Below are 70768 nucleotides of genomic sequence, written 5' to 3'. Positions count from 1 at the left end.
TTAAAAATCCTCCGATGGTAGAACCTTGTCCCTCGAGTTTCCTACATCCGAACGAAAGATCAAAATTATATTGATAATCAATCATATTTATCGGATCTAAAAGTGAGTTATAATTATTATTTTTAGGGAAATTATAATAATAACTACTACACAACATGTGATTATTGCCAAAAAGCGGGCAAATAGAAATTATGAATTTAATTCAACAATATGAATAATCATTGATACCCCTACCATTTCAATCATGTGATTTTCCTTTGTGGTGTATTTATTTAAGTTAATCTGATCAATCGATTTTTAAACTTTATTGCTCAATAAATTTTGTTTGGCTTTTGTGGCGTCGAAGTGATGTCAAAGAGTATAAATATATATTATAAGCTTGCAGTCTCAGCCGAGGATCCGTGGCGCAATGGTAGCGCGTCTGACTCCAGATCAGAAGGTTGCGTGTTCGATTCACGTCGGGTTCAATTCACAAAACGAAATCTTTCTTTTTCCTACGATTTTGACCGCCGTTTCGCAGCAAGTTCCGATCGTCCTGAGCCTGGATTTTAAAAACTCACTCCCCAGTAAAGAGAAATCCTGAGCTGCACTGGCGTCTCTTCGGTTCGAGAAAAACCCGGAAAGATTGCCTACTCCCGTTTCATCGTTCTTTATGGACAGGCGGGTACTGATAGAAATGTGAATACGCTCAACTCGTTGTTGTTCTCTTGTACTTTGGCCGAGGATTATGGAGAAATGAAGAGGTTGTTCGAGGAGTTTCCAAGTAAATATGGTTTAGTGCCAAATTTGGATACTTACAACACACTGTTCTGAAGGGGTTTTGCGACTCAGGGAGCGCGAATTTATCACGTTGAATATTGGCCGAGATGAAGAAGAAAGGGATAAAGCCTAATGGGAAGACGTTTGCCACTGTTCTTGCAGGATTTTATGCTGAAGAAAAGTTCCATGATGTCGGGAAGATTGTGGAGTTAATGAGAACTTGTCGCATTTCACCAGGGATTAGTATTTATAACGTTAGGATTCAGAGTTTATGTGAGCTGGGGAGGTCCGATAAGCAAACGCTTTGTTGAATGGGATTTTGGTTTGGGGGATAAAGCCGAACTCTGCAACTTTTGGCCATTTGATTTTTGGGTTTTGGCGGGAAGGTAAATTAGATGTTGCTAAAAATTTGTTCGAGGAGATTATTGGTATGGATCTGAAGCCAGAAGCTGAATGTGACTTTACACTTATCTATTATTTGTGTCGAGGATTATATTTTGAGGTTGCGTTGAACATCTGCGACGAGGCTATGGGAAACGGCTGGGTGCCGAATTTTACGACTATGAAGTCTCTTGTTGATGGATTGGCAAGCATTGGGAAAATCGCTGAGGTGAAGTAAATTATTAGACTAGTGAAGGAGAAGTTCTCAAGGAATGTTGACAAATGGAAAGAGATTGAAGAAGGATTCAGTAAGTAGAGTCCTGAGGGTGGTGCGATGTGAACTTTGTCATCTTTTACCATATCTATGATCAGGATACCGATATATAGGCCCATTTGTATGATCGTAGCCCTGAGGAAATGTTGTTGCCAGCGTGATAGTTATCATCGTCTGCGATTATTTTTCGGTGTTTCATTACGTGTTTGAACTTTGAAGCATTCTATGGTTAAATGTTCTTGCGTAGTTTGTTTTTCATATTTGTCTGGTTGCCCAGATTATTTTACTTCTCCAACGAAGAACAGCAAATGCTACCAAAAGTTCCAATCCTGATCTGCTCGTGGGTGAAGAATGATTTTGGAGTGTACACCAAAAATCAACTATATGCCACTCCTTGTAGTGACCGTCACGTATTTTTGTACTTTTCAGATTTACCATCAAACAAAAGCCTCTAGATTGGTACCGCCAGGATGCAGATTGCTAAAGGGGGCAGCACGAGGATTCTGATACTTGCATGGTACCGTGGACGTGCAATTATGTAGCGAGACTTTAAGGCCCCTAACACATTACTTGGTGAAAGATTCAATGCCGCTAAACCGTTTCCATATTCCAACAGTCTTCAAGGATCAAGTGAAAGCAATGGTGTTTCAAGGATTCTACACGTCGGGGTACACATGGACACAGGGCAGCTGACAGCTGTATCTGATGTCCACAGTTTTGGAGTGGTATTTTGCAGATCATTTGAGGAAAGGGAGCTACCAATAACTTGTCGCCTGATTAGGAAGATCTAGTTGCTTTGGTAAACTATCATCTCCAAAACATAAACATCAGATCAAGTGTTCCGATGAAATAAAAAACATCAGATCAAATGTTGCATTTCTTTGTAAAACCAGAAGTAAAAGTATTATCTGCAAGATCTTGCTGTTGCATCTGCATGCCTCCGAGTGGGAGCCAGAATGCCACCGTCGCAGCTTAAATGTTTTGACATTTATTTTTCATCCGCCACAGCTTGTTCTGGTTAGAGCAAGAAAAGCGTAAAAAAATTGACAGAACTATATGCATTGCTGTCTGCAATTTGGAAAAGATCATTAGTCATTACATTACCAAACACAAATTAACTCCACAGGTATCTTACTCTCCTTTATTTGTATGTATGCAAACATATACATATTCTAATAACAAACAACTTACAAATGCAAACCACACAATCAATTGATTTTCAAAAGACACGCATATAGCAACAGCATTCATGCTCAGACACTGCATCTGACTTTTAGATTATGATAAGTGAATCCCGGAATTCCATTCAGTTCTTGGAAGTCCAAGTCTGCAACTTCCACCAAAGAACAAATACCGGGTTGAATCCCGCTGCTCCTCCTCCTCTTCTTTCTCCAAGAATCAGTAAAGAACCTGAAACCAGGCCAGGAATTACATTTCTTCGAAGCCATTTCTTTGTCGTTTCTCTCAGATTGTCTGCGGCTCTCGACACACTCCAGTTCCAACCCTTTGAAGTACTCGATCTCCCTTTTCAGAAGTGATCCCATGGTGCCGCATGTGCCAATCGCCAATGGAACCTTTCCTGCCATTTCTTCATGCAATTTTCTTGATGTGCAGTCTGCTTTATGCATCACAAGTAGGGGTGATTTAATGTCTTAACTATCTCTGTTTATTAATTTTGAACACGATACTTCGGATTTAGCACCATCTTATTTAACATATTAATAATACGCATAGCGTAGCAATTACTAAGCAAGATGGTACCCCTACTTGTCTCGAATAGTGTTTAATTGTGAAGTCATGTTATTGCATTATAAGTAAATTTGTAAAAATATTATTATAATAATAGTCAATTTTCAATTGACTGTAACAAAAGGATTGCTCACATTTTTTGCTCGGAAGTGAAGGGCGTGAGATTTTGCATGATTGCAATTGTTTTGACAAGGAATGACTCATTATTCATGTCTCCGAACCAATAGACTTGTAAAGAACCTTTCAAAGATCTAAATCCATGCCCCTCAACCCCTTTTTCTTTCCCTTTTTAGCTTTTCTTTTTTGTTGTATGAGTTTTTAATATTTTTTGTTGGAGGCAATTGTGAAAAGATGAGGAAGATACATCCATAATAGATTCACTCTTTGGTCGGTAGAATGCATTAAACGAGGGGTGTATGATCAAATATAATAATAAGAATTGAAATATAGACGTAGAGATGAAGTATATGTTGTCTGATATGTTAAGAATTTGTTGGCTTATTTTTGTTTAGGAGTGGAGTAGAATGTGTCACGCAACACAAACATTAATTTATCATGGTTTATATTAAAATTTTGAGCAGACCCTTCATTTGTAGCATCGAATGGCACCTCAAAGAAAATGAAGATGATTAAAATTAATTTGATTTAAAAACATTAATAAATGACTTTTGCGATGTATGATCTCTAGCAGTGCACAGTAACTTTAAATGAAGCATGACTTTTAAAAAATTAATAAATGACTTTTACAATCAACTTCCGTAAAGTGTTTTTTTTCCTCCATCGATCACTCTTGTTTAATTAGAAAATAGGATTTCTTGATATTTGTGGTCTCGTTGCAGCCCTCTTTAAATGTTTAGATTGGAGGTGAAGTATTTAAGAAGTTCTTTATGACTTGAGCGGTCCCGACTATTAATTTCCTTGCTTTTCATTATCTTTTAATTTTCAAAATAATTATGAATTGAAATAAGTGAAACTCGAAGTCAAAATTTTGTAAATGTTGGAGTTAAGGCTGATTTATTGTATAAAAGGGGACACTCTAACCACAACAATATGCTTGTGTGCACATAATGTTGTTTAAAGCTGGATGTTGACCAAATGCAATCTTCGGTTGCACTTGCATTTTTTGCTGCTCATCTGACCACATTAAATTCCAAAGCTAGCCTAATTTGGTGGCATACATATGCCTTTCCTCTGCACTTGGTTAGCTCTTAAATCCACAAGAGAGCAAATTTTGTTCTTTCTTTTCAGGAACAAAGTAGGCTCTTTTTCCATGCCCAAACTTTTTTTTAATCTAAATCAGACATGATGATAGTAGACACAAAAGTAGGTGAAGGAGTGATCTAACCCAGACGACTGAATCCAACTCTGGACAAATATTTAGTTCAATGCATGTAGATATGACAAATAATGCTCCAATGTAACTTCAACAGATACCAAAAAATGGCAAAGCCCAATAAAAATTGGCGTTCCTACTATTATTTGAAAATTGTCCTTGTACAATATAAATTAAATGAATTCATTTTGCTCTAAAATTTTCATTTTCCTATTCGTTTTTCCTTTTCCCCGTTTTACTATACATGTACTCAACTCTTTCTCTACAGTGATGTAAAGGGAAGATTATGTAAATACCTAGACCTTCCCTGAAATCATCTGCAGTTACCTCCAAAGCTACCGCATACTGGGAATATGGCATGTGTATTTCAGAGTTCGATGAGAAGACAGAGCATTTTTCAGCGCTACATCCAAACTTCCGCTGCCTTGAAACAGTGAGTCATACAATTCACAAACAAACTGAGACAATTCTTTCTCATCGTCGTCCAAAAAACGCAACGACTGCTCTCCATTTTTCTCAGGTTCACTATCTTCCCAATCACTAGCTGGACTGGGTGGTTCAGAATCGTCGTCATCTGCTTCCTCTTCTCCAATCTCAAACTTCCCATTTTCGAATGTGCTAAACTTGCCTGCTCCATGGAATGATGTTATCAGCGTTTCTTCAGGCTCTGATGAAGGGCATATGACAGCTTTAGCACCAGAATCTAGAAATGCTTTGGTTAAAGCTCGGATAGGCCCATATATTCCTGTGAAGATTACAATCCTGTCCCTCCAAGCTCCAATCTGCAAAGTTCAACAGAAAATATACAGATGAGTTCTACTGACGGATCAACCCAAATTATCTGAACAGTTTCCAAAAGGATTAGGTCGATGGAAAAGTTCGCCATAGAAAAGATAACTGTTCGAAGATTGTAATAACTGTTAGAAGATTGTAATACTTTTATATAAAAAAGACAGTAATAATAAAAAAGAATAAGGAAGAGATTCTTCTGAAATTCATACAGTCTCAATAGCACATGCTGATATATCTTTAATGTCTAAGAAACACTGTTTTCCTCATGAGCTACCAAATTACATTAACAGGACCTTTGCCCATAAGTTTTACCAATTTTGAACCTTCAACGATAGACAAGTTCTTAACTATCAACTACTTCCCCTTTCCTGTAAACATTTCGCACAAAATGAAGAAACTAAGGAACAAACTTCCTTTGCAAAAGATTTTACATTTGGAGTTGATGGAAGGGGATCCAGGGGATCAGCCAAATGGCTTAATTAATAAAAGTAAAATTGGATTGGCAGTAATACCTCCTGAATTCATCGTTCAATTTCAATTTCAAAATACTGGTAAAAAGCAGCATATTTGGTACTGATAGTGTTATGAATAATAACTTTAACCCCTGAAGCTAAGCCAAAGAAATCACAGAACACAACAAGAACATTGAAGATACAAAGTAGAAGATTCACTTTCCGGAAGAATTTCCAAGAGATTTTAATCAGTGAGTTTTCAAGGTAAATTATTACAGAGAGAGTTCTCAATCTAAAGCCACAAATCGTTCCTTTTATTGCTTGATCAAAATAGGCTTCTAGAAATATTAGCCATCACCCAACATTTCTCCACCTTGGCTAGATTTCTCTTCAACCAGACGCAGCAGTTCTTGACAGTGCCTGAACTTGGTCCTAACTAAAGCCTTAGTCAACATGTCAGCAGGATTCTCTTCTGTACCAATCTTGTTCACATGCACTTCCCTTTTTGCAATTACTTCCATAACAAAATAGAGTTTAACATTAATGTGTCTTATCCTTTCATGGTATACTTGGTTCTTTGCTAGATGTATCCCACTTTGGCTATCACAATATACATTGGACTCAACCTGATTTCCTTCCAACTTTCTAGCCATATCACCCATCCAGAGCGCTTCCTTTATTGCTTCTGTTAAGGAAATGAACTCTGCCAGTGTGGTGGATAAGGACATCACGTGTTGCAGATTGCACTTCTTGCTTACTAAGTAACCATGATACTAAAACACAAATCCAGTCAATGATCTCCTCGAGTCAAGGCAACAAGCAAAAGCTGCATCTACAAATCCACTCGTTGTTCTTCCATTATCTTCATTATTCCTGTACAACAATCCCAGCTTAGGAGTGCCTCTTAGATATCTCATTATCCACCTTACTGCCTCCCAGTGATGCTTCACTGGTTTACCCATATATCTACTCGCTAAACTCATTGCATGAGCTAGATTAGGGCGAGTACAAACCATGGCATACATTAGACTACCAACAGAGCTTGCATAACGAACTTTCTCCATATACTCAGCTTCTTCCTCTGTTTTGGTGAATTTTTCAGAGATAATTTGAAATGTTGGGCTAATGGTGTTGATACCGTCTTTGATCCATCCATACTGAACTTCTTAAGCACACTTTCAATGTAAGTTTGAGAAAGGAACAGATTTCCAGTACTTCGATTCTTCTTGATTTCTATCCCAAGAATCTTACTTGGCTTCCCCATGTCCATTTCAAATTTACTTCTAAACACTTCTTTTACAATTCAATCTCAGTTATGCTTTTAGAGGCCAATAACATGTCATCAACGTATAATAATAAATAAATATCAACACCTTCTTGACTCCTCTTATGATAGACACAATTATCATTTTCATTTCTCTCAAAGCCATTTTGCAACATAAAGGTGTCAAACCTTCGATACCTCCGTACACGTGCAAGAGAAAGCTTTCCATCATCGGTCCTTTCGAATCCCAAGAACAAAGGCGTTTCCCAAGCTTTTTTGGTGCTCCAACTGATGGTTCTCCCCCACCTCTTTCTTTGAAGCAGAAAGGCAAAGAGCTGCTTGCGGTTCTTTCTTGGGATTGACATCTTTGTGGAAAGGCATGTTGTCACGATTGAATGATAGAATAGAGTGGGTCGCTTACTTAGTGTACCCGCAGCGGGCCGTGGCCAATCTTTCCTTTTGGGCAAGCACTGTGGAGGTGAAGGGCTCCTGTCATCCGGCAATGCAAGACCCACTCCAGATCGATACCTTTTGGTCAGACCATTTCCGTATACTGAGATTGACGACATAGCTTCTTCCTTTAGCCTTTAGCTTGGCACTAGGTTTAGTCTTCCTTCCCCTTTGAACTTCACTATCTGGCTTAGAGAAATGTTATAAAACAAAGTACAATATTGCCACAACCTTAATCCTAGGATCCCTCTAGTACGAGTACTAGAGAACGACATATATATATACTCAAGTACTTCAATTTTATTGTTACTCTAAAGACTTAGTTGTGAATGTTCTCCTCTCCACCGAAACTAGATTGGACTAATTCTTCCACTTTCTATTTAGCAAACTAGCTACACGAGGAAGAAGGCTGAGCACACTTCGCTCTCCCACCCTTATATGCTCAAAGATCTTCAGGAGTACATAAAAAAAGAACTTGGAGATTCAAATCTATCACAGATAGTTAACGACGGGTTTTTATCCCTTCCTCATGCTGATGCGGTAATTTCCGAACCAGTCTTTCTCTCCTGATCTGAAGCACCCCTTTTCCATTCATAGAGAGATCCAAACGTCAAAATCAATAAAAAGGCTGGACCAAGATCCAAAGGGATCAATCTTGTTAGAGAGAGACTTCCAGGTGGGTCACCAGGACAAACCTTGCTTGACAGGTATTATCTGAATCCAAGGCAAAGTAAGTATATAGAGATCAGAAGGGAAGTAACATCCTCAACTGTTCTCAGTATAATCCGATCGGGGCTAATTTAGTGTCTTCAGTAATACTACGGAATAAGGTCTTACTTTACTAAGCTTTTTAGCCAGTTTAAGGCCTTTTTCCAACCCCATCATGGAAGACCATTACTCGAGAGAAAAGAAAAGAGAAAGAGGTGAACACTAACTGAAAGCGGTCGGGAATGAGTAGGATTTGAACCTACGACCAGTCAGTTAACAGCCGACCGCTCTACCACTGAGCTACTGAGGAACAACGGACTTAAGGAATACGACCCTCGTTCTTTGGACCAACCTATGACAAAAATGAGTTTGTCACTCTTTTTCGAGTTTGATCCCAGGATCGGCAGCTGAGAATGATGATGGAGATGTATTGCGGCCTTCTCCTGTTCATAAAATTTTTTCCTCATTTTGAAGTCTGTCAACATGAGACGTCTCCTCCATATGCTCTTCAAGACATGCGAGATCTATACAATCTTGCACCCCCTGCGGGGGGTTCCAACAACAAGATTTCAGGAGCAATTGCCCACCAGACGAAGAAGTCCAAATGATAAGAACAAATAGCATATCACGTGAATGAATATTATCACGTGAATGAATATTAGTAAATGATAGCATCCAATAGATTCCTTGATACGGGACATGGGTCTAGAAGCTATGATCGTACCCGGATAGAGATGATGGTCTTGTGTTTCAATGACGGGTAAGGCAGTCAAACTATTTGCGCCTGTCTGGTCTGGTCTGGTCCGGTCGTTTAGCCGCTCTTTCTAAGAGACGGGAATGTAAATAGAAAATATCTCCTGGGAAAGCCTCGAGCAGAGGATGCATTTGAAGAACCTGCCATTCACTCATTCACGGAATGGTGGCAGGGACGAAAGAAAGGGTCCCACCCAAGTGCAACCACACTAGCAGGAAATGAAATGAAAGCAAAAATGGATATGTGTCACTTTATCACTGTCTGTATGCTTGTCTTCAAGAATCAATCAACCACAAAGAAGCAATCAAGAAATAAAGTTGAGGTATCAAAGTATATCATGTTTTCTTTCGTTTCGACCCTGATGTATGAGATGAGGAAACCATGCCTTTCGAACCGAATGCAACACCCATTTCCTAATAACATATATAGGGCTTCCCTTTTTGATCGGAATCTATTCTATGATTGAATAGCAGAAGTATTACTTAGTAGTATAAACTCGGAGAGAGAGACAGAGAAATGACTCTTTTATACCTGCAAACTCGAAGTAGGTCCCTTGTTTTTGGCAGGAAGAGTTCCAGCCTTTGTTTCCCCTCGGTAGAGTGAGTCTACTTAGCGAACTGGCAAGACGTGGAGATCAATTGATCAATATGAATCTCGAGAGTGGATCTTTGAGCGCTGTCTCCTTGTCCTGGAGGCTCTCCGGCCAAGAAAGGGCTTACTATCGTAACCGACTTATTGTATCAATGTCGTTAGTTAATGCAAGCAGCTTGTATTCGTTTAATAAGAAGAATGTGGTTCTTCCTGCTTTCAGGAAGTGAGGCACTACAGGTATTGGATTCCGCTTGAGCTACCGTACAATGATCTTCTTAACAAGCACACTTTGTGCTCTTCTTAAGGTTTTCTTAAGATTAGGACTTGGACCTAACTCAACCTCAAAAGGGGAGGATTGTCCAAGTACATATATGCAACTATCGGGAATTTTATCCAATCAATGTGGGACAACTAACACATCTCCCTCACACCCAGTAACGAACATCTGCAGCGTGATGTTTACAAGTGGCCCAACTATGAGCAGAATTACACATAACGGTGGAACATGATCTCGGATACCATGTTAAGATTGAAACTTAGACCTAACTCAACCCCAAAAGCTAGCTCAATGGTAGGATTGTCCAAGTCCATATATGAAACTCTCGGGGATTTTATCCAACCGATGTGGGACAACTAACAGTTTCTTTCCGGGTAACCAAAAGCTAGCTCAAGGGTTGCATTTCATGTTGAGCCGTATCTCCTTCGAGATAGCCTTTACTGTTGAGCTATATCTCTTTCGAGATAAGCTATATCTTGTGGGGCCGCTCAGCCCTGTCTTGTGGACACATGGACACCGAGAGTACACAGTGGCCAACGGGTCGGGAGGGCTCCGGATCACCGGGACATTTCAGGTCCACATCTGATCTTGTAGTGGATGTAGTGACCCAGAAGAGTACCGCGCGACACTATCCACTTGGCGCCTCTAGACTGAGCATGTTGAGATCTTTTGTGATTCGTATTTCTTGACTACCCTGGTATCATATCATAGCATATGTATGTCATATAAGTTTGTATACTCGTGATTTTGTATTGGGCGTTATTATCACTCACGTCCTCGATTTTGTTTATCTTGGACACCCCATTTTTTTGGGACAGTCCTCAGGTTGGATTGCTCAGGAGGAGGAGGAGGACGTTGAGTAGCCGGTTGATTTAGTTTATCAATACTGTTTTGATTCGATATTGTTGTACCGTATATTTTGGTTTGAGTTATTCTGGACTTCGATTGGGTTCTATAACTATTGTTTTGTGACCGTTTCCGCAATTATCTCTGATTATTGTTATTTAGGTTAACTGTATGCTTAGCTCTTGATTAGTAGGTGATTCTGGAACGGGTCACTACAGACAACATCAGCATCTTCATGTTAATCTTTCTTATCCGGTGGTCGTTTCTTGAGTTATGGACAATCCCTCTTGAAGTGTCCTTTTTTACATGGGAAGCACTTTCTTTTGTCATTTGATTTAGACCTGGTTGGTGTTTTTGTTTTAAAATATCTTTTCTTCGATCTTCCTAGGATATTCAGGCCTTCTAATTATCTTCCAAGCCTTCTGATTTCTTCTTCAATTCTCTATTTTCTTTGAGGAAATTTTGGACTTCTCCTTCATATCTTCTGAGTCTTCTGATTTCTTCTTCAATTCTTTAGAAAAGAGGGAGTCTGCACCCTTTTCTAGAGTCAATGAATCTCTGCCATAGAGTAGTGTATCAGAAAGATTTTCAAACTCACTCGGTAGAGATCTTGAATAATATCAGTGTCTTGTATTCATCTTCTAATTTGATTTCAGTATTCTCCAGATCAAGAATAATCTTACTGAAATCATCAAAATGATCCTCCAAAGGTTTTCCATCGGGCATCTTGAAGGAGTAAAGTTTCTGCTTCAAATATATCCAATTGGCTAAAGACTTCGTCATGTATAAGGTCTCTAGTTTCAACCAAATTGGTGCAGGTGTGGTCTCCTTTGAGATTTCTCTCAAAACCTTATCATCGAGGCAAAAAATTAGGGCGCTATGAGCCTAGTTCAGAATATCCTTCGTCACTTTTTCTGTAAGTGTCGATGGCAATTTCTTTTCACTCTCCAATGCAAGTTCTAGCCCTTGTTGTACGAGGGCTCGTATCTTCAATCTTCAAAGTTCAAAATCATTTCTGCCAGTGAATTTCTGATTTCGAATCTTGTGGCTCCCGTCGCAACTCCTTTTCCCAGAACGAAACCTGGGCTCTTGATACCACTTGCTATGAATAAGAACTTTATACCACTGAAGCTAAGCCAAAGAAATATAGCACACAAAACAAGAACAGAGAAGATGCAAAGTAGATTCACTTTCCGGAAGAATTTCCAAGAGATTTTAATCGGTGAGTTTTCAAGGTAAATTGTTACAGCGAGTTTTCGATCTAAAGCCACAAAACGTTCCTTTTATACATAAAGCAACAAACAAGAAAGATAACCAGTTTATATTCTAACTGCCAAGGCATTCCAACGGCTATTTTTTGTTTTCCCTTCAGCTTTGCATTCTTGAATTTATTGCTTGATCAAAATAGGCTTCTAGAAATATTAGCCATCACCCAACAGATAGGATAAAAAACAACAAACACATTGTCCATGGACATACCATATAACGGACATCTTCAGGGGTCAAGTGAACCAGAGGTACTGTTCTACGGAACATATAAGCAGCAATTTCACGATCATCTTCCATGACCTTCAGAGGACAACATATAAGATCAATATTTGCTCAATAACTGCCCCAAAATACAACCAATTTTTAAACATCGCACCTGTGTTTGACGTCCAATATACCTGTGGACCACACCACCAATATGAAAGTATGGTCTGCATGACACAAGATCGGCAACAGTTGAAAGGTTGGTAATGACCAATGCCTGCTTCCTTCTTCGGCCCTTCATCATTGATAACATGGTATATTTAACATTCTGCAGAAATTTATCCGCTAACTCTCCAGGTTCGGCAACCACAAATACATCATTCTGCCAACTACACCAAAATGGAAAAGGTTTTAAAGAATGTAAGCTACAATAGCAAGATATTAGAAAACTGAAAGATAAAGTAAATGCTCAGAAAAACCAGACCTTAATATGGAGCCACATGTGTCATTTTGCATTGCCAAATGAAGTATTCCAACCTGGGGTGAGTTCTGTATTTTCTCGTGCAAAGATACTACCGGTACAGAAAGCTTCCGGCGTTTGCGAGGAGAGTCGGGGGGTGGTGAACCAGTTGTTTTTGCGGAATGAAATCCATCCAAACTTAAGGGCGGTACCAGGTCAATTCTACCTATGCGTGGGGGACCAATTTCAGGGCTATAAAGTAGGGGACTTGATGGAAAGCTTCCAGTGAACAAAGGTGACGTAAATGGTGTTGGAAATGCGGATCCTGGAGCCATCTTAGTGGTTCCCACATTAGAAAGAGATAACTTTATTCCATTACTCGTGCAAAAAGTCTCAAGTGCTCGGGTATGGTGAAAAATTCGTCCAGAATCTGGACTGTTGGAAGCCTCTACAAGAAGAACACCACGTCTCCAGCCCAAAAGTGGGCTATTCGCATTGGACACTGCCCATTAACAGAGGCTAAGCTCAAATATGAAAACGACAGCAAAAGCTACAGCAAGAATAAAAAAGAAGTGCAGATTAAATAAAAAATAAAAAATGAGATTGTATTTCATACCTTTAATATTGAAGAGTTTTTGAGACTTCAAACTTTCTGAAAATTTCTCATCATGAGGACTCTCAAGTAATCTTTCAGCTATATTTTTAAAAGCAATGGAATTATTCTGAATACACTCTTCTGTTGCCCCTTCTAATTTCAACCAATTAGCAGGATCGGTTTCATCCAACACCATATCACAACGTTCGTCAACTGCCATGTAATTAAAACTTTTAAGAATCTAAAAGTCTCAACAGTTTCAGTTTGATATCATTCTTCACATAAAATCTGTGACATCCAACATCACTTTCCAAATATGAATTCAATTTCTGCGTAATGTGCAAGCACGTGTACCCAGTAAAAGAGATTAAAAAAAACCGCTTTTTGCACACTGATAAGACGCATGACAAATTTTCTATCATAACCACCTGGATTAAATCGAAAATACTGTACATCAGGAAGTATGGGCAGCAATGTGCTCAATGCTTCTTCCACACGATCAACAGAACAAGTACTCTCAATCAACACTTGTCCAGTGTCCAAATAACGCCAGCCACCCTTATGAACCTGACAAATCAAACGTAGAAACGGCAGTTAATTCAAGCACCACACAGATGCATTTGTAGTGGATCACAAAAAGCTTCTGCCACCCCTACTAGCAGCTAAAAGTAGAAAATTCAAATCACCATCTAAATAAGACCGAAAAAAACAAATTCAGCAAAAAAAATGCCTCACAAGCAATTGATTTTTCCCAAATCAGTAATATAGGGCACCATCTCCAACAGGAAAATGCTCGATGGCAGGATTCAGTAGCAGAATAAATGTTTGAGTGCATCCCTTTCTATAAGTAAGATTGTCAAAGGGCTCTCCTCCATGATGATACGATCAAACAGATCAAAACTGAGACAATATTACAACCCGCATCTGAGAATTTTTTTAAGTCAAACTTTAAAAAATCGGGTCCCAGGCGTGCTTTGATTTAGTTTTAAACTTTCTGTTAATGAGAGTTTTATAAAAGTAAACCTGTGGAGTATAGACTCGAATATAAAAGGTAAATAATATATAATAATCAAAACATTTATAATGCAATCGCTTAAGTTTTAATGGAAATTTCAAAAAAAAAAAGAATTAGGTGGAAAAAACTCATAGTTGAATCTCCGATTTTTCATTTTTTTTTTAAGTTTTAGAGGATTTTCTAGATTGTACCAAAAAAATTCACTTAATTGAAAAATTAATTTAAAAGAAATTAGTCACTACTTTTTTAAAATTTTAGTGGCTATACAAATTGTGTTGAGTCATATCATTTAATTGATAAATAGTAAATATTTTTGGGCCCCTCTCAAGAGTAGACCTAAGGCAGCTGACTCTTGGACGTCACCTCAGGTTCGATTAATATGTACAAATTACATACAACCCATAAAAACCGGAGAACAATGCCAAGAAATTGATACCTTTGTTGGAACAGATCCGCAGGACCGCAACCAACGGAGACCAAGCAATCTATTTTAGCATCAGGCCATAATAGTTGTGCTTCTCGTATGGCAAAAATAGTAGGATTGTTTGCCACTATGGCACCATCTTGCCAACGATGTACACCTGCGCATATAATGTTCAGAAAAAGAAGGCAGAGATTTCTCTGGATAACCATCTGTAATGGTGAAAAGAAATTCAGGGGCATGAGAAAAGTTACCATCAGAAAAATCATCTAGATAATATGGTGCTGCAGATGACGCTCTTATAGCTTTCCAGATGTGATGTTTACAACTTCCAATAAAAGCATGGCGCTTGTATCCAACTTGAGCTCCAGTAATAGCAGCTCCTTGCCCACCAGTTGCCATGTTTTCAGCAGCTGCAGAAGAAATTTCGGGCGTTCCAGGAGGATACTGAAATTAACGAGAACAAAAAATTATGAAATAAACAGAAAAAATATCATTCAAGTAGACAGTGATGAAAACATAAAAACTAGATATAAATTTTTACGCCAAACCTGATAATTTCGAAATATATACTGCTGAGCTGGTGCAACACTGACAAGGGTTGATACAACAAAAACTTTTGGGATTCTCTTAACTGCAGATTCAATTAAGAGATTTCCTTCCTCATCAGCACAAATCTCCTTCAATAGCTTCTCAAATTGATCTGCACTGTGCTGGAAGAAGGCTCGAGTCATTCTCAATTTCCAAAAAGAATGATGAATTTGCAGAACATTTTCACATAATTTCTCGGCAAATCAACTTGACATAGAAAGAACGAAAGATATTATCTTACCGGTGAAGAAAACAAGAAACGCAAGGAAATGGTGAGAGATGGACAACTATTAACAGATCAAAACACATTCGATCAGAAGAACAATTAGCTTTTCTTTTCTCAGTATTTTTCCACAGCACCATACATTTTTATATCATAAGATAAGACGGTAACACAAGCAAATTCGAGATAGCAACAATGAAATAAAACTAAAGACTAGAAGGATAACATACTTTAGATCCATGTACAACAACATGAAAACTCTGTGATGAACTCTTATAGAGTTGATCTAACTTTTCTCTCCACGTCGCTGCTTCATTGTCCTTTGGAACAGGTTCAGCAAAAACAAGTTTCCCTGGGAAAATCAAAAGAAAAAGTAAGGAGACTAAAAGCACAGAAAATCAGACAACAAACATGGATGAAACCATGAGCAGTCCCCTATAAAGCAGAACATTACCAAGTTCTTTGTAAATATCTTCACATTTTTCCAAGGACATCAATTTAATTCCAAGAGCTACAGCAAGCAAGCCACCAGTAGATGTTCCACAAATAAGGTCAAACAGTTCATGAATTTGCTTCCCAGTACCCTTCTCAATTTCTCTCAAAATCTTGACAGTTGCCAGTCCTTTCATGCCGCCACCATCCATTGCAAGTATGCATAATCCTCGTTTGGGAACTTGTCTTCCTTTAGTAACATGGCGTAGAATCTCATTCTCCCCTGTGATGGCATAATGTATCCTCTTTAAGATTATGCACACAACAAATATGTGATAATAGGAAATATCACTTAGAAAAAACCTACCTAATATAGCCAGAACACGTGCTGCAGCTTTACACACTCGAGGCTCAGAAGCAGCTGTCAGCCGCAAAAGAAGTTCCCGCAGACTTTCTGAAGTGACTAGGGCACGACGGTTTTCCAAACAGAAAGCTAAATTTCCAACGGCAAATAGAGCTAATATTTGTACCTTAAGACCGAAAAACAATCATGTTGAGCATATATGGAAAAAAAAACCAATGGAACGTTTGGGTCATGGGTAAGGGGAACTTGCCTCTGGGTTTTTATGGCCACATAATAACTTAATTGATTTCAATACATCTTTGGTCAACATTTTCTGAGCTACAATATCAGATGTAAAAGCCAACTTGACCACAACTTGCAACACGGAGATTACTTCTTGGCCCCCTGCAGATTTTAACACTCTTTCAATAGGTTGCATGATGTCAGATTTGATCAATTGCATTGCCACCTGAACATCTGATGCAAGAGATGAGAGAGCAAAGCAAGCTTGCTCAACCTAACAAAACCACAAGTCGTGTGAAAAAAATATCATGAAATAAACGAAAAGTTAATTGTAATAAACTGTAGCATACCACAAGCTGGTTATCACTGCTTATCATACTTATAAGCTGCCGCACTGCATTCTCATCTTTTCCTACAACTACCCGGTTTCCATCATCTTGCATTATCTTTGCAAGAGCAGATGCCAGTAGAGGATGATGACAAGAAGAAAAACGGAATATGAGGGAGAAGAATGCACTCAGCTTATGTCGAGATGCAACAAAATAAGAACTATTTTCTATCTGCGATCAAACCAGAAAAGTGCGTAATCCAACTTGAAAAAACAAAATCGAAAGTGCAACTTAACCAAACAACCTAAAGACTATATCACTACATACCTCAATCTGTACACTGACTGATCTTAAATTATCATCAGCCACAATTCTTATGTTTGCGAGAGACAAATGGCGAAGTTCTTGCAAAGGTAAAATGTCAGGAAGAAATTCAAGGGGATTTCCAAAAAGCCTCAAAACGCGGAACTCTGCCATAGCCTTGTCAAAAGCTGGAGACAACCATTAAGATTCGAAAATATTTCTGCAGACAAAACCAGAGACCAGTAAATTGAAAACTACAGATAACAATTCAATGACCTGAAGTCAAGAAGGGGCCTGACCAGCTTGTTATGTTCCAGTGACAATTCAACAAGACCAGCACACTTTCAATTCCACTGCTTCTAGTTGCCAACGTAGACAAGAACAGATAATAGCAAAATTAGATAGATTAAAACTATGGTGCAAGAATGTCTTTTCAATTAATACAGAAAGTAAAACCCCAACAAAGCCTTAAAGCCTACCAGGCACAAAAACAAGCATGTTGTAGTCTATGGCAAGAACTTTCAAGTTTTTCAGCTCACCAAGCTCAGGTGGCAAAGTAGAGAGCTTGTTATTATCAAGGTACAATTTCTCAAGAAGTGGCAGGCGAGTTATCTCCACTGGCAATGACTAAGGAAAACACAAGCATAAACATAAATACAGGTCCTTTTGATACTAATGTTTAATTTTGATGCATGAAAAACAGACTCCCCTCGTTTGTGACAACATATCAATTAGCTGTTTAGCTAGCATTTCAAGATTAGAGTTAAGAGGAAGTGAGGAACATTAAGGGATACAAACCAAGCTGATCTCTAAATGGAATTAATTGGTATACACAAGAATCGACCAGAACAGTCCATCGAAAAATAATCTTTTGCAGAACACAACCTTTCATAAGGACAATATAAGTAACGTGGACCATCAAACCGAATCTCAACACTACAGAACGTACTCAAACTCTCTTTAATTGATCTATTATCTATAACGCTCAACTACAAAAGAAAACATACGTCAGTGTGAGCTTGAAAAACAATGTAATTGTGGTTACAGAAAATGGTCCAACATAATTTTGCTAATAGAGATGACTCACAGTAAATCCATGACTGCAGAGGCTAACCACAGCAACATTTCGCCAATGTTCCAGGCAGCCTGCTCCGAGAACAACTCCATCAACAAACCCATTAGCGAAATTGGACTTCATCAACTTCAGCAAAACCCCTATTGCACCATCATTCTGCTGCCCAGAACCCCCTGCCCTCCAAAGTATAATACCCTTCAGTGGCTCCCTTTTCTTGACAACCCTCATCTCCACCCCTACACCATCTACCACCCCAGCTGAATTTCCCGACTTTCCACCACCATTACTTCCCAAATCACCCCCTCCATTCTCTAAATTGTCCACCTCATTCTCAGTCACCGGAACTCCCCCCTTCTCCCTCAACTCAATCTCCACAGAGTCTTGAGGTGAGGGCAAAGCGACCATCACCTGCGACTGGAGTTTCAACGCGATTTGATCCTCATCATCCCCGGCGTTCCAATCGAGGTCAATCCTAAACCCCAGTTTCTCTCGATCGTTATCGACGCTCGCGGCTGTGGCCACGACGTCCTGTACCGTCGACGTCGGAGAAGACCCAAAGAACGGAGAAGCGGAAGATGACGACCTAGACGAAGTCGGGGTGACATCATCGAGCGTATCCGCATCTGCGCCATAACTCAACGTCAAGTGGAAGACTTCTGATGGGCGCTTCCAACCCAGTCCCCACGACATTGATCCCAAACCAGATCAGGGTTTATTAATCTCCTTTCCTCTATTTTCTTGAACTTCTTTGACTGATACAGCATGGAGGGATCAGATGGAAATCAAGAATGCTAATCAGACAACTCTGCATTCAAGAACCAAAATGATAGCGAAAAAAAAAAGATCTTGGTTTGAGTATGAATCAAAATTCCTGATTTTGTGTGGATTCGATCGAACCGTAACCGAATGTTATTAATAATACGCATAGTATGGTCGAATGTGAAGTGCTGCCAATTATATTATTTCAATTCATTAATGTCAGTAATCGTTTACTTTCTAAATGTTTAATGACCTGAAAATGCCATTAGTTTTTATAGGAAGAAAAAGAGATTCGAGGAGAATAGAAATAAACAAAACAAATACATAAAAATTGCCATTAAAATACCACGTACACGTATGAGTACGTAAATGAGTCGATTCGAATCGAACAATATGAGGCTCGAGCTCAGTTGGTTTAATATTTGTACATACTTGAGCTCGATTCGAACTTTTATCATGAGAGTCGAGCTCGGCTCGCTTTATAATTATTAAACTCGTGAATAGATCGACTCGTTAATAACTCATTTATCTTATTTAACGAGATTGAGTTGAGTTTAGCTCGTTTAGCTCCTCAAATATCAATTAATGGGACTTGGTCGGAAGGTGTTCTTGCCTCTATCATTAGTTCGGATAGTCGTCGTTTCTGGTGTTTTAATCATCTTTCAATGACTCCTTTAATTATGTGCGAGGAATTGCCTTATTGAGTAATGGGAAGAGGGCTACTCCTCGAAAATGCCTAAAGGTGGGATTCCATATGGAAAAGGGGCAGAGCACACAAAGAAGACGATATCAGTTTCGAGTTCGTTTTCGAACTTGTCGAGCATCCTTAGCAGAATTTAAGGGACATACTTTCTAATTTTATAATATTTCAATCACTTGTCTTACATTCGAATTTTGAGGTGAGAACATACAATTTATTATTGTACACATAAGCCCAACAAACTAGAGGAGCTCGAACTCGAGAATAAGCTCGCGAGTTTACGAGCCAAACATCCTTAAACTTGAGTTAGGTTTGATAAAATTGTCGAGCTTGAAATCGAGCTCAGCTCAGTAAAAAACTCATTCGATCGAGCTCGACTCAATAAATTTAACGGACGATATCGAATAAGTTTTTCACCGAGCTGAACACATGAGTCACTTTATTCATTTCTCTCCATGTACCTTGAGCTCGATTCAACGAACGATATCAAATGAATTTTTCATCGACCTGAATACACGAGTCACTTTATTCGTTTCTTTCTCTATATAAGCCAAATATCGAGGAAAATTGCTCGATCTTTAATTTATTTTTTTTAAAAAAATGTATTGTGTAATACGCGTTTGTAAATTTTATTATAATCCAACACGCAAACTCAGAGTGGCCGCAACCTGCTCGCTCTTCTGCAACACTCTTCCCATTGTTCAAGGCCGCGTCTCTATCTTTCATTCTCCGTAAGTTACTTCTCTCTCTATATCTCTCTCGAATCTCGATTTGTTTATGCATATTCACGTGGGATTCTTTTTTCACTTGTTATTTTTCGGATTTTGCAATGCTACCAATCTCTTGAGGTATGATGGATCTAGATTGAGTTTTGTGTTTCTTTGTTTTGTTTTATATCGACGATTAACCCGATTTTCTTGTTTTTATTGGAATTTATACTGATTTGTGGGCATGGACTTATATTTGCTGTTAATGAAGGTCCTAGGTTTAGTTTTAATTCTCGATTTTAACCTACCCGGTTAGTTTGGAATAAAGGTTGGGTAAATATTAGCTTTTGTTCTTGATATTGTATCATAAACTTTAAAACAATGAAAAGATCGGTTATATTGAAGTTGTGCTTGCAAATTGCAATTCAAGATTTTTAATTTTTGATCAAAATTTGTCTTGGATTTAAATTATTGGCATAAAAAAGGCAGAAGAACATCTCATGCGTTGCAAGTTCGATGATCCTAGTACAGCCTGAGGATGTGGCTTTCGTTTTTGGGAGCTTGAATCTCTAGGTTTTCAATTGAGGGCTTTGACTTGATTCATTTCCTTGTTTGTTTCTTACTGTTCCGCATCACGTCAATGCCGTTCCTTGAAAATGTAATTTTTGTATCAGATCATTGGCATTAGATTTTTATCTTGTTGATCTGACTTTTTGTTCTGTTGAATATGTGCAGTGATAGGGTCTTTTTTCTCTTTGCGCGTGTCCCGTTCTCTTCTCCAAACTGTAATCTCGTTATAAACTCTTTATATCACACATGGAGGTTAAACTATGGAACGACAAGCGCGAAAGAGAGATGTATGACAACTTTGCAGAGCTCTTCGCGATTATAAAAGCTACTGAGAAGCTTGAGAAAGCTTATGTGCGCGACATAATTTCTCCAGCTGAGTACGAAACTGAATGCCAAAAATTAATAACCCATTTTAAGACTCTATCATCCACTGTGAGAGACATTGTACCAAGTATTGAGCGGTTCCATGATACATATAAAATGGACTGCCCTGCTGCCCTGAATCGGCTTGTGACTTCAGGTGTTCCTGCCACTATTGAGCACCGGGCAGCTTCAGCAGTATCAGCCACAACCTCAGCTGCCACTGTTGCAGAGTGTGTACAAAATTTCATTACGGCTATGGATTCCTTAAAACTGAACATGGTTGCTGTTGATCAGGTCCATCCATTGTTGTCTGATCTAGCTGCTTCTCTCAATAAGCTGTCGATACTGCCACCTGATTTCGAGGGCAAAACCAAGATGAAGGAATGGATTGTCAGACTTTCGAAAATGGGTGCTGCTGATGAGCTGACTGAGCAGCAGGCACGGCAGCTACACTTTGATCTGGAGTCGTCTTACAACTCCTTTATGGCTGCATTGCCATCTGCAGGAATGTAGGTGCTGGTTCGGGGCATGGCTGTAAATAAGTGGGTACACATTTGTTTTGTGTCTACAGGGTTTTGTAACATATGAACTGTGTCTCCATTGTAGTGACTTGTTGGGATCTTGATATCGTTGCGCACTTAGTTACTTGCATATTGAACGTAACATGCGGTTGAGATATTAGGAAGTTGTGATTTTTGAACTTTGATTTGTCTCTCTGCAGGTGAATGGGATTTTGTGTTGAATGATTTGTGATGAAAAAAATAAGGAATCTTTTCTATTTAAACTTGGATTAATCTTCTTTTGATTGAATATGTATTACACTGTATTAAAGAGCTTGGCTTTGTTTCATTCCCGAACAACTGGAAATTATGTGCTTTCTGAGACGCAGAAGAAGGAAATCGTGTTTTGCTCATCTGAAAATTATAGAATAGTTTGAGCTTGGGATTGCTCTGTTATTTGGATTGAATAGAAATCCACTATGGCGATGGATGGGCCAAATATGCATTGGGCATTTCCATGATTCTTCGAAAGGCTACGTTTTACATCGATGAACGATTTGGATTACAAATTACACCGATTTTAGATATATTTCCAATGTATTCTTCAAATCAATTCATCTAACTCGAATCAAATTTCGTAAGCGTCCCCTTGCATCATCATATTATGATAAATTATCTCGCTAGTGTGCATAAATAATTTCTTTGAATTCATCTACTTAATTATAATATGATATGATGGCGATATATGATGAAGTGTATGCTTCTTTTTAAAAAATAAAAAATATATGGAATATTACGTATAATTAAGACAAAATTAAATAAAATTTTATTTTTTTAAAAAAAAAACTCCATTAAATTAAAATTTCTAAAAAAATATAAATATTTTCCATCAAGTAATAGTTTGAAAAATCACAATTTCTTTGCATGACATTTAAGATTTTTTTTGTTGAAGTAAACGCGTTATAGTGGCACTTAAATTTATTTATTTATTTACTACTCAATTTTATTTTTCATCATAAAAAATTTATAAGTAATGTGTAATTAGTTACCTATAAATTTTATATTTAGCTGAAAAAAATTAAATTTGTCTAAATAAATATATTTAAAAAAATTTAGCTTAGGAAGGCAGATTTCATTAGAAGTTCGAATATAATTCAGCATTTATTGGGACGTCCACGGCCGCGGGGTAATCGTCGGTGCAACGATGTTGTACGAACAATGAGCGGATTTTGGCAAGATTTTAGACGATAAGAACACGAATGAACCGATATCACATCAGAATGAGAGATATTCTAAAATTGTTCAGTTACGAGAATATGTAGTTGAAGATGAATTAAAATATTTGATAGATAATACTCATATCATCAAGATACATATTTTTTTCGGGAGCTCGTCACTTAAGAAGTTCAAAATTAACCGCGTTTGACTTTAGACAATTCCGAGATGAATAATGTAATGTCCGAGAATTAATCACTGTTAATTAACGAGTATTGAGTTATAATTCAAGGTGATTATAAAAGGATTAACCGGGACACGATTTGAGTCGGCGTGAAATGAATTATGTGCGAGGACAGTACCTCTCGCGCACATGCGCGACATGAGATGCGAACATGCGCGAAGTGGGCAGAGAGTCTCGCGCATATGCACGGTGGGTGCGCGCGCATATGCGCGAGCTGTGCAGGCCATGTCCAGAGAGCCTCGCGCATATGCGCGACGTGTATCCGCGCATATGCGCGAGATAACCCGAGAACGTACGAAAATCCTTCAGAATCAGAAAAGAATCGAGAAAAAGTCTCTGTGAAGTTATAGAAAATCCCTATGCCTTTTGTGAGAAATTCGTCCGTCCGATTTTGAATCCGACTTCGATACTGTGTTTCTATCAACGCATGCTACAACTGGACGTAAGTTTTGTTAAGTTTTGACATGTCTTGAAATTATGATATTGTCAGAATTGAATAGAATTCATATATGATGTTCTTGGCATGCTAGACATCGTAGAATCGAAGTCAGATTAAGAAACAGACTGATTATGGAATTGTTATGATTTTCTGATTATTATTGAGTTGAAATCGGACAGATTTGGATTATGAATGAATTACAGATTATATCGGATATGAGTTATGATTTGTAATTGATGTCTGTTGATATGGTATTGACGGGGATACTGAGTTTGTATCGTTATGCCGATGATTTGAATTAAATCCAGATTAATCAGATTCAGTGTTGAATTGAGAATGGAATATTGATATTATGATTCTCTATATATCGTTTCAGATTTACAGAGACAGTCTTGAGTTCAGAATCGATATTGCTTTAGCCCCCGGCAACAAATGAAAGATATAAGTCAATGTGGTATTGGGAGATCGACTTGAGTCGGTTTGGACTTGAGTTTCCCTAAATCACATACTATTTGTTATTATTTGCATTGACTTGATTTGATATGCTTGTTCTATGGATTTATAGAGAGCATGTGTTAGACGAGTCTCGACGAGTGATCTTGTGACAGAAGTGCCTGATAGTGGCGGGATCGCCACGGGCACATTGCACGATGTCACAAGATAGTATAGAAATCTTGGGACAGATGTGCTTGATAGTGGCGGGATCGCCACGGGCACATTGCACGATGTCACAAGATAGGATATTGGCGATAGGGCCACAGTCCATGACGGTTAGGTCAGGACACTGGATGTTTGGTTATATCGACGTGGATAGAACTGGAGTCTTTTCTACTACTGTTGGTCGATATAGGAATACCACATCTGGAAATCGGGATCCCTAAACTAGGATTGAGTCTAGTCTTAGTCGTGGAGTCACGAGCATTGTCGACAGTTTGATATTGATTATGTTTCAGCTTTTGATATATATTGTTGTTAATGTCCATGCTTTTATAGTTATCATATGATTGCATGTTTCGTTGATTTATACTGGGATTATATTCTCACCGGAATTATCCGGCTATTGTCTTGTTTGTATGTGTACATGACAACAGGTGGGACAGGATCAGGGTCCAGGAGATGAGGAGAGATTGTGATAGAGTGAAGACTTCGGACTTTGATGTATATAGGGTTTTGACACTGGATAATTAGATGTTGAACCTTAGTTTTTACTGGTTTGTAGACTGTACAGGACATGTATCTTATTTTATACTGAGTTGTATATTAGTTTGATCTCACTACATTCCGCATTAAAAAGAAAAAAATTTTATGACCCCAATTACTTGATTAGCAAATTGATCCTGATGACGATTAAGAATTGATTAGCGTCCGGGTCCCCACAAATAACCTCCTGAAAAGTTTCTCGTATAGATAAGGACATAAACACACTATAAAGATATAATGTTCATATAATAAGGACAATCGTGAAATGTGAGACATGTAGTTTTTTATTAAACGATCAAGAGGTAATTTTAGTTTAGGGAACAAAGTAATGAAACAGTATACCTAACAAAATTAACTCAACTTGTTTTTTGGTTCTTCACACGTGTTTGAATTGAAAGCTTCCGTCAAAGATTTCAAATTTTCATCTTTAATCTTGACATTTATTAATATTTTCACCCGACATTTAAATTAAAATAACTTTTACATAAAATAACTTTTTCAATGGTGATTTTTAAGGGTGTAGTCGGCCATTTAGTATTCTGTAAAAGGTTTTGGTATAAATTAAACGTGGCACGAAAGTTGATGCATTTCCCTACACACGTTGTCTCGTGTATGAGTAGGTCTCTTCTGAGACGATCTCACGAATCTTTATCTGTGAGATGGGTCAACCCTATCGATATTCACAATAAAAAATAATACTCTTAACATAAAAGTAATACTTTCTCATGGATGACCCAAATAAGAGATCTTTCTCACAAAATACGACTCGTGAAACCATCTCACAAGTTTTTGCTCTCGTGCATATGCCCAGAAATAATATTAATATCACACTCTATTTTTTGTTGTCGACAAAAAATAGATTTTTCGACAACTTGCAGATTTTTGGTCCATCACTTCCTCCCTTCACCATAATAAATCGATTCGCTTTAATGCGGGAGATCCGGCCGTGGATCCTACATCAATTTTTTCTAAGGGAAAATTGCAATATGTATTTGCTTCTCGACAATTTTAGCATATAAAAATAATGCGTGTGCCGTAAATCTTTCAATGTTCCATAATTTTAATCATTTTCTTTACATGAAGAGTTTATATAACATATTCAAGTCAATACTACATTGATATCATGTTAACGTCACGACAGAAGAAAAAAAAATTACGAACTAATACTGAAATTTGATAATACAAATTATCAAAATCGTAAAAAAATTAATTCATATAAAAATAAATTCATATGATAAAAAATATAATTTTCTCATTTTCTTGATTAGTGTAACTTATTTTATTATTTTTGTAAATATTTCTTAAAATATACTCTCACGGTCCCAATTATTTAAAAAAAAAATTCCCAATTGTCTAAAATATATAGTTGAATTTCTATATTTAATTACATTTTTTAAACATATTTTTGAAGCTCTAAAATCGATTGCATTTCAGCGAAATTCAAGGGGCACTTTGATTTTGTTTCAAAATTAATTTATTTTTTCATGACCATCTTAATCTAATCTTCTGGAGATCGTAATTATAAAATTTTAATATACAATATTTCAACTTTTGAATGGCCGCTGCCCTTTGTACGAATTGCAATTGATCGTTGGTATGATTTTAATAACCAATTTATTGCTTCTTTATTAATTTCATCAACCCTCGTTGACAATAAATTTACATATATTTTTTAAACATACCACAGAAAACATTAATAAACAATTTTTAGAATGGATTAAAATTGATATAAATTTTAGAGTAAGTCTCTTGTGAGACGGTCTCACGAATCTTTATCTGTGAGCCGATCGACGAGTCAATCCTATCGATATTCACAATAAAAATTAATACTTTTAGCATAAAAAACAATATTTTTTCATGGATGATCCAAATAAGATATCTGTGTCACAAAATATGAACCGTGAGACTGTCTCACGCAAGTTTTTGTCCAAATTTTATCAATCCAAACAAATCGAGAACATTTATTTCAAAGGTTTGTCTTCATATACGAAATCTCTATGCCCCAAATGAATGTTCTATTTACTAAACGGTCAAATTATTTATTTTTTATGACTTGATTTATTTTTTAATAATTTAAATAAAATTAATTACGATAAAAAATTATCAATGAGATAATTAGAGAAATTATTTATTGTTACTTTTTTTAAAAAAATATTATAAAAAACAATGAGTTATTTATCGATTTTGTGATACGGATTTTCGATCAGATTCAACTCATGAAAAAATATTATTATTTTATATCAAAAGTATTATTAATCATAATAGTTTATAAATCAATCAATCTCATAATTATAAATTCGTGAGATCGTCTCAAAAAAAATTACTCGACTTTCTGCGCGAGGAAGCAAGAATAAGAGATTAGAAGGTGATGCAACCCGCGCGAAACGGACGAGTCGGGTCGGGGACTCTGCCGGGTATACTATCAAAATATTGAAGGAAGTATGAGTTGGACGTTTGGCTTGAATTTCATAACTCCTCGATCCGATTTGAGAGATCTGCGAACAGAAAAATAACCACGTGAATGGATGTCGGAGGGGTGTCCGGCGTGACCACTCCGATGCTTAAGTCAGCAGGGTACTCAAGTAATAAAACCAATGTGGCCAAGTGATGGCTGTGTGATTGGTGTAGTAGATGGAGAGTAAATGAGAGTATTAAATATGTGAGTTAATATCTGAATAGAGAATAAATGCAAGCAAAGAACCTGATATTTATAGTAGATGATGCAATGATGACCTCGTTTTTTGTGTTTGGGCATTAATGATAGTAGGGTGGCTGATTATACCCTATTATTTTGACATGTCAAATCTTACACTAGTCACGTCCAACCCTCTTGATTTTATCAACAATTAATGTCATTGTCAGAAATAGGTCGGCTGTGCATGCTCTATCAAGTCGGCGCCATTAAATGCCTCACTCATATCGATGCGGTCGAGTAGAATGCTTCTCGGGTAATTATATTAGAGCTCGGGCATTCCACGTCTCGGGAAAGTCAAGTCTCGGTGGTCCAATGGCCTGGCCTAGTGATTGACTGCCCACTTCGTGATTTCTCTAAGTTTTACTCTCCTTGTCCCGGGCAGTTCTATGACTCGGGGCGTTAATCCATCTTGTCATGCTCTACCGACCTGAGAGCATACCATCCTGACTCGAACACCATCCATGGATATGTTCCATGGCCCTGAGAAGTCCCGGGGCCTATCCATGACCCGGGACATCCCGAGGTATCAGAAGGTAATAAATGTTGTATGACAAACATGAGGTGAGAGCAATGTCAGGTGCAACGAGATGAAATCATTTATAATTTCAACAACTCATTGTTTTATTGCATTAAGTTTTGGTTGGTAATGTCACCTTTCGTTTATACAAGGAAATAATGATTTCAACAACACAGACTGATTATCTCCCGATGCTATTTATTAGTAATATAAAACTGATAGATATTTAATTATTTCGAGGAATGTATTGTCAACATCCCTGTCCCAAGTCAAGATTCGGTACACTCGGACTATTTATTGCAGAGAAAAATCATTTAGTATAGTTTAATTATTTATTTTACTCTTATTTGATTCATTCTTTGTTAACTGAGATATACTAGTAATATGGTAAAAACTTGTGTGAAACGATCTCACATGTCGTATTTTGTGAGACGGATCTTTTATTTGGGTCATCCATGAAAAAATATTAATTTTTATGATAAAATTATTATCTTTTATTGTGAATATCGGTAGGATTGACCGTCTCACAGATAAATATTTGTGAGACCGTCTCACAGAAGATCAGAAAAAAATGCTAATAAAAAAAATAAAACATACATACTTAAAATGGTACTTTATTTAATTATGTTTTTATGATTAGATTTAGGTATCATGGTTGTTTGACAGTGTTGACATTGATATGATGTATCGGTTTCACTATTTATAAAAAGTATCGTTTAGTTGGTAGGATGTGATAAACGAATCATGTGGAATAAGAAGACAAGGAAAAATAACACGATAAATTATATGATGTTTTATAATTATCGAAATGAGTCTGATGAAATAGTTAATAATATAGTCTTAAATTATATAATTGAATAAATAATGATTTTTTTTTCAAGTACTTAATTAAATACATTTCAGCAATAAATTATAAAATGTCACCTCAAAATTTCACCAACTATTTCAAAAAAAATAAAATGAAATCTACTCTTATATATAATTGAATTACATTTATACAAAACCTAAATCCAACAAATCAGTCGAAATAAAACATTTATGGAGAAGAAATTAAAGATTGATACATCAATCTAGCTAATTAATTCGTAACATTCAATCAATTTTGAAGAAAAAAATGATATTTAAACAGAATCGATTTAATTAATTTTAAAGCCAACTCCCACCCGGGCTCAATATTTGAATAATGCCATGGAAGACGGAAAATTGATGATAAGACATTGGTTGATTAATTAAATAAAAATTAAATCAAAATGAAAATAAACCAAATTCATGAAGAACTTATTATAATTTATTAAATCATATATAATTTCTTTAAAAAAAAATTACATCTCAATTTATTACATCAGAGCCAACAGACAACAGTGATACAAGAAAATAAACCTCTAGTTAAGTAACTCTAGAGCAAAACAAAGGTTTTCTCCCTATACTGATCAGCCTTTGTTTACTGGTCGACCCTTCAGTCAATACCCGAAACTGTTGGCCTTGCACGCATGGTGAAATCTTAGCTGGGACTCTTGCTTTCTTCAGACAAGACAACACCACATTGCTGGATTTGTTTGAGGGTTCGTTCTTGACTTCTCTAGTTTTTGTAGTAAATAAAACCTTTTTCATCGTCAGTGATTCGATGAATGGAGGCATCAACTGCAGCAACAAAAGAATACAATGGAGCTGGAATAAAATATTCGCCCGATGAGATCATGCGAAAACTATATATTGACGCAATATATATGAATGAGTTTAAGTAGTGTGTAATAAACTCTTCTATTCTAACTTCAGTTAATCGTTTTTGTATAGTAAATACAAAAGCAGAGCGTGTGACAATATGTATCATTATAGGCGTTAAGATACTTTACTTTTAGAGTTCGTTAGATAACTGATATATATGATATGATATCTGAGTTATTAGTCATCACTCAAGTCCAAACAAACTCATAAGCACGAAAATAAATGAGACAAGAAGTGTAGTTAGAATTTTACGCGTGGGGAGAATGATTTTGGGTCATGCACTGTCGCCTAGAACAGCATCTTTTATCCTTTCAATAGTGCACTTGATCAGGCTATTGACTGTTGCCACAGATCCTAAAGAGAGCTTGGCAGTCGGGACGGAATCAACCAATATCTGAAATGAGACAGTCAGTAAAGATCCCCCGGAACCAATCTCCAGGCCCCTACCTGCCTGATGAATGTTTGGCCCATCGGGGAGTATAGCAAAGCCCGACGGCAAGAGGGCAACATAATCCGGGTCTCCGCCACTCAAGACAACGTTCATGGCCACAATGTCGACTGGTGCATAAATGACATATGAGCCTGTCGAATCTGTGGAACTCTCCTGTAGGATCAGCATGTTGCTTTGGCTTGAGTTTGCACTCTGCATTAAAACGAACGAGATCAGTAGTAAATTAACTAATTCGATGAGAAAATATGTGATGGTCCAGATTTAAATGATAAGACTCATAATTTACACGGAAAAAATATTTGACACTATCTTTTTACCACATTTGTCGCAAATCAAGCTTTTCAAGTTAATGAAACTAAAACCTTACATTAACACGGAGCAAAGAGACGCAGTTCCCAGGATCACGGCCATTGGCAATATGTGCCATTTCTTGAACGAGGTCGCCATTCGAAAGAATATCCCACTTTAATTTATCGTACATGAAGCAGAAGACACAAATTAGATTTATGAAATAATATGCCCAAGTTAAAATTCGCACCGAAGTTCTATGTTTGAACTGTTCATATGTACCTCACTTCTTGAATTCTCGTCCCTCAGGAAATCAAAAACTCTCTTTGGTGAAACTGGAAGCCAGAATGAAGTTGCGGCACTCAGCACAATTCCAGGCGGCCTGCCGGGATCGTCCATGCTTTTCCGAGTCATGACTCGAACATCATCAGCGCCGCTTCCGGAAAGTGTCGTCCATGCATGCGCGGTTGAAGCACCAACACAGGTACAGAAACTCACCACCATTCTTTCAGCCAGTTTCAGCATACTCTTTCTACCCCCCGGGGACGATATCACTTCAAGAGAAATTTATTTTATTTTTCTTTTCCTGATCAGTGTTTGCGAAAAAGGACATTAAATTAATCGAAGCATGATTAACTTACCTCCGATGTCACCGGCTGCAATGTTGTTTGCCAACGCACTTGCTAAACGTTCACATTGTCGGTCAAGTGTTGTTACCCAGCGTCTTGCCCCAAATGCCATTCCTGATTCAACTAGAGGTTTATAGATACTATGAACAGATCTGTCATCCACCTCCACATGTTCAACCCATGTAACCTAACATATTAAGGTTAGAGACAATTTCATGATCCCGTCTAGGAGTATCCAGGCTTCATTCATGGTATTCGTGAGAATTGAATCGGTTTATACCTTTGAGTAACCATTAGGAAGTTCTTGAATCAAACAACCTGATGGCCTTCTTCTACATCTTGAGATAGAGGTAGGTCTAAGGTTGTCTAAAGAAACATCAACAACAGCCCAAATCCCTTCCGTGTGTTGTTTGCAGTATCTGGCGAAATAGATTTCGCGGGTTGGAGCTAATGGAGACGGGACCTGGAACTCGGCTGACATCTGAATCACAACATTAAGAACATGTCATTAAAATTTGCTGCAGTATACGAACTAATTTCCGCAAGAATCCGGCCATATCAATCAGTAAACTTAATTTTCATATTTGAATTGATCAAATACTATGAATACATACATACCACTTGAAGAGCTCCATTATAGTTGCCTGCCACGCCGGTTGACAATACTTTCATGGTCACTGCTCTGGAAACAATACTAGAGAACACACTCGACCATTGATTCTACAATTACAGTTCCAGATTATTCGGTTTTACAAATGAAGCCAAGATAGAGATAAATGCCAAAAAGCTCATATGCGCGAAATTAACCTACCACATCCATCAAGATCTCCACCAGATTAACCTGGATTCATAATCACGACAGAAGACTCCCGCGAGGCTTCATATTTCATTCCCAATGGCTTTGGTCCAATCCCACGAGGAAAAGTTCGAATATATTCATCTTCACTCAAAATCTGAACAGAACTCGCCTCAGTGCTCCGAATCCACAAGGGCTCTCCAGTTTGCGCCATTCGTACAAGTTCCTCCATAGCAGCTACAGCCAGATCGATGATCACTGGCTTGTCAGCGTCGGTAGGGCCAGAAACTGATCTAAGAAGATCAGGAGCTCCATAAACCTCTCCAGCGATGCCTGTTTGTAGTACGAAATTCCCTGTTCCAAGATCAAGTGAACGAGTTGTGCCTTCAGGTAGACGAGGAGAAGAGAGCATAGGTTTGCCTACATACTTTGCAGCTATTCCGAAAATCCTATCAATCTGGAAACGAAATACATAGCCATTATTTACTTCATTTGACATTTAATGAAACATGTTCCCCCATATTTCTTCAATCAGTCAATCATTAACTTCATATTATATTAATCACATTTGTATAAGATACGGAGAATTGAAGTCCTCTTGCAGTTACCTCTTCTCTCAAGCGGCTATTTTCAATCCTGAGTTGCTGCTCATCGAAGGACATTTCTCCAATGGCAGACGGGCCACCACAGTTGGGACAAGTAGCATTACTGAGAGCTTCCTTGTACTGTAAGTTCTCCGCACGAAGCTTATCGTTCTCGGTTTTCAGACTTGTGTTCTCATGGCGTTCATGTTGAGCCTGCATGCACAATTATCCATCATCGATGAAATTAACCACATTAAACAAAGCTCGAAGTCAAGTTGAGTAAAGAAACTGTCTTCACCTTCATCTGGGTGCGTTTGTTTTGGAACCAAAATTTCACTTGCAGAGGCTCAAGCGTTAATCTCCGTCCAAGCTCCTTTCTTTGCTTGTCATCAGGATGCGGGCATTCCTTGAAATATCTGTTCAAATGTTTACTTTACAAAAAGAAATGAAGATTTTTTTCATAAATGTGATTAAATTGCAGGTGTAGTACTAACAACTCCATTTCTTGAATTTGATGCTGCGTGTGGCGATGGTACGGCTTCTTCTTGGGTCTTTCATTGGGGTCTTGATCATCAATGGAGTCTGGAGCTTCCACTGTGTTATTGCCTGATTTTTCGTACTGATCATCACCCCCGATTATGTCCATTTCATTTTCAGGGGTTTTATGCTCCATATCCAGCAAAAGTTGGTGCCCATGAAAGATGTTCTGTGGAAACATCTTTAGCTATTTACCTATGATCTACGCAGAGAAATAAATGCTCGAGTCTTGCAACTGAAATGGAAAAGAATTGTAATGAGAACACGAAGAATATATATATTCCATTAAAGAAATGTAGAAAGATTAAAGGTCTTTAAAAATACAAGCTTTAGCCGATTAGTTAACACTGAATTAATTGATCAATGGAATAAATTAATTTCTAGCCCAGCTCATACGATCTCAGAAGGAGTTTATAGACGAAACCAAAGAACTGCGACGCGACGGTTGACTCTTGACACAAAACATAATGCGTCAAAAAATCTTGACCTGGTAGAAAAATTAATTGGAGAGTGTCCAAAAGTGTTCATTAAAATTAAAAGTGATGAATGACGAAGTTGGTACAGCAAGTTGAAACGAAGGGTGGATAAATTAATTCAACGTGACAACAGAAAAGTTACGATTTTGAACAAATTCTAAAACCAGAAATATATATTCATGGAACCTTCTGTTTTGCCCAAGAATGGCTGGGTTTTTCTCACTGGCATGAAAATTCGTAACATCATCATCAACCCTTGAAACTAAATGATCTCTACCAAGAAACCCTATAAAGCTCACTCACTAAAAGTCGGGACCGGGAAGATAGAATTCTTATCGTGGAACTTCAACCCTGGTAAAGTTGCAACTCCCGAACCGATGTGAGATATTTTAATGGACATCGTAACGGTCATGACATGCGAAAAGATGATTCGATAAATTTTTCCAAAAAAAGACTCACGTTCTCAGAATCTGAAATGGCGTTTTTTGAGTACACCGCTATATTTTTTCAATACAAACTGAGTTGAGTGTAACTCAAATCTTTTCTCTCTGCCAACAAAAAGAATAAACAATAAACCTCAGTACAGTAAGTGAAGCTTAATATTTTCACAGCAGAAACTTATGGCAAGAAAAACTGACGTGTTTCGACATTACATGAATGAATGGAGCGGACTCGCCGTTCATGAAACTTCGACTGGGAAAAAGTGAGAACCCTTTACAGAATCAAGTTTGGAAAAGAGATATAAAAGTATTTCAGGTAAAGGGAATGCCGAGAAAGCAGTATTTGGATTGTGAAGGTTACGGGGAATTCAGGTTTATTGATGATGCTACTGGTTTTCTTGCAAGAACCTTTATTTAACTTAAGAAAAACAGATGCGATGTGAAAGAGATTGAATTAGTAATTGAAGAATCAGAGGATGAAGGAGAAATGAAAACACAAGTGGCATATAAAAACGAGAAAGCTCTGATATGAAGAATTGGTGGTGAGAAGGTGAAGAAGGCGAAGAGAAACAGGTGGAGAAGCGATGACAGAAATAGATTTAATGCAAATAGCATTAATGGCGGGCCAGGTGGGTTGGGGTTGTTCAAATTTCCTGCATGGGATTGTGAACGGTCGAGCCGCTCGGTTTTAATCTATCTTTGTAAAAAAAATTCTTATCCTATTAAAGCATATGGTGAAAATTTGTCAACCAAAATAAAGGTGGAGAAATTGCAATTTTTGCCATATACATGTTTGTGTTTTACTTATTTTGTTTTCTATTATATCAAATTTTAGTATATGTAATTTATTTTTCAATTTTTGCCAAATTTAGTCCTTATTATTAGAATGTTTGATACTTTGATATGACATTGCATACACAATAGTGTCGCATCGGTGTGTCATGCCGAAAAAATATTAAAAATACCAAAACAAATATAGTGGTCTGAAACTGAAATTCGATATTAAAAATGACTAAAATCGCAAAAAGACATATACACATAATTAATAATGTATTTTTCCAATAAAACAATAAATGAAAGGAGGATTAGCCTATATCTTTCTGAATCAAAAAAGGACAAATATTGTCAACCAATTTATAAACATCTGAATGGATTTTTGGATCTTTGATTTTTTTATTATACTTTGAATGTGCATGAAATATAGGGAGTGTTTGCAAATATTGTACTTTTAGATAAGTGATTAAATTTAAACATTATGAGGAAGTTGAAAAAAAAATTAGAAGAGTGTAATGTTTGAAAATAAAAGTGATAACATTGAAATTTTTTAAAATAAAGTTTCTGATAAATAATTGATTCTATTACTAGTTTTTAAATAAAATCTAAAAAAGTTTATTTACAGAGTATTTGAGAGAACTTACAAAATCTTAAAATTTGTTTGCAAAAATTTTGTAAAGTTATAAACTCTCAAAATAAGTTGGTAAACAGTTTATATGCTGTTTTTAAAAACTAAGGTTAAACCAAAAAAAATTTTAAAAGATTTTTCTCTAAATATCATTAAATATATTCTTCAATATGTCCTGCGCAAATTTTCATGAATTCTTAAACCTAACAATTTTTAAAATCAAATTTAATTGAAAAAATTAAAGAAACTGTTAAATTTTTAAATTTTTTATTGTGCCAAAAAGTATTATTTTCAAAAATTATAATATAAAATAGTTTTATTTTTATAATATATGTTTAACAATTATGAAGAAATTTTGAAATTATTTTTACACACACATATATATGTATGTATATATATAAATATATACACACATATGTGTGTATTATATTTACATATATAATACACACATTTCATAACCAGTTATGCAAGACATAAGGAGAATAACTTGAAATATATCTCAATATAGTATTGACATACTAACTTGGATATTTCTTTTCGTTTCATTCTAGTTTTGGTAAACTAATTTTGATTTTTTTTATTTCATCGGAGTGATATCGTAACACTAAAAAATACCAACGTAACATCGAAAATCACTGACTTATCAGATGTCACATCATCAAATAAAACGAAATAACTAAAAATTAAAATTAATATACATAAATAAAAATTTGAAAACTTAGTAGATCAAAATACAATATTTCTTTCATTTTTTGGGGCGCATTTATTGTCAGAAACAAATATTATGATTTTTTTAGAGAGAAAAATATTATTATGGCAAAAACTTGTGTGAGACGATCTCACAGGTTGTATTTTGTGAGACAGATATTTTATTTGGGTCATCCATAAAAAATATTATTTTTTGTTCTAAGAGTATTACTTTTTATTGTGAATATCGGTAGAATCTCACAATACAGATTCGTGAGACCATATAAGAAGATACCTATTCTACTTGTTATTTATGATTAGCATGCATCGCTTGAGATATTTGTAAAATTTCAACCACACCCATACAATAATAACGAATTTACTTAAACAACTGAGCCAAAACTAACAACTGTTCTCTTTACATGGTGGCCCTTCATCGAGGGAAACACAAACGGTAATAAATTTGAAAAATAAGATAAAAATTAGTCTCTCTCAGATAATAGTCAATCATTGTAATTCACAATGCACTCTGCTATATTACACAAATTTCCTTCATATTTCCATAGCATCGGAACCGACATTTGATTGGCACGAGAGTTCTTGTTTTGATTCGGATTCATGGAGTTTCAAGTACCTACACAACTTCAATGTTAGCCGGTTTTGTGCTGCCTTCTCCGACGAGCTTGGATTTAGATTTTGCCGCTCTTGATGTTCTTGACGAATGAGAAGAACTAGACTTTGGTGAGGAGGTAGATTTTGATTTCTTCCGTTTCTGCTTTTTCTTGATATTGGGCAGTTCCGCCGACGGTACATCTTTCGACATCTCAGAACCTGATAGCTGCCTCACGGATTCTCCGTATTCTGTCAGCAAGTTAGAAATGGAAGAATAATCCATCACATGAGTGCTTCAGTCCAAATTAAACTCACTTCAAAACATGCATCGAATAGATCGTCCTCCCCTATAATTTAAAATTTTTAGGACATGTAAAACTCGTGTTTCAGATGCCTACCTTTAGCTATCAAGAACCATCGGGAGTAAACAGATTCAACTAACAATCCCAATTCAGGGATTGCTGGAACTGGAACCCGTTATATTGGTTATACTGGTATTTGAAAAGTTAATCCCGACATAAATTATATTATCCAAATATTTAGATCATATCATAACTAGCATAATACTTTTAGATCGCTGCACACAAAGATAAGCGAGAACAAATGCCGCGCATACATGATCAACAATGCACAATCGGCTGCCATCCATTTCAATTCTTAATTAGCAACCTAAAAGGGGTCGATTGTTTTCAAATCTCTCTTATAAGTAAAATCACACTTCAGTTGATCCAGGAGTATAGTTGGAGGAATAACTAAAATTTTGTTAGAATATCACCAATTTCAGAATTTCGAGATCGTGTTGGACAGGGCGAGCGCTCAAGGAACTTCCAAGGAGTATAATGTTGGTCGGGTACTAGCAACAAGCAATTAATTAATATGCATGACCGACTAACTCCCAAAAGTGGCGCTTATAAAAATTGGGACGTCTATAGTTTTACGTTAAGAGGCCAAGTGGTTCGCCCCACATGCTTTGCCAAAAGAAAAAGAGAGAAAAAATGCTCAATTTTTTTTTTTTTTTTTACAGATCCAATCAAATATTTAAACATCTCGTGAACAATCGGCCAAAAAAACTCTCCAATTATCTGTAAAAGAATCTTTTTTAACTTCATCTCCCTTGTAAAAAAAGTCTAAAAGTACAACAATACATAGGACAATTTTATCATTTTCCAGTCAAAAGTGCTACCCGTGATATATATTTTTCTTTCTTGAACGGGGACTTTGCTCATAATGCGTGAATCTACAAATCAACTGTGCTCGTTTCTTGAATTATGGAGCACCATTCGTAATTACTCAAACAACTTAATGTATTTTAAAGAAACCATACAAGAGTATCAAAACGAGAAAGGGGTGTGAATGACTAACCTTGAGATGACCATGGAGAAAGTGCAGAGCCCGAATTGCCAATCGACGTTGTTGTGAAATCAGGCACGGTCCTGAATTCATTCATCTACAGATCAAAGCAACGAGTCAAAGCTTTTCCATTCAAGTAAGAATGTAGAAACTATCAGAATAAAAGCTACGTACAAGTGAACAAAGATCAAATTAATGAATCAACATACCCAAGTAGGTGCATTCCCAGAAGGACCATCCCACCCAATATGTGCCACATGCTTAACATCTGTCGGGTACCCGATCTCAATCTCCCGCTCCTTCACAACTTCAAAACCATGTTGTTTTTTGTTTAACAACAATAACAAAAGATCACAATACATGGGTCCTAGTCGAAAAAAAGACTGCAATAACTATATATCTTGGGACGGTCCCAGGAAATATATCTAGGGTGAATGAGGGAAGGCCAGAGGACGATTTCTTGTATTCCGGTTGTTGGAAAACATATTATCATAAAATTAATAAAAGAAAGATCAAATTTTCTTTTATTTAGGAGTTAGGACTTAGGAATGACCCTCCAGCTTTCTCTACTGGATCCACCTCCATGAGGGAAATTGTAAGCAACCAACACAAGATGTGGAGGAAATATTTAATAGAAAATGCACAAAAATAATTGAGGGGCTCACCAAAGATTTGAGAGAGGCCATATTTGAATCCTTTGTAAATCCCTTTTATTTTTGTTCCCATTATGGCAAGTGTGAAACTCCAATAAATCCGCTCTCTGTCAGGATATGGAGCACAATGCAGAAGAAAGAACCACCAAATGTAAGAACTGTTCCTTTGCCTATGACAAAAGCAAACTCATCACGGGATCATAAACAATCCTTCACAATTTTCTCTCATCTCAAAATTTGAAAAAGCAAAAAGAATGAATTTCACAACTAAGTGCATAGGAGATTAGCTTTTGGAAATCGGCACCCCCATCTTAAAGAAAAGGATAAATTTGCTCCCCAACCTCGCTCTGATTACATTCTCGCACTATGAAATTTTGACAAGAAGCAATTAATTCAAGTGTCGTTTCATAGAATCACCTTCCAAACTTAACAATCAAGATTTCGATAAACAGAAACATAAAAAAATAGCATAAATACATCCAATTTGATTTTCGATTTCAGTTTACCCGATGAAAATGAGACAGGTTGAAATAAAACACGCACGTTATGATTAAGCAACAGGAATGAAGCATGGAGAAAGGAGATTCAACAGGGAAGCTTCTTCTCCTCTCCTCCTGCTCACAATCCCCATAACTCTTCCAATACCGTAGACATACGCATATCAAGATAAGCATGCATGCATTTTCAGACCAAAATTCTATAAAACAAACGAGAATTCACACAAAAAAAAGATACGGGTGTGAAATGGTGAGGCAAGAAAATGTGGATTATTGGGAATTTCAGCGGCGTGATTCAACTGTGCTCGGCATTAAGGGGCCGGGCTGTGGGTTGCTAGGAGGGGAGGTAAGGAGAGAGAAACAAGAAACCGAGGAAGAATAAGAATAGAGAAAGAAAGCACCACCAAATCTCCCTAAAAAATGGGTGGGGGTGAATTGAAGGAGACAGGGAGACAGGAAAATAGCAGATAAAAAATTATCGCAAAAGCGGAGATAATAACACTAATATCAAAGCAAATATTACCAAATGACAGCAGCTAAAGGTAGTGCAAGTTGCCATCACATTCATGGAAAATTAAAAAAAAATTAATTTCACATTTTATATAAATTTCAGTAAACTAATTATAATTTTATGATTATATTCTGAAGATCAATTTTAGTTATTTTAATATTACAAAACATGCAAGTAAAACATGAATATCATTGTTAATTTTTTTTTAAATTACTCGTGGTTAGTAAATCTTGTTGATATGTATGCTGTCTTTGACAACATAATTACAAAAAATTTATAACGATATTGATAATATAGTTTTATGCTTCAGACAAGAATGATTATGTAGAGCTAATATTTTCAATATAAAAATACTAAAAGGAGATTTGTTTCAATGTTGGAAGCACGTTTTTGTACCTCGTAGATTGCATCGCAGTATTCCGATTAATGCTGGCATTTGCTTATTCAATTTCAAATCGGATATTCATTCGGTTAAAATTTCATTTTTGAGCTTGAGTTTTATAAACCACAAAAATATAATATAATCATCTGTTGATATTTGAGCGTGAACCATCTCCGACAAAGAAATACTGATAAACAACCTAAATAAACATAAATAAATTAGGAAAGCTGTCCCCAAACAACAATTTAAATTTATTTTAAGTATGGAGAATGTGTAAAAGTTTCGTGACTAATAAATATCTGTCAGCCATTTTTATAAGTTTTGGTATGTACAAAAGCACTGACAGTGATGAATTAGCTGTGAAAGAATCACTCATCATGCCATCCCATAAATATCCAAATAGCTTTATTACGATGAGATATTTTCATGAATCTTCGTCTCTCAGACAGATCAACCATATCGAATTCATAATAAAAAATAATACTGTTAACACACAATATAATATTTTTTCATAGATGATTCAAATAATAGATTCGACCCACCACAAAAATATTCCATCAAGACCGTCTCACAAGATTTGTTTTTCAAATTTATATCATATAAAATGGGTATTATATCATTATATGAACAATAATAATAATAATAATGATGATAATTGAAGGGAAAAGGAAAGGACAAATATCATTAATCAATGATTCTAATAAAACTCTAACCAAGAAAGCTGGCGTCATATTTTATTTGACATTCCATATTTATTTATTAATTTAAAACTGCAATAAAATTAAATTCTACGCATCAACAATCTCATCAGATTCGAGAGAGGCCAGAGGAGAATTCAGGTTGAGCAGATTTGAGTGAGCTGTCGTTTCCATCCAATGCATTTGGCAGTCCCAATGCCCTTAGTGCTAAGTGCGCTGCTTTCTGCCCCGAAATCATCATCGCCCCAAACGTCGGACCCTGCACCAAATCATCAAAATCCATTATGGTATCAGCATCAGAATTAATAATCGATCGATTTACTTTATTTCGATTTGAAGTGATCCGAAATTGATCGATTTAAAGATTCGATTTTTGGAGGAGAACTGCTTACCATTCTTGGAGATCCGTCTATTTCTGCGACTTCCATGCCGGTGACGATCATTCCAGGCACAATCTCTCTCGTCAGCCTGACGATGGCGTCTTCGGCGGCGTTCATGTCGAGGGCTTTCATTCCGGGAACGCTGTCGATCATTCCGATGCTCTTCAGCCGCTTCACTCCTGTGGCACCGAAGGGTCCGTCGTGGCCGCAGGAGCTCACCACCACTTTTGCCTCCATCACGTTCGGGTCCATGCACGACTGTGTGTCGTGGTTCATCGAAACCAGAGCCCAGTTCGTCACCACGCCGCCGACTCTGCCTCCCTTCACGATCAAATCCTCCGCCGCAACGGCGTTGAACAGCTTCACGTTGGGCTTGGCCAGCAGCTTGCTCATGATGGTCGAGGTGAAAAGGGCAGCGTGCTTGATCACCACATAGTCTTCCTGCTCGTCGTACTCGATTTCGAGTTCGTCGAGGAACTTGTGCGCGGGCTTGCGGACAACCATGGCGGAGAAGAGCTGTCCCCCGAGCCACGCGCCGCCTCCGGGGCTGACCGATTGCTCGATTATAGCGATGTTGATGTCGGGGTTCTTGCTGAGCTCGTACGCGCAGGAGAGACCGGCGGAACCCGCGCCGACGATGACCACGTCGGTGTCGGCGTAGGTTATCATATCCATCATGTACCGGCGAGTCATTTCACGGGAAACGATGGATTCTTTGATGGGCTGGAAGGTGAAGCTGTCGAGGTTGTATGGAACGGCGGACATGGTGATCGACGAGTTTTGTGCGGCGAATTTAACGGGCTGAGCGGCGCGTTGGGTGATTGGGGAGCCATAGAAGGTGGATTTTATGTCGAATAAGGATGATTTAGAGATGGAAGAGGTGATGGTTGTGGCCATGGCCGCCATTGATGTACTGAGAAAATGGTGTGCTTCGTCGAGAGAAGAGTGATTAGTGGGAAATCAGGTGGAGGAATAATTCTTATAAATAAAGAGAGGAAAAAGCTCGAAAATATCTTAACATTAAAATAAGATAGAAATTGAACGATGGAGAATTGTTGGGACTATAATATATTTGAGAGATCCATAATAATCTTATTATATATAAATATATATTGTATATAAATATCAAATATATGATTTTGCTAATAATATATGAATTTGAAATCCAACTGTAATCAACCCCCAACTCATAAAAATAATAACAATGTACATTTCTTGTACTATATAGCTAATTTTGAAATAAAAGGTAAATATTTTTTGAGTTTCAATTTATAGAGTTGACGCAATTATAAAAAACACATTTCTAAAACATAAACCAATATATATAATTAAACAAAAATATGATATTTGGCTACTACCAATGTCTTTAGACACCGACTCAAGATAGAGTAGGTTTTTTATGAAATGGTCTTACGAATTTTTATCTGTGAGACGGATCAATCCTATCGATATTCACAATAAAAGTAATACTCTTAGCATAATAAGTAATATTTTTTCATTGATAACCCAAATATGAAATCCGTCTCACAAATTATGACCCGCGAGATCGTCTAACACAATTTTTTTGCTCAAGATAAGTTGGTTCGATTCATTCAAGCTCCCTCGTATTTTTTATGCACGAACTTGAAAGTTGATATTTATGAGCTCGCTATCTAAAATTAACCTTTTATATTCTAATAATACGAAAACAAGTTAATATCTTTTTTGTACTGTATGTGGAATATCACTATCATATACAATTATTATTATTAAATTAAGATTCTCAACTTGCGTATTTTTGTTGCTTAGTGGCTGCGGTTTCCTGCATTATTTGATTCAGGCAAGTTTTCAGGAATCAATTGGTTGAATAGTTTCTCGATGCTAACTCAAATGAAAGACAACAGAGTTACATAGTCAGAAAAAGTCATGTTTTTGTTGATTTTTCAACCCTTTTTTAATGTGCTTTTTGCATGATTAATATGATCACCAAAAAAGTTGATCGTTTTTTCACGTTTTTGTCCAAAGTAAAGTTTTTTTCCTCGCGTTTCGATCCTTATTGTGCTGAAGTCACACTTTTCCACAAGTTTTAAAACACCGATTTGATTTACTTTCTCTCTTCTTCTAAAAAATTAATTAATCCCCCTTTTTTTTTTGAGATGTTTAGCGTCTTACTGCACATTTCACACCACGCGGGTGCAGACGGTATTTAGGATCCGTTTAGTTGGATTAGTTAATTGTATACAACAGGTATGGAACCGCCTCTTTTCCGAACTATTTCGAAACTGGTTACGGGAACCGGATCCAGACCGACCCAAACCTATAATCGATCCGGTTGATTATTATTGTTATTTTTTTAACGAAGTGTTGGTCCCACGTGCGGAATTTGAGATAATAAAACCCGAAAATAAAGAATAAAATGGACACCGAGATTTACGTGGAAAACTCCTAAAAATTATTAAGATAAAAACCCCGGACAAGATTGAAAAGAATTCCACTATAATATTTTGCGGTGTACAACTCACTCACTGTGTTTCCAAAGAGAACACACGCTCTCTTAATACATGAGAACAAAACACCTCACAAATATTATAGAACTAAGCACTTAAATGCTTATAAGATGAGAGAAAACTCGAAGAAGGGATGATTTCAAAATTAAGGGGGGAGCTATATTTATAGAGCATCTTGACCGTGTGAAAACGCGTATAAAAACGCATTTTCTCCTCTGTAATTCCTACGGATTGCCGACCCACGTTTTTTGTCTGTCAATTGTTGACTAATTCTGCCGACATTTCTCCCACTTGGAGATTTGATTGAGAATCAAACACATCTCCACACATCCTTTCAATCTTGTCATTCCCTGATGCTTACGTTTTTGCTAGACCACTTGAGAATCTACACCACTCAAACTTATCAGTGTCTACTGGCTTGGTCAGAAAATCAGCTATGTTATCTTTCGTATGGATCTTCTGCATATCCACGCTTCTTTCTCCTACTAATTCTCGCACAAAGTGAAATTGTACTCCAATGTGTTTCGTCCTGGAATTAAATGCTAGATTCCTTGCGATGTGCAAGGCACTCTGATTGTCACAAAACAAAGGAACATTATCTTGTTTGTGTCCGATTTCCTCCAATAACCTTTTAATCCATATTGCCTCCTTGCAAGCTTGAGTAGCCCATGTATTCTGCCTCTGTTGTAGATAACGCCACACTTGTCTGCAGTTTTGAAACTCAGCTTACTAGCCCCCCTGCAAGTGTAAACACATAACCAGTAGTAGATTTTCCTCTTATCAGGATCACCTGCATAATCTGAATCGACATAGCCCCTGAGTGTAAAATTCGATACTCCATAACATAATGCAGCATTCGAGGTACCCTTAATGTATCTAAGGATCCTTTTAACAGTGCTCCAATGCTGTCGTCCAGGACTCGCCATATACCGACTAACTGCTCCCACTGCTTGAGCAATGTCCGGTTGTGTACAGATCATAGCGATTATCAAACTTTCCACTGCTGATGCATACGGTACTCGAGACATCTCCATCCTCTCTGCTTCACTGCTAGGACACATCTCGGAGGATAACTTGAAGTTAACAGGAAGAGGGGTCGAAATTGGCTTACTATCTTGCATGTTGAAGCGTTGCAAGACTTTCTTCAAATAATTTTTCTGGGATAGCCAAATCTTTCTGTTACTTCTGTCTCGATGAACTTGCATCCCTAGAATCTTGTTTGCTGGTCCCAAGTCCTTCATATCAAATTCCCTAGCCAACTATGCCTTCAATCCTTGGACCTGATCTTTGTTGGGGCCTGCTACCAACATGTCGTCCACATACAACAGCAAAATAATATAATCATCACCGGACCTCTTGAAATATGTACAAGGGTCTGCACTTAGTCTGTTGTATCCAAGGCACATGATATAGGAATCAAATCTCTTGTACCAACACCTCGGCGCATGTTTGGGACTGTACAGAGATTTGTTCAACCTGCAAACCAAGTTCTCTTTGCCTTTTTCCGCAAAACCTTCTGGCTGGAGCATATAAATTTCTTCTTCAAGATCTCCATAAAGAAACGCCGTTTTTACATCTAGCTGTTCTAGATGTAGGTCAAACACCCGCACATAATGCCAACACTACTCTGACTGTTGTAAGCCGAACCACAGGAGAAAATATCTCATTGAAGTCAATGTCTTCTTTCTGAGCATACCCTTTTACCACCAACCTAGCACGATACCGCTCCACTTGGTTATTACCATCACGCTTGATCTTACAGTCCCATCTGTTTCCAATGGCTTTCCTTCCTCGTTGTAGTGTAACAAGATCCCAAGTTTTATTCCTGTCTAATGCCTCCAACTTTTCTTGCATTGCTATCATCCACAAGGATACATCCGAGCTTTGAGTAGCCTCGTGGAAACTCGATGGCTCACCATCCTCTGATAATAGACAATATGCAATGTTGTTTTCAGTGACCTAATCTGAAAGCCAACCTGGTGGTCTTCTGTCTCGAGTTGACTGCCTCACATTTAGAAACCTCAGACTCAACATGTTCTTGTTCTTCGTGCTCTGGTACTACTTCACGAGAAACTTGACCTTCATTCGTCTTATTTTCCACCTGAAAAATAGTAGTTTCTGAATTCAGTGTGCCCTTGTCTCAATTTACTTTATCTTCCTCGAAGATAGCATCCCTGATGATGACAAGCTTAGTGCACAGTAGGATCCCACAAGCGAAACCCCTTTACTCCATCAGCATAACCCAAGAAGATACATTTTCTGGATTTCGAATCCAACTTCGATCTTTCTTGCTCATTGTACAGAAAGTACACAGGACTTCCAAATGTATGCAAATGAGAATAATCTGTCGGTTTCCCAGTCCACATCTCCATCGGAGTTTTCATATCAATCGCAACTGAAGGAGAACGATTGATAATATAACAAGCGGTTTTGACTGCTTCCGCCCAAAATGACTTGTCTAGACCCGCAGTCTTCAACACAAGGTTCTATTCATTCGCTCCGACACTCCATTTTGTTGAGGTGTGCAAGCCGTCGTGAATTGTCTTTTGATGCCTTCATGTTGACAATATGCATCAAATTCGTCACTGGTATATTCTCCTCCATTGTCAGTCCTCAGACACTTGATCTTCTTTTCTGAATCAAGTTCAACTCGCGCTTTAAAATCTTTAAAGATCTGGAAAACATCTGATTTCTTCTTGATTGGATACACCTAACATTTCTTAGAGAAATCGTCAATGAACGAGACAAAATATCTCGCTCCTCCAAGGGATACAACCGGTGCTTGCCAAACATCCGAATGAATCAGCTCCAAGTATCCTTTTGTTCATGGCAGTAGAAGTGCCAAACTTTAATATGTGTTATTTACTGGTAACACAGTGCTCACAAAAGGGTAGTGACACTTTTGTAAGTCCCGGCAGCAGCTTCCGTTCTGAGAGAATTTTCAACCCCCGTTTTGATATATGCCTGAGCTTTCTTTGCCATAACACTGTTAATTCTTTTCCTGAACCAATTGATGCAACAGCTAGTTCTGCCTCTTTTTGTGTTTCTCCCAAAAGTACATACAGATTTGGAGCAACTTTTTCCACCTTCATAACCACAAGCGCTCCCTTCACAATTTTCATGATCCCGTTCTCGAATTCGAGTTTTGCACCCGATGTCATCCAATTCCCTCAAGGACAAAAGATTTTTCGTCAGTCCTTTCACATGTCGTACCTCATGTATGGTGCGAATGGTGCCATCAAACATTTTAATTTTGACAGTACCGACCCCAGCGATTTTCAAGACATGATCATTTCCCATGAATACAAATCCTCCCGAGACTAGTTCATAATGATCAAACCATTCTCTCCGAGACGTCATATGTCACGTCGCTCCTGAATCCATAATCCATGTGTCACAAAATTTGTGTCTGCCTTCTGCAACAGTTGCTGCTTCGCTGAATAATATTTTACCACTGCCTGAAGTACTAGCCACATTTCCTTGAGAGCTTTTATCGATACTCGTACACTCTTTCTTGAAGTGTCATTTACCGCCACATTTAAACTAGTAAATATTTTTCTTCTTACTTCTCGACTTTGATCTACCTCTTCTTGGCTCCCACCGGAGTCACGGTCCATAAATCTTCCTCTTATTCATCGTTAAAGCCTCTGCTTGCTTCGATGTAACCTATCTTCCTTATTCTTGCGCCGGCTTTCTTCTCCGAGAACCGCAGTTAAGACATCGTCGAATTTTAGAAAGCCCATAAGAATATTGTTGGTTATGTTGATGATAAGTTGATCATATGAATCTGGTAGACTTTGAAGTAGAAGCTCCGCACGTTCATTTTCCCCTATTTTATGCTCCATGGAAGTGAGTTGGGCAAATAGAGTATTTAATGTATTGATATGGTCGGTCATCGATGAGGATTCCGCCATCCGAAGAGTATAAAGCCTTCTCTTTAGGAAAATCATGTTGTGTAACGACTTGACCTCGTACATCTTTATCAGAGTATCTCAGATAACTTTTGTTGTTTTTATCTCAGAGATACTTGACAATACTTCGTCTGCTATAACCAATTTTAAATAGGCAACAACATTGTCATTCATCTCATTCCACTTTCTATCATCTGTAATCTTCATCGGTCTATCTCCAATAGCCGCTAAGCAATTCTCCTTTCTTAAAACTGCTTGTATCTTTATTTTTCACAGGCATAAAATTGATTCCGTTGAACTTTGCTATCTCGTACCTTCCCGCCATTATGTCTACAACAATTTTAGTAGACCGGACAAAATAATATCGCCTTAAATAAAAAATCTCAAAAAAAATTTTCTGATGTGGAAGATCAGTCTAGGCTGCAACCGCAGAGCATACTCAGAATTTTAAGAAATTTTAAGCCAAGGTTCTGATACCACTTGTTGGTTCCACGTGCGGAATTTGAGATAATAAAATCCGAAAATAAAGAATAAACTAGACACCGAGATTTACGTGGAAAACTCCTAAAAATTATTAGGGTAAAAACCACGGGCAAGATGAAAATAATTTCACTATAATATTTTGTGGTGTACAACTCACTCACTGTGTTTTCAAAGAGAACACACACTCTCTTAATACATGAGAACAAAATACCTCACAAATATTATAGAACTAAGCTCTTAAATGCTTATAAGATGAGAGAAAACTCGAAGAAGGGATGATTTCAGAATGAAGGGGAGAGCTCTATTTATAGAGCCTCTTGACCGTGTGAAAACGCGTTTTTAAACGCGTTTTCTCTCTGAAATTCCTACGGATTGTCAACCCACGTTTTTTGTCTGTCAATTGTTGACTAATTCTGCCGACACGAAGTAGGTCTGAGCACTGACTGCCCTATATATAGGGTTTGCTACATCAATCCAGTTTCAAAAATATCCGGTTCGAGTTGGTTCCAAGGGTAAATGGAATCGATCTTTATATGTTGTCGGCCCAATTACATAATCGAACAGTCTTTTCTTAAAGACTTAAAACTAAATGTACGATGTTTTCTTCTGCTGGAGAACTGTGCTTCGGTTGAAATTTGCTTTTCTAAGTGTCCATTTTTTAAATGCTTAGCTGACGATAATTTTAAATGGCTCAAATTATGATTCTTCTAATAGATAACTAAAACACAATCAATTTTTACATTAAATGAGTAATTTAAACACTTGAAATTCCTTATTTTATTATTTTATCACTTTGACCTTTTAAGTAAAATTTAAAAAAATACTCCTGTAATGATTACCGATTTAATTCCCACGACCAATATTGCTATAGTCCTCGTAATAAATATTTGAAAATATATATAGTGAAATTATAAATTTTCAAAATAAATATATGAAATTGAAGATTTATATTTGGTATCCTTAAAATTGTCACATTTGAACGGATACAAACCCATTTCAAAATAGACAATAACCATCTGAGAGTCGGACCCTGTTATTAGACAAGGGCCTGGCTATCAAGCCTGACCGTAGAGGTAGGAGTCTGATCTCATAGGTTTGAGCGCACGAATAATTAATATGACCGATCTACCCGACCCCGTCTCCGAGCTCACCGAGGGGGGCGGGAATTCCGAGCCCTGACGTGGTTAAGAGATTTGAAGATATTCACATTAATAGATAAGAGATTTCGATAAATGCGAGATTCAGTTAAATATAATCAAGATAAGACAAGAGTTTCAACCGTCATGATCACATAGTCCTGATGTTCGAGGTCTCCTATATATATGAGGAAAATTCTATCTCAGTAGGAGTCCTACTTCAAAAAGGTAACTAATTACCTCATTCTCTAAATATCAGAAATTGGTCACGGTTTTAACACACATTCTCATGTTCACATAACATTATTATATTTCTATCTTCCTTAAGTTTTCTTCCCGGACTAACTTAAGTATCAGAGAGGTCACGTCGGAAAATTCTCTGACGCCCCCCTAACATATTTCTCTAGTTGCATAGCCCAGAATACCGACCCGACCTATTTCGTTATGAAGATTCGATGACCTACTCTCCAGATCGAATCCGAGATAAAATTTTAATGTCATAAATATTGTTTTTTATAAATATTTACTTTTCCTCTTCTTTTTCAAACATTTGACGCGTATATTAGATAGTTGTAATGATTAAAGTAGGGTACAGTAGGACTGATTTATGGTGGGGCAAGTGGATTTGAGGTAATTCATAAGGTAAATCGATCCCATTTTAAATTTTTTTGTATTGTGTTTCATCGATATATCAAATATTTTTAGGACCGATTTATGGAAATATTTAATATGGAAAACTTCCGAATGGACAAGACATTGCTGTAAAAAGACTATCCATGAATTCTGGGCAAGGTGAACTGGAATTTAAAACAAATATGGTGCGAGCGAAATGGTATGGACTGCAAACTCCAAAAAGATTCTTTCAATTTTAAGAACTAAAAATATATTTGAACCAAAATTCTAAAAAACTTGAAGCATCTCAATTAAGCTCAAAGCTTCAAACGTAAATGAATTTAAAGAATAAATAGAGTTGTAATAATTTTTTCAATTCTCGGAGAAGAAATTCTAAGATAACTAGAGTTGTAATAATTTGGAAAAAGAATAATAAACGAGTAAGAAAAGGCCTGCTACTAATTTTTGTGTTCATAAAATCGGATCTCAGAAACAAGTGCCAATCATCGTCAATATCAATCGCTTTTTGGAATGAGTCAATACATTTCTTTTTTCCCTTCCAAAAAGCCTTTTTTTTCGAAACTTTGGTTAGAAATAATACAATTCCAACGAGCAGCGGGGAACGCGCGCCATCCAAGTCGTGGTCTTCGAGTCAACCGAGAAAAATAAGAGCGACGGATTTCATTATTTCTTAATCAAAATAGAGTAGGTCTCTTGTGAGACGATCTCACGAATATTTATCTGAGAGACAGGTCAATCCTACCGATATTCACAATAAAAATTAATACTCTTAGTATAAAAAATAATATTTTTTCATGGATGACCAAAATAAGAAATTCGTCTCAAAAAATACGACATGTGAGATCGTCTCACACAAGTTTTTGTTTTTATTAAATTCACGTAACGTAATTCAATTAAAAAAATTTATTTATGTCACATCATATGCGTATTTCTTTCTAGCTAGTAATTAATCTTCAATTCGTTACATTATTTAGTACAAATTTTATATCATAATAATGTAATTTTTGCATCAATCACAACACTCATCTCCATGCAATCTACTCAAATTTTACTCTAAAATGAATATTCTAAAAATATTATCTACTTTTATCATTTATTTTAAATATATTATTTCACCAAAAATACATTACCAAATATATTATATTTTTTAGATGATAACAAATATATTTATTTTTTCATTTTTTTCTTTAAATAATTAAATTAAAAATATATACATCTTTATCCGCTTCGTGTACAATTAGCTGTTATTCGTTGATTGTATTTTTCCACAGAACCATCAATTTTTTAACATCAAAATTCATTTAAAAATGCGCAGGTTTGAAATCGTAGATGCAATGGAATAAATAAAATCTATAAAAATTGACGTGACCTTATATTAAAGTCGTATAAATTGACATTAATTTAGTAATTTAAAAATATCATCCAAACAACACTTTAAGTGTGATAATTTTAGAAAATATAAATTGTGTCTGAGAATTAATTTTTATTTTTAATTTCCCAACTTCCCTAAAATTTTCCAATAAGCTTAAAATGACAGGAGAAATAAAAGGACTATTAATTGTTCACAAAATTTATATTTATATATTACAGGAACATAGTATCGTCGTATCGCGTTCGTTAGAACACCCACTCTCCAATGTGAGTGGGCGATTATTCGAAACTTAGGGACGGTTTGGTAAAAACCGTCGCTAAACCCGTCGCTGAACGTGGGCCCCACGCACGTGATGAATTTTTCTTATTTAATGTTATTTAATGTATTAGTTTAAATTTCAAATATCTATTAACGGCTAGTTTATTAAAAAAATAATATATTTTTATCTATAAATATTCACACACTACACAAATTATTTCAAACATCAAAACATATTATTCTTCACTCCAAAAATCTTCTCTCTTCTATTTTCATCATCTCAAAATCTTTTTTTTTTCAAAAATTTCTTAAATCCTACTTTGTTCCGAAATGGATGAAAATTACCGAGGGTTTTTTAGAAATTTCGTGAGAGATCCAAAAAATCCGAAAGAAAATACTTCTTCTCAAAATTCAGAAATTCCACCAAAATATCCATATTTTCCATAGCCACCAAATTATCCACATAATCCATATCCACCAAATTATCCTTACAATTAATATCCACCAAATTATCCATGTAATCCATATCCACCAAACTATCCATCTAATCCACATGCAACCAGTATGCCATTTATTTCTCCGACGGAAAATGAACCGGCCACTCCGTTAAATTATATCCACCAAATTATCCATAAATTATTTTACGTACTGAATATATAAAAACAAATTATTATTAATATAAAATAATAATAATTTAAATTTCTTAAAAAATTGAAATTGGATTTATTTAATGTAAAATAAGAGTAAGATAAATGAGTGGACAGCGGGACCTACAAATAATGAGTGTGAATGTTAAAATGAATGTTGAAAAATAAATGTGTTAATGTAATGTGTACGTGACATGTGAAATGAGGTGGTGAGTATTATAACAGCTATCAACGCGGGTGCGGTTAGTCGATGTCAAAGACGAGTATCGATCTTCATCCAATCAAAGACTTTTGGATTGCCTAGTCCCGTCATCCTCGTTATATTACACATCATTTTGAAATGGTCAATGGTAAGAAATTTCCTTCCTTACACGCAATCACATATTTGTCCTTCCCCAGTCCTGTCCTCTTCATTATACTTCTACTTAACAATCCAGTTCAATTCCTGTTCTGAGTCAAAAGGGGAAAATAGCTTTTCTCCCCGGTGGATCCTGTGTTTTCCCACCGCCAAAAAACCCATCGGATAGTTTTATGATTCTTGTTTTCTAATATACAGAGTTGAAGTTGGCAACTTGAATCCCCTGGCAGTTATGATGTCTAAAAGATGGCCGCTTGCCTCGATTTTCTTGATTCTCACAAACCTTTTAGCCTTCGCCATGGCGCAATCCTCGTGCTTCAACAACGGGAATTACACGAATAATAGCACGTATAAGAGTAACCTTGACACCCTTCTCTCTTCTTTATCCATAAATGTCGATTACAACGGATTCTACAACGCCTCAATGGGTAAGAACCTGGATACAGTCTATGCCTCCGTGCTTTGTAGAGGGGACGTTCAGCTCCCTAGTTGTCGTAGTTGTATCCAAGAAGCCGCCGCTGACATAGTAGGTTCGTGTCCGAATTACAAAAAGGCAGTTCGGTTTAATGAGTTCTGCACATTACGGTACTCTAATGAATCCATGTTCGGGATCATCGAGACTAGCAGAGCGTGGTACTTGTGGAATACACAGAATGCTTCGAGTCCCGGACAATTTATGGCGGATGTTAGAACGCTAGTGGACAATATTCGTGACCAGGCTGCGAAAGGTGGTTCTTTGAGGAAAGTGGCAGCAGGGAGTAGAAGTACGGTAGATTTTCAGACTCTTTTCTCGCTGGTTCAATGTACCCCGGATTTATCTTCGGAGGATTGCGGTAGTTGTTTAATTGGGGCTATTGCGGATATTCCAAGATTTTGCAACAACAAGAGAGGGTGTAGAGTTCTAAAGCCTAGCTGCATTCTTCGTTACGAAGATACAACCTTTTACAATGAAACCAGGCTTCAAGAATTACAGGCGCTTGCCGCAACGCCGCCGCCGCAACCACCCACATCAGCATCACTACCACCAGGCACGCTGTCGGCACCACCAGGTAACAGATGATATTATGTACTCTGTACCTTTACAGTGCAAGATGAACCTTCTTGAACTATATTGATGATTTCTTCGCAAGATCTTCTGTTCTCTCGTTTTCAGTTGTTGGAAAAATAGCTTTCAATCTTGATTTGTGCATTGGATTTGCTAAAATTCATTCCAGACTGTATATGATCCTATTTATAAAACTATATCTACTACTAAAACATAGCAATTATATGATTATATGAAGGGATAGTTTAATTTTTTTGAAATAAGATTCAGACTCATCACGATTTTGCAGGTAAAAAAGACAATAATAAAACTCGAACGACCATCATCATTGTTGTTTCGATTGGTGTGTGTCTGATAGTGGCTGTATTTGCTGGCATCCTGCTAATTATGAGAACAAAGAAGAAACCGAAGGAAATACTTGAATGTAAGTTTTTTTTCCCCACAGTTTTTATGGAACTTAATTAATCTTCAGGCATAGCAAACAATGTTGCTGAAACTGAAGCTTCCCTTTTTTATTTGAAGGCAGTATTGACTCGGCGGAATCTCTACAATATGATTTCTGCGAAATTAAATCCGCAACAGATGATTTCTCGGATGACAATAAGCTGGGGCAAGGTGGATTTGGTGCCGTTTACAAGGTAATCAAATGATACAGATTTTATTCAAAAATTTCCGACGTCGAATGAATATCGGTAATGACACTCATGATACAAACTAGATTGATTGGAATTTGAACATGTTTGTATTTAACAGGGAAAACTTTCAAATGGACAAGAAATCGCTGTAAAAAGACTGTCCATGGATTCAGGACAAGGTGATGTGGAGTTCAAGAATGAAGTCTTACTAGTAGCCAAGTTACAACACCGGAACCTTGTTAGATTTTTGGGTTTCTCCATTGAAGGAAAAGAGAGACTTCTCGTCTATGAGTTTGTTAAGAATGCAAGTCTTGACAAATTTTTATTCGGTAAATGAATTTCAAAGTTATCTCAAGCTAGAAAGTAATTAGTACAATGCTTGTGAACTCACTTATTCGGATATATGTACACACGCACTACAGATCCAATCAAGCGCCCAGAGTTGGACTGGGAAAGACGCTACAAGATCATAGGCGGAATTGCGAGAGGACTTCTATACTTGCATGAGGAATCTCGACTTAAAATAATTCATCGTGATCTCAAAGCCAGCAACATACTTTTAGATGGTGAGATGAACCCCAAAATTGCAGACTTTGGCTTAGCGAGGTTGTGTGCCGCAGATGAAACACAGGGCAATACCAACAGAATTGTGGGAACATAGTAAGTGTTGTTTCATTTGAATTAGAGACAAATTCAGAATCATTTGTAGGAGAATGAGACAGGTCATCCAGACCATCAATCATTAGTTTGGAGATGAAATCAGTATCTTATAGGAAACTTGGTCGAATTTTACAATGTTCTTTCTTTGGGTGAAGTAATGAACTATTTCTTCTCAATCGATACCAAAAACTTCTTTCCATTTATTTCGAATAGACTGAACAATTATGCTTTTGACGATTGAACAATATTTTCTCAGTTACAGATACTAATAACTTGCATGTTGCGCGCAGTGGGTATATGTCACCGGAATATGCAATGCACGGACAGTTCTCTATTAAATCGGACGTATTTAGCTTTGGTGTGCTGATCCTAGAAATCATGACTGGCCAGAAAAACAACTCATTTCGAAATGGAGAGACTATAGAAGATCTCTTAAGTGCGGTAAGCAAATCTACATGTTTCTGAGCCTTATTCTATTGTTATTTGAAGCCAATTACCAATTCTATAATCGGTTGTAGATTAGATGGTTGCCAGTCCTCTCTTTCTAATTTTCTTAATATTTTTGTTATTTCACGTATAATCGAGAATACTACATATTTTAGCTAGGCTTGTCAAATTGGGTCGGGCCCGTCGGGTCGGCCCGCCCCGCCATAAAAATTGAGCGGTTGGGTTGATAAAATAGCAGCCCGTTTGGAGGCGGGCCAAACGGGTTGAGCCCGTTTGGGTTGCGGGCTGGCCCACTAAATTAGGATAGAATTTTATAATTTTAAGTTTTATATAAAAATTTCTATTTCTTCCTTATTTTTTCTCATGTGGCTAAGCCCGTCAAATTAGGGTAGAATTTTATATTTTTAAATTTTATATAAAAATTCATATTTCTTCCTTATTTTTTCTCATGTGCCTAACTTAAATCACTCTGGTAAAATCTCTATGCTTCTATTTTTTTTTGAAGATGTTATACTCTCCAGTCTCCTCACTTTTTTTAATGTTTAACTCGAACTAATTCAGAATTATCGAAATAATATAGTAAATAAAGTAATTATGTGTATTGTTGAACACATAATATTTTTTGAAATTTACAACCATCTGTTTCCTCGACTTTCTGTTATCTTCCAATGTTTCTCACTTTTTAAGAAAATGTGGATGGTAAGAGCTAGGTGCCTCGTGCGGACAAACCCTTAAGATCGTTAATTTTTGTTTTCTTGTGATGACAAATCCTTAAGAAACTGGAGAGAGTGTATACTAAAAAAGATTTGGAATTCACATTTAAAGATTTCATTGTATTTACGGTTGGTGATATTACATGAGTTAATTTTTAGTACATGTGTACGATGAAATCTTGTGTGAATTAGAATAAGCACTTTATTTTTTTATGGATTATGTTGGTTGTTGTATGCTTTCAATGTCTTATTTCAATGTTTTTAAGTTTTTTATGAAATTATTTGACTGAAATATATTTTTTTTTATGTTTATTTTAATATTGTTTAATATATTTTTTTAAAAAAATAATAAGCGGGTTGGCCCGCCTAACCCGCGGCCCAAGGTGGGTTGGGCTGGGTTGGCCATTTAGAGGCCCGCCACTGGCCCGCCCCGCCTAATGGCGCGTTGCGACGGGTTGCGGGCTGGCCCGCCCCTCAGCCCGTTTTGACATGCCTGTTTAGCCCCTCAATTTTTATCACTCTAGATTCACCATGCACCTTAAATCAACTATACGGACTTGCCATACTAGTTGTTCATGAGCTGTTAAATGCTAGTTTATTTAAAAGAAATATGTCACAGGCATGGAAGTATTGGCACCGAGGAACGTTTGAGGATATGATCGATCCCGTGCTGAGGGCTAGTTCGGGTTCCTTGCGTGATATATCACGATGCATTCATATTGGACTTTTATGTGTGCAAGATAATTTAGCAGATAGACCAACAATGGCTTCTGTTGTTCTAACGCTTAGCAGTTTTACCATATCTTTGCCGGTTCCTTTAGAGCCAACATTTTTCACAAATAGCCGTATTTCGAAGAATGCATTATTTCAAGCATATGATTCAAGAGAGTCCGGGTCGACCACATCATCATCTCAAAATAAGTCACCTCATTCTACTGAATCAAAGAACGTCATGTCAATTACTGAGTTTTATCCGAGATGATATATGAAAATTATGCATGGTTAAGGTTCGTGAATAAAGTCTCTGTTTTTGTAATTTAATTTGTGGAGTGAAAGGAGATGTTTTTACTTTTTATGCAATGTAACTGTTTGTTTTATTATAAAAATTCATGTGAGACAGGTTCACGGGTCAATTTTGTGAAACAAATATTCAAAAGTATAGTTTTTTTATTGTAAATATAGGTAGAGTTATTTCGTCTCACAAATAAAGATCCGTGAGACCGTCTCATAAGAGACCTATTGTTTATATATATATATATATATATATATATATATATATATATATATATAAAAGTTTTCACAGATAAAGATCGTGAGAACGTCTCACAAGATACCTACTTTTCAAACTTTCCCTCGAATCAATTTTGTTGGGTAAATGCTGTTCTTGGATGTTTATGTGAAGATGAAGATGGGGTAGTCGGCACGTCAATGAAAGATTATTTGTCACCGATACTGTTAATGCTAAACTAAATGTAACGGAAGGTTAATTCATCAAGGCCAGCTTGGATCGATAAATATGAAATTAAATTCATAATTTTGAATTTTGAAAAATGAACGAGATACGAATAATTATATGTAAGTAATAGATTTAATATTATTTTTTCAAGTGTTTTTAATCATATATTCTTTTTTAAGTTGACGAGTAGATTTTTGTAAAATTCAATCGGTGTCACAAATTCGAAAACTCAGGGCCTCACAGAATTTGAAGTGATTTTGTGACACCAATTGATATTTACGAAAATACATATATCAATAAATTCAAAGATTCACTCATAATTGTATATTTAAGGTAAGTGTATCGTTATGAACCAAATATTCACAACGATTTTACGTTTAGAATCATCTGACCTATTTCATAGTCGAGTCGAGTCGAGTTGAAACTGGATCAAAATTCATTTTGGTGCAATTCCAAATTGGCATTCGTTGATGTGGATAAGGCACGATCACGTGTTTGATATCGATCTTATCTCCGCATGTTGACGACTGTTTATCCAAGAGCACAACAAAAACTGGCCATGCCCTAAACTATTCATTGTTCAAGAAAAATATTTGTTTGTGTAAGCAAAAACCATTGTTTCTTGTTCTCTTGTATACATACAGTTTGTATAAATGTAAGAATTCAAAAAATTTGCCTAAATTTTGGTTTGTTAATTCCAATTCAAATTAAATATCAAAACAGTATGATGATGAAGATTTCATAATTGGGTTTAAGTTACTAATACATGTAAAAAGTATTCATTCTCAACTTAATTAAATGGAAAGATTCATATAATGTACATGTCTATCAAAAAATTAAATAATTTATTTCTAAAATATGTTTAAAGATCTAGTTTCGGATTTTAGCCAAATGAAAGAATCTTCTCATCAATCCAGAGATAATTTGGATTCAATTAGTAATGACGATTCGGAATATCACATAATGATCAATAAAAAAAATCAACAACTAATAGAGATATCGATTCCTTAGAATCCTTTCTTTCTTCAAACGGAAGGAACAAATATAGAATTAGATTGATTCCCGAAATATTTTTCTGGATATTCCTCAATATCCCAGCTATTCATAAAACGTGAGAAGCAGATGATCATTCATAAGAAAACATTATTTTAATAATGAAAACACATCATGAGATTATATATTATAATGAAAGACACTGGAAAAAGAAAGAACGACAAATCAAATAATTATTCAATATTATAAACAGAGGAGAACAAGACACTAAAATACCCCAGGTTGAGAGTTCACATATACACGTTTACTTGGGCATATCATATATAGATTTTAAAAAAAAGAGAGAGAAATTATAAGTGAGCATCTGGAAAGTAACTAAGTTGATTGAGTATATGAAACTTGAGATCGAAAGTCTCAAGTTCGAATATCACAAAAGTCTTCTCCGCTTGATTCGATCTGCATCTTCTACGTGTTTATTTGTGTGTTTGGTCATCAGAGTATCACACATAACAAGAGTTCACCAAATGCACACTTCAAAGACAATAGCTTCCCGACCCGTTCTTCTTCATGAAAAATAATAATAAATACAACACAAAAACTCATGTAAAAAGGTCTCACGGTCCAATTTTACAAGACATATTTCATTTGGTTCTATCATAAAAAATATTAATTTTTATTATAAATATAGACAGAGTTCTCCAGTGTCAAGAGTAAAGATCCATGAGACTATCTCATAATAGACTTATTCTAAACACGACAGATTATTGAAAGTGATAATATGATCTAACGTTAAGATTCCAAAACCAAAAGAGTCTGTTTATTTCTCCATCACTTGTTTCACATTTAGAGCCATTAATTTAAAACACAATTTCAATTCACCGACATATTTGTTTTCCATCAATTTCTAAAAATAGGAACACCAGATTCACCATATGTGTTGCTTTATGTCTCGCAATTAAATATATTACATATCGAATGTAATGTATACTATCGTGTTAGAGAACAATATTTTTGTAAATATATACATCTCACAAAAAAATTTCAAAAGTCGATTGCCCCATTCATTCTTATCTAATTTGTGAATGTGTACTATACAGACAATGCCCACAAATTAATGAGTATGTCTCTTGTAAGACGGTCTCACGAATCTTTATCCGTGAATCGGGTCAATCCTACCGATATTCACAATAAAAAGTAACACTCTTAGCATAAAAAGTAATACTTTTTCATGGATGACCCAAATAAGATATCTGTCTCACAAAATACGACCCGTGAGACCGTCTCACACAAGTTTTTGTCCAAATTAATTATATGGATTATAATAAAATTATATTATTTATAATTTTTTTGTCTATAAAATGATGAGAATATAGATGTCAATTATCAATAACGCATAGGAAAACCTTTTTTTGTGTGGTAATTCTGCCTAACGTATATAAATGGATAAAAATAAATCCAACCGAATATTTGGTTTCCCGACATCTTGTCATTTATTCCTAGCTCCAACTTTGATTGACTCAAATCAAATAATGGAGTTATCGAGCGAAAAGACTCAAATGTCCATTGTCCTTTTCCACACAGCTGAAGATTAAGTGGCAAAACATTGGAAACCAAAGAAAACCACTGGCTCGTCGCCGCGTAAGTACTGACAATGAACGGGGCCTTCCAAATTGGATAAAACTCGATAATTGACGTGTCTTGTCTGATCATTTAAGGAAAATTAGATTTGGGTCATTGGACTGTTTTTTTATTTTAGTTTTGTAATTTGATTTTTATCTAATAATTTGTATACTATATATATATATATATATATATATATAAATTTATTTAAGTAAAATGTGTGAACTCATTCATATAAAATCGGAACAACCCGCCTCCCCATGAAAAATAGGACGGTCTGGAACGGTTCTTTCGACAACTTTAGCCGCAACTAGTATAACAAATTCTCGTAATGAAATTATGAAATGTGATATAATTTAAGGGTGAATTGATAGCTATAAGAAACGATAAAAAGATATTTTTAAGGGTGAATTGACATACCATAACATGTGAATTATGTGCACATAATGAGGTAGAAAAAATACACAGATGTTGTCTCAAATAATTGGGATTTTGATTTTTTATATCAATATTTTCGGATAAGTTTGTCGAATAGTATTTGTTGAGTATAATTTATCAATCAGCATGATTTATAAACAAATTTTTTCAAATTCAAAAATTTACCTAATTTATATAGAAATATAACAACGGATTTCCCCGTCATTAAAAAAATACGGATGCAAAAGATAAAAATTAGGCTGGAATATAAAAATAAAATATGAATATTCGAGTATATCCACAAGTTTCAGAGTCGAGAGGGGTCGAGGTGGATCGTGGCTGTCTGGTCCCACGAGTTAGACCAATCTATTAATGACGCCAATAAGACCTACTCACGTGGAATGATCCACGACCCGATACATATTGTGCTTCAAAATATGTTTTTTCAAAAAATTATTTGTAACATATAAAATCAATTTTATTGTCCGAAGAGAAGCAATCGATCGTATAAAATTACATGGAATATCCTCAATCTCAAAATATATAAAATGGAAATTTATCTACGTTAATTAATAAATAAATTAGATATTATTATTCGTCAATGCTTAATTTATTATATATACACATATATATATATATATATATATATATATATATGATAAACAATTAAATATATGTATTTTAAAATCAAAACTAATGTACGTTATATTTGTTTCCATGAAACATTTATTATATTTTTAAAAATAAACAATGCATTATTTTTAACCAAAAAAAACTACATGTAAATAAAGAGTAGGTCTTTTATGATATGATCTCACGAATCTTTATCTGTGAGATTGGTCAACCTTACCGATATTCACAATAAAAAGTAATACCATTAGCATAAAAATTAATATTTTTTCAAAATACGACATGTGAAACACTCTAACACAGGTTTTTGCTGTGAAAATAAAACTCGGAATATGCGGAGCCTGCATCCGTTCTGGTATTTAATGCCAACAAGTTGGGGAATGTATGTTATAGAGAGAATTGAAAGAGAAAACTTAGTCTTCGATTGCAACAAAATAATACGCGGCCGGAGGTATGTCTAGAATTCGCATAAACCACCGGATGCTTACTTACGAAATCGGGGAGATTGAGTTATCCGGTGACCCTGGAATTAATTTATCCGACACGGTTTTTGAGTTCTTAAGCGAAGAATCTGAGAGTCTGTCATCTATCTGCACCAGCTTCAATGAAGAAGAAGAAGAAGAAATAGAAAACGAAAATGAAAATATAAATGGAAATGCTAAAGTCGATGACGATAAATCATGGGAGACACAACTTCAGCTTCTACAAGTGATTTACTACCTCATTTATTCGTGCTCGCCAATCTTTTATGGATTTTTATAACCTAAAATTTTGAGTACGTGTTTACTGTTTTTGTAGGCTACGATATCCAGAACAAGTTGTTTAGAGTCAAGAATCAGGAAAAACGTGAAGGAAGAGTTGAAAGAAGCGCAGCAGGCAGGAAACTTCTGCGCCTGCAGGAAGCCGGGACATAAGGGTTGCCGGAAATGTCTCATGGAAGTTGTTTGCCGGCGCCTGCAAAGTTCTGGTTTTAACAGCGCAATTTGCAGGTCCAAGTGGAGAAGTTCACCAGATATCCCCTCAGGTATATATACATACAATACCCAGTGTTTCTAGCTTGCTTTACATATTTGGAAAGTTTTAACAAAAATTACGAGTCATAAATTTTTTCAAAAAGTTTGTTTTGATTGCGGTGTGTTATTTCAATTAGACATGATTTGCCAAAATATCATAATTTTTGTTCTCTGGCTAACAACTGAGACAATCATCATGATGCGCATATGTGAGACGTTCTTTTTATATATGTATTAAGAAATTTATTTTGTAAATAATTGTTTTTAAAATGATCAAGAAACATAAATGGTTGTTAGCATAATGATTAGTGAGAAATTGAACCGATTATGAAGAGCTGGTGATAAAAGGAGAAATGGTAGGGAAATGGAAAGTACTTGAACCGACTAAGGATGATAATATAATAATTTTAAATGAGTAGTTCCGATCAAGCTAAGTGAAACGGTTTAATGAGCATGTATTCACGGGTCAATCCGATCTATATTTACAATGAAAATAATATTTTTTACATAAAAAATAAATTTTTTCATATGTCGGGTCGTGTCGAAGATCTGTGTTACAAAATTGACTATTGAAACCGTTTCATATGAGCGTTTGTGAAATAAAAAATATATAAATGACATATAGCTTACAGATGCTTCATATATACTAGTGTACCGACGCACGCGTTGCGTACTTGTATAATATTTTTTATAATTTATTTTATTTATATTTAAATGATGATCAAAATATAATTATAAGAAAGAGTGAAGGACTGCATTGTAATTTTGATATATAAATTAAAAAAATAAATTGAAAAATAAAAGAATAAAAAATGATTTCATTAAGAATTGAACCTATATCCTGAACCCCAAAAAACACTAACTTTATCCGTTGAACTACATATAACTTACATTAAAATTTTAACATTTTATTAATATATATAGTTATTAAAACAGACCATAACACCAAAGTTAGTTACTCTAAGTGTCTCAAACTTAATAAAATAATATATATATATATATATATATATATATATATAACTTAGGATTAAATAATCATTTTTCTCAAATTTAAGTTAATTTTTTAGTATATTTGAAAAAAAAAATCCTCATTTATATAAAAATCAGACAATTGTCATGAAAAAGTTAATGTTTATGCAGGCGAACACACATTCGTGGATGTAATAGACACTTCAAACCCCAAGAAAGGGGAAGTGAGGGTGATAATTGAGTTGAACTTTCGGGCCGAGTTCGAGATGGCCCGAGCAAACCCGGAATATGACAAGCTGGTCGAAGCCCTCCCCGAAATCTTCGTGGGAATAATCGAGAGGCTTCTGGCATTGTTAAAGATCTTGTGCACCGCTGCCAAGAGATGCATGAAGGCGAAAAAACAGCACATGGGACCATGGCGAAAGCATCGTTATATGAAGGCTAAATGGCTTAAAACTTGTGAGCGGTTTGCCGATGCACAGACTCTCATGTGGCCGGAATATGGATGTACCGGCAGGGTGGCGCGGCCGAGGGTATCGTTGCTAACGGTGGATCTTAAGGAAAGTTTTACGGATTTGTATAGAAATGCTGCTGTTGAAGTTGAAGCTGTGTGAATGAATATCTATGATTTTGGACCTGAGATATTCGATTGTGGTACACGAATAAACTATATTTTAAAAATCTTTTGTTATGATTTCTTCCATAAAAGTGTATATATTCCTGTTAATGTATGTGTTTATGAAAATGGAGTGTAAATTCAACTCTCTCATGTATATAAATACTTGATAGATAGATTAAATCGAGGTTCAAATCGTTGAAACATTATATTTCAACGTAAAATTTGTGTTATACCGAAATATAACTTTGTGGATCAAAGTTTTTAATTTTCAATTACTTACATATGTTCAAAATTAAAGAAAATATCAAATATCATTGTGCTAGTTACTTTGTTGATTCAAATATGTACTAAAAACACCTTAGTAATTGGTATTTATTGATGCTTATAGACATTTAACAGAGCGAATCGAAAAAGACGAATTTAATTTTGTTTAATAAAGGAGCTATGTTTATTTGGGTGGGCTGTACAGATCAGTTTTCGGTTTCTCCAAAAGCCCATTAAAAGAGAAAAAGTAAAGTAAATATTTGGGCTTTACTCCAAAAGCCCAGAATCGGAAAGAAAAAAAAAGAAAAGAAACTTGCGGTGAACGTGGATCGAACACGTGACCTTCAGATCTTCAGTCTGACGCTCTCCCAACTGAGCTATCCCCGCTACATGAAATCAATTGAATTGATTATATATATATAATAATAAATCATTTAAGCATCTAACTATTTAAGAACCCACAGTCATGTTACCAAATTCGTTCGTGAAACTGAGCTGATATTCCGCTTGCTATTTCACAAATTGGAGTACCAGGGTTACATATTAAAAGGAATTCCATTAATGATTAAATTCGCCTTTTAATTTTCTTAGAAAAATTACCATTTTTTAGAAAAAATAAGAGAACAAATTTTGTCAAGTGGATCATTTTATGATTCATGCAAAAACAATTATTTTCATGTCTATAATTTTGTGTCTAAAAATAATAATATTTTTCCCAACTTCATGCTCATCCAGTCATCCCTGGAAACGCAACCTTTGGTCAAAATTCTTCGGCCCGGTTATAATCGTAACGACCCTCTCGGGCCCGATTATCGATCATACTAGTAAAACATTGTCTCGCCAACTAGTCAATCAAACTCATCCTTAAATTATGCACAATCATTCAACTCAATTCCAAACATATATTAAAATCGAAAAACAACTTAATTTTTAAGATTAACGCTGATCCGACAAATTTCCCACTCATAATTTTGTTTATTATTTTTACATCAAATGATTAAACACAATCAATCAATCATTCTTGTGTACCTTGTAAACAAAGTTCACGATCTCGACTGTCCTAAATCTTTCATAAACAGAAAAAGTCATGCAAGGAAAATATATATTTAACCATAGAAAGTAATACCGACAAGAAAATAACGAGAGTTTCACCTCCCTTGTTCGTATGTATTGGACCAAGAACTTGACAATGACGAAGACATTGCCTGCCCAAACTCTTCAAATGTTGGGTGTGAATTGGAATCGTCGCCAAAGGTTTGTGGGAAAATGCACCAATCTTTAGTTTCCATCATCTTAAGTAGAGGAATGTCCGAATCATCGTCTCCGGACTCGTCAAACTCGTTCTTCCCTTCGAGGATTTTCACTACCTGTCTCATTTTTGGTCTCGAATTTGAGTCTGGATGTGCGCACAACAAGCCTAGATGAAGCATTTGTTCCACTTCCATCTGGTCGAGCCCATCTCTTTTCCTTAGTCGTGCATCGACCCCGTTGAGCACTGCCCCCTTGCTCATCAAGTCCCACATCCACTCTATCAGAGGTGGCTGGCCTTCTTCAATTGGCCTTCTACCACAAATGGTTTCCAAGATCAGTACTCCATAACCGAAAACATCGGTTTGTGTGGATACTCGGCCACTCTTCACCACCTCTGGCGCTATGTACCCAGCTGTGCCAACCACGCGTGTAGTGCCAGCCATCTTGTTGTGATCGTGCATTCTTGCTAATCCAAAATCACCTAGTCTAGCATTCATTTCTTTATCGAGTAACACATTGCTCGCCTTTAAATCTCGATGCAACACTTTGGCCTCCCATCCGTCGTGTAAATACAAGACTCCAGAAGCCACTTGCTTTAGAATCCTTATTCTTTCTTCACAACTCAACATCTTGCTTTCCTCACAATCGAACAACTTTTTATCTAGACTTCCATTTTCCATGTAATCATACACCAAAATCAGGCTGCCCTTTTCTTTCTTGCACCAACCTCTCAATCCAACCAAATTTCTGTGTTTCAATCTCCCGAGACTTGATATTTCAGCCAGGAATGCCCTAATCCCTTGGTTGTTTTCAAGCGAAAAACGCTTCACCGCAACCTCGGCTCCTCCAGGCAACACCCCCTTATAAACTTTCCCATTTCCTCCAATCCCAATAACATTTGCATCAGAAAATCTGTTTGTGGCTGCATCAATCACTTGATAAGCAATTCTATGTGGCCAATACTCGAATTCCCAATCTTCCATTTCCTCCATCTCCTTTCTTATCCTCCTCTTCCTTCTCACCAACAAGAAACCGACTAATGAACAAGCGAAGACTAAAAACAATAGCCCCAAAGTTATTCCGGCAATGAAGCCTTTTCTTTTGTGTAATGGAGTCTTTGGGGGCTCAAAAGACGGTAAATCTTTAGTGATCAACCCCTCACTGAACGAAAAGTTATCGTTGCTAAAACTCCAAGCCAAGATCTTGTGACTTTCTACCAGAGCCCCTGTGGATGATGTGAATCCAACAAACATTTGATCCTCAAAAATTTCAGAAAGATTTATAGGAACACTCAACAAAGGTTTCTTAGGTCTTTTCACCCCCACAGGCGCCATAGTAGCATTAACAATACCATCAACATAATCAATCCAAACCTGATAATTTTTCCAATTATTAAGCTTCAATTTCTTGAATGAGTTTGAATCAGAACTACCACCTCCGTCATCCTCCAACTGATCAGGCCAATACCCCGCCTCGTAAGCGCTTACAGACGTGAGAGAATTAACATCAATCCCGACATGATTATCATTAATATCGTGAAACTCTTGATTCTTAAACACATCAAACTCAACTCCAAAGACATGATTACTCGGAAGCCCGTTGTTACTGAAATTAAACAATCCCAGATTTTGAGAAGAGCTCGTACCTTGAATCCCAGTGTGAGGTACGAACAAGAAAACTATGCCGTGTCCCGGGAGCACGCCCACGTAAGGCGCCATAACGAAAATGAAAGACGTAGAAAAGGGAAGCACAACTGATGTATTCTCCTGCTTCGTGACTACTTTTGTCGGGTATAGAGCACGACCAATCGAGAAAGTAGTGTCATTTGTAAGCGTGAGAACGCGTGATTGGATTGTGGCGTTCCCGTAAAGGGAAACGTCGGAGGAACCGAAGCCATTGAAGAGAAAATCAATGGCGGAAGTGTGGCCGATGATGATCAGAAATATCATTACTATACGTTGGTTGTATGGTATCTTCATTGTAGTACTAGTGAAGATGGAGCAGAGGGGTTGACATGGAGAAGAGGTAGGCGGACCTCCATGATAATAAGAGAAAATAACATTTGTTCATTTTTAAGTAGGCAATTTTTTTTAAAAAAAAAAAATTTGCTCCATTCTATACCAATAACACTAAATAATTCTTTGACTAAAATCGTGTTTCTTTCATTAAATAATTATTTGACATATATATATATGGATTATATTTCCACCTTATTTATTGTATAATATATATGAGAAGTATATATATTCTAGGGAGCTTAGAATTTATTTTTTTTTCTTTTGCTCTAATTGGTATAAATTTTTCATGTATCTCTATTCATTATGTGAAGAAAAATATAATCCCCAAACAAAAAATATATATACATGAAATTTTTATAATAATTGTACCCCATTCCTACATTTGTTATTTATCACAAAGTTTTGTAAAGAGCCAATTTTTGCAAGAATCCAACACATTTCTCACATATATCTTGCCTCTAATAATAACAAGGGTTTAGACTAATAGCATCAATGTTATATAATTTGTATTATCGAAGTTGATGGAGTAGGTGATCATTTGATCAATAGTCAGAAGTTTGTTTCATTTTCCTAATATCTTATCGGACGAGTTTTTCGCACGTAGTTCTATCAAAATGATTATTAAAATAACGTGATTTGACAAATTATTATATTAATCCAAAGTTTATCTAATATACATGTAATGATAACAACGTCTTGAAAAAATAAATAAATAATCTGTCCTTAGTCCTTGCTTCTATTATCCACCTATCAAATCAATTAGGGCGTGAGACCTAGCAATGATATAAAATATACAATATAAATGATGAGTTGAAAAATATATGTTCATGGTTCTGAATATACATGTCACGAATAATGGTCAACTTTCACTAAATCAGTTTTAAATTATAGTAGGTCTCTCGTGAGACGATCTCACGAATCTTTATCCGTGAGATGGATTAACTCTACTGATATTCACAATAAAAAATAATACTCTTAGCATAAAAAATAATATTTTTTCATGGATGACCCAAATAAGATATCTGTATCACAAAATACGATCCGTGAGAGCGTCTCACACAAAATTTTGCTTTTAAACTATTAGTATTGTTATATATGTTTGCTTTATTCCACAAGAAACTTTTTGTTCAACGGATACATCTTCTAACAAGCCGCCAGCCGGCCGGCTAAGGAGTTAATTCATTAGTTATATCAAATAATAAATGGTAATTGATATTTTAAATATTATGCGTTATCACTTGAAATCGATTTTTCAGTAATTCCTCAAACCAAATCGCTAATTTTCTATTAATATTTCATTTCTAATATTTAATTTCTTGTCATCATTGTTTTTGGATTTTTTATTTGTAAAACCTGCTCTTATTGTGCTCTAATAAAACAAAAAATAAAAGTAATAATCCAATTGAATTTAAACATTTACAATGTTCCGCGATTCATTTGAGTTGATTATATCATTTCATTTATTTATTACGAAGAAATGAGAATTTGCTGATCATTGAGAATGATATTCATGGGAAATTTAGGGTCCGCTTCCAGTAAGTGTCACTAATCCAGACGCAGGTTTAGAAATTATCCTGAGCCTGAAATCACAAATAAGATCGTTAGAAGGGGGTCAGGAGGGTGTCCTGACATAACCCCTCTGACGCTCAAGTCAGAGATTGGGGATATATGGGGGAAACAGCTAAGGGTGCTGCTGAAAACAATATAGTGAATGAATCAACTGAACACTCAAACCTGATATTTATAGGAGAATACATGGGCCCTTGATGGGCCTGTCTTTCATTTGGGCTTGGAATGAGCCAGGGGTAGCGGGCCAATTTATGCGGTATCAGAGAAGAATAAGGTTTTGAGTCGAATTTTTGAGTGAAAATCAAAATAATCTAAAAACCAATTTTACTTGAATAAAATTTAATAAATCAGTTCAACCTATACGCTATTGGTTGAGATTTGATTGAATAATTTGCATTGGAGAAAATGCAAAAATTTGTGTGAGACGGTCTCACATTCGTATTTTGTGAGATATATATCTTATTTCGGTCATCCATACAAAAATATTACTTTTGATGCTAAGAGTATTATTTTTTATTGTGAATATCGGTAAAGTTGACCGTCTCACAGATAAAGATTCGTGAGACCGTCTCACAAGAGACCTACTCTAGAGAAAACATAAGATTTGAAACGACTTTATGTTGAAAAGACCACGATGAATCAAAAAATAACTATTTGAGATTTGAAATTCATTGTCTAATGGATTTGAATATTTCGGATTCAAATCTATCATTCAAAATACAATCTTATTGGTTAGAGTTTTAAGTCTTTGAAATGTGAAAATTGTTAAGAAATTTAAGAAAAGTCGGGTGAAGAAAACTGCTGCTTGATAATAAATACTACATTTAAAGATAATAATTTACGTAGATTGTCAATAATGGAGTCTTAAATCGTATTTACACCGGTCGGGACTTTGCTTCCGTGGACTAAGTTGGCAACTTGAAATTTATATAATCATTCTGATTAGCTAGTATTTCTTAGCAAGTGATGTAAGTGCATGAAATAAATTTTAATAATTTTTTTATTAAGTATATATTAATGTTTTGTATAAATTATAATTATATTTATATAATATTGAATTTTGGTCTTATTATCTTTTATTTTTAGGTGAATAAAACAATTAATTACTTAACTATTATTCAAATATGACAACATAGGAAAATCACAGATATCACTCGATCCTTCTATTCATGGATACATGTGTAGAAATTACACATTTTTTTTAAAAAAAATTTAAGATTATTTTCTTGATTTACTAATCAAACTATTTGTGGGCGTATTTTATTTGAAAATCATAATCTGTTTAATGGTTCGACATTGATCTGCGGGTGGATCGATACAGTTTGACTTTTGATTACGATTGAAAAGATGTCGTTATTCATATTCCTGTTGAAATTATAATCAAATCTGATGGACGACTACATGCAATTTTCTGAGATAAATACATCCTTGTAACTTACCTTTTTTTGTGTAGAATGTATTAATTGTTCGGTGTAATATTAATAGTTAAGTTGTCATTCGCTTTAAAATATTAAAGTTTGTAACATTATAATTAATTATAACTTTTGTTAAATCGACAAATACTTAAACATGCATTGATGTGGGAGTCAAAGTTATAAATTTGATGGATGTTTGATTTCCCTGGAGTGCAAGTAGTGTAATTATTGAAAGATAGAATATCTGTGTGCAGTATTTACCCATATTTGAGAGCACGGTCTTGATTTGCTATTTAATTAAAAAAAAATTAGAGTTATATTGTTACCATTAATTATAATTTTTGCTTTTGGTAAAGCGAACATTAATCCTACATTAAAAAAAAAAAAAAAAAACAACATAAGCACCACCCTTGGCTATTTTGAGTTATAATGCGAATACTTCTAACTACTAGTTATTCGTTCAAGTTATCTAACACAACATTAGCTTTGAATCTCACCTTGCAATTATTATCTAAACTTCTTCATCCTCTAGTAGCAAGCTTTCCAGCGAAGGCGGCTTCCAGGGGCGTGGGAAAGATAGGAAAAGACCATTAGTGTGATCGAATGAGAC

The 70768-nt window shown here is 36.0% G+C and overlaps 7 protein-coding genes, 1 long non-coding RNA gene, 2 other non-coding genes and 3 pseudogenes across 15 annotated transcripts; 6 read left to right on the top strand and 7 right to left on the bottom strand.

Moving 5' to 3' along the window:
• The first annotated feature begins 395 nt into the window (after positions 1 to 395).
• TRNAW-CCA (transfer RNA tryptophan (anticodon CCA)) lies at positions 396 to 467 on the top strand. Its single transcript has one exon. It is a non-coding gene; the product is annotated as a tRNA-Trp (tRNA).
• Positions 410 to 1660, top strand: LOC142541353 (pentatricopeptide repeat-containing protein At1g11630, mitochondrial-like; annotated as a pseudogene).
• A 1007-nt stretch (positions 1661 to 2667) lies between these two features.
• LOC142541352 (uncharacterized) lies at positions 2668 to 3000 on the bottom strand. Its single transcript, XM_075647896.1, has one exon. The coding sequence runs from the start codon at positions 2998 to 3000 to the stop codon at positions 2668 to 2670; it is 333 nt and encodes a 110-aa protein (XP_075504011.1).
• A 1618-nt stretch (positions 3001 to 4618) lies between these two features.
• On the bottom strand, positions 4619 to 19080 carry LOC142542649 (phospholipase A I-like; annotated as a pseudogene).
• Positions 19081 to 20172: 1092 nt separating this feature from the next.
• Positions 20173 to 21839, top strand: LOC142542648 (vacuolar protein sorting-associated protein 28 homolog 1). 3 transcript variants are annotated; one of them, XM_075649398.1, is made up of 2 exons: positions 20173 to 20323; positions 21035 to 21839. In XM_075649398.1, the coding sequence occupies exon 2, from the start codon at positions 21116 to 21118 to the stop codon at positions 21743 to 21745; it is 630 nt and encodes a 209-aa protein (XP_075505513.1). In that variant the 5' UTR covers positions 20173 to 20323; positions 21035 to 21115; the 3' UTR covers positions 21746 to 21839. The 3 variants fall into 3 exon arrangements, with proteins under 3 accessions (XP_075505513.1, XP_075505514.1, XP_075505515.1); XM_075649399.1 differs by having other exon boundaries at positions 20286 to 20440; XM_075649400.1 differs by lacking the exon at positions 20173 to 20323 and adding an exon at positions 20448 to 20872.
• Positions 21840 to 29354: 7515 nt separating this feature from the next.
• Positions 29355 to 33507, bottom strand: LOC142542647 (homeobox-leucine zipper protein PROTODERMAL FACTOR 2-like; annotated as a pseudogene).
• Positions 33508 to 36410: 2903 nt separating this feature from the next.
• On the bottom strand, positions 36411 to 39583 carry LOC142542645 (CRIB domain-containing protein RIC10-like). Of its 3 annotated transcripts, none has more exons than XM_075649396.1 (5): positions 39216 to 39583; positions 38685 to 38779; positions 38229 to 38326; positions 38032 to 38116; positions 36411 to 36918 (listed from the first exon to the last, which is right to left on the bottom strand). In XM_075649396.1, the coding sequence occupies exons 1-5, from the start codon at positions 39344 to 39346 to the stop codon at positions 36692 to 36694; spliced, it is 636 nt and encodes a 211-aa protein (XP_075505511.1). In that variant the 5' UTR covers positions 39347 to 39583; the 3' UTR covers positions 36411 to 36691. The 3 variants fall into 3 exon arrangements, with proteins under 3 accessions (XP_075505511.1, XP_075505512.1, XP_075505510.1); XM_075649397.1 differs by having other exon boundaries at positions 36412 to 36918; positions 38685 to 38842; positions 39179 to 39579; XM_075649395.1 differs by having other exon boundaries at positions 36412 to 36918; positions 38685 to 38842; positions 39216 to 39579.
• Positions 39298 to 39710, top strand: LOC142542646 (uncharacterized). The gene is made up of 2 exons (XR_012819564.1): positions 39298 to 39495; positions 39526 to 39710. It is a non-coding gene; the product is annotated as an uncharacterized LOC142542646 (long non-coding RNA).
• A 1007-nt stretch (positions 39711 to 40717) lies between these two features.
• LOC142542644 (thiamine thiazole synthase 2, chloroplastic-like) lies at positions 40718 to 42108 on the bottom strand. The gene is made up of 2 exons (XM_075649392.1): positions 41153 to 42108; positions 40718 to 41019 (listed from the first exon to the last, which is right to left on the bottom strand). Exons 1-2 carry the CDS (start codon positions 42044 to 42046, stop codon positions 40870 to 40872), a joined length of 1044 nt encoding a protein of 347 aa, XP_075505507.1. The 5' UTR covers positions 42047 to 42108; the 3' UTR covers positions 40718 to 40869.
• Positions 42109 to 52444: 10336 nt separating this feature from the next.
• LOC142542643 (cysteine-rich receptor-like protein kinase 15) lies at positions 52445 to 57045 on the top strand. Of its 2 annotated transcripts, none has more exons than XM_075649391.1 (7): positions 52445 to 53473; positions 53759 to 53897; positions 53996 to 54107; positions 54223 to 54433; positions 54527 to 54764; positions 55055 to 55205; positions 56544 to 57045. In XM_075649391.1, the coding sequence occupies exons 1-7, from the start codon at positions 52657 to 52659 to the stop codon at positions 56904 to 56906; spliced, it is 2031 nt and encodes a 676-aa protein (XP_075505506.1). In that variant the 5' UTR covers positions 52445 to 52656; the 3' UTR covers positions 56907 to 57045. The 2 variants fall into 2 exon arrangements, with proteins under 2 accessions (XP_075505506.1, XP_075505505.1); XM_075649390.1 differs by having other exon boundaries at positions 52446 to 53473; positions 53759 to 53893; positions 53992 to 54107; positions 56544 to 57044.
• Positions 57046 to 61377: 4332 nt separating this feature from the next.
• Positions 61378 to 63821, top strand: LOC142541464 (uncharacterized). The gene is made up of 3 exons (XM_075647997.1): positions 61378 to 61748; positions 61839 to 62064; positions 63194 to 63821. The coding sequence occupies exons 1-3, from the start codon at positions 61494 to 61496 to the stop codon at positions 63634 to 63636; spliced, it is 924 nt and encodes a 307-aa protein (XP_075504112.1). The 5' UTR covers positions 61378 to 61493; the 3' UTR covers positions 63637 to 63821.
• A 398-nt stretch (positions 63822 to 64219) lies between these two features.
• On the bottom strand, positions 64220 to 64292 carry TRNAF-GAA (transfer RNA phenylalanine (anticodon GAA)). Its single transcript has one exon. It is a non-coding gene; the product is annotated as a tRNA-Phe (tRNA).
• Positions 64293 to 64874: 582 nt separating this feature from the next.
• Positions 64875 to 67231, bottom strand: LOC142542642 (L-type lectin-domain containing receptor kinase VII.1-like). Its single transcript, XM_075649389.1, has 2 exons — positions 65017 to 67231; positions 64875 to 64965 (listed from the first exon to the last, which is right to left on the bottom strand). The coding sequence occupies exon 1, from the start codon at positions 67133 to 67135 to the stop codon at positions 65054 to 65056; it is 2082 nt and encodes a 693-aa protein (XP_075505504.1). The 5' UTR covers positions 67136 to 67231; the 3' UTR covers positions 64875 to 64965; positions 65017 to 65053.
• Between the last annotated feature and the right edge of the window lie 3537 nt (positions 67232 to 70768).

This window comes from Primulina tabacum, chromosome 4 (assembly GCF_025594145.1).
Source record: "Primulina tabacum isolate GXHZ01 chromosome 4, ASM2559414v2, whole genome shotgun sequence".
In the NCBI taxonomy this organism is placed as follows: Eukaryota; Viridiplantae; Streptophyta; class Magnoliopsida; order Lamiales; family Gesneriaceae; genus Primulina; species Primulina tabacum.
Note: the sequence above shows the minus strand (reverse complement) of the source record. Positions and strands in the feature narration are given on the sequence as shown.

Bases quoted from the DNA above. Each gene is read 5' to 3' on its own strand.
- LOC142541352 (XM_075647896.1), bottom strand. From the start codon at position 3,000: ATGGCAGGAAAGGTTCCATTGGCGATTGGCACATGCGGCACCATGGGA.
- LOC142542648 (XM_075649398.1), top strand. From the start codon at position 21,116: ATGGAGGTTAAACTATGGAACGACAAGCGCGAAAGAGAGATGTATGAC.
- LOC142542645 (XM_075649395.1), bottom strand. From the start codon at position 39,346: ATGCTTATCTTGATATGCGTATGTCTACGGTATTGGAAGAGTTATGGG. The intron at 38,117-38,228 runs GTATGTTGATTC...TTTGATCTGTAG, and splicing joins CTGGGAATGCACCTACTTGG to ATGAATGAATTCAGGACCGT. The intron at 36,919-38,031 runs GTTAGTCATTCA...ACTTGCTGACAG, and splicing joins TTCTCCATGGTCATCTCAAG to AATACGGAGAATCCGTGAGG.
- LOC142542644 (XM_075649392.1), bottom strand. From the start codon at position 42,046: ATGGCGGCCATGGCCACAACCATCACCTCTTCCATCTCTAAATCATCC. The intron at 41,020-41,152 runs GTAAGCAGTTCT...GATTTGGTGCAG, and splicing joins TAGACGGATCTCCAAGAATG to GGTCCGACGTTTGGGGCGAT.
- LOC142542643 (XM_075649391.1), top strand. From the start codon at position 52,657: ATGATGTCTAAAAGATGGCCGCTTGCCTCGATTTTCTTGATTCTCACA. The intron at 53,898-53,995 runs GTTTTTTTTCCC...ATTTGAAGGCAG, and splicing joins AAGGAAATACTTGAATGTAA to TATTGACTCGGCGGAATCTC. The intron at 54,108-54,222 runs GTAATCAAATGA...TGTATTTAACAG, and splicing joins GATTTGGTGCCGTTTACAAG to GGAAAACTTTCAAATGGACA.
- LOC142541464 (XM_075647997.1), top strand. From the start codon at position 61,494: ATGTCTAGAATTCGCATAAACCACCGGATGCTTACTTACGAAATCGGG. The intron at 61,749-61,838 runs GTGATTTACTAC...CTGTTTTTGTAG, and splicing joins CACAACTTCAGCTTCTACAA to GCTACGATATCCAGAACAAG. The intron at 62,065-63,193 runs GTATATATACAT...ATGTTTATGCAG, and splicing joins TTCACCAGATATCCCCTCAG to GCGAACACACATTCGTGGAT.
- LOC142542642 (XM_075649389.1), bottom strand. From the start codon at position 67,135: ATGAAGATACCATACAACCAACGTATAGTAATGATATTTCTGATCATC.